Consider the following 72,089-nt stretch of genomic DNA (forward strand, 5'->3'; position numbering starts at 1 on the left):
TACTGCATGCATGCGCGAACATTTCGAATTAATCTTGATAATTGTATTTACGTTTTCCGATGTTTATCTAAATTGTTCACGATTGAAGAAATAACGTTCTCCAGCTAAACGTATGGAGAAAATAGGTTATCGAGTTTTAACGACTATAAACATGGACCGTGGCTTTAACAACGCCCAAAAGTTGTCGGAGATACGCAGCGAACATGACATATGTATAGTATTTGCCCAGTAGCAAGATTGAGTGAACTAATGACTGAACTCAATATCCAGTAATGTAACCTTTCGTATTTATTTGTATTGGTGTATGTCGCCTTCATCATTCTAACACGTCGCCAAAGTCATTTTAATCTGGTCTAAAAAACGGCGTTTTTAGAAACAAGATAACAAGAGAAATCTTACCTTTCCAATGCTATGACTAGGCGTCTTAACTTTGGCAGTTGCCATTCTGCTTGCTAAATTCCGTGCAAACATGATAAAATATACATCGAACACAATTTTAGGATGCATGCATACTATAAAAACCATACATAATCTTAAGTCTTTATTTTAAGCCAATAAAACGTGTTTCAAGCGTTTCCTTAAATACATCAAATTGAAAAATACACTTAAAATAGCACACTGTCGGCCGTGACATTTTCATTTATAATGACCTTCACCTTTCTGGCAGCTGTCAGCTATTAATCCCGACAATTTACAGATAAAGGAGGCAAGCATAGAAAAATCATTTCAAGATTTATGACATTTTTCAAATTACAGTGTGTTAGCAATATGAAAGTCTGTCAACATTTCATAATAACATTTTTTTTGAATAGAGCATTTTGCCTTTAACGGAAGTGGCTTTGAAGTAATACTTGTGTCATTCCTTAAAAGGAATATCGTCGTTAGTCTGAGACAAATGCTGACATTCTCCATTAAACACACACTTGTGATTGAAATAAAATACTTGACATAAAAAATAATGCTTAGGTGAAACAAATATTTCTAATCAAGTGTGTACGTGTTGCTCTGCACTATGCAAGAACTGTTCAAGAACTAACAGTCTGAGCTTGAATATTTCCTTAATACGGGCTCAAGAACTAAAGGGTATCTCGAAGTATGTTTCAAGAAAAGAAAAGTTAATGAACAATAGTTCAAGAGATTTTGTTCAGCATTACACATGAATGTCATACCACCTACACATAGGGTAATATATATAGCATGGTTACCCTAGGGTTTTTTGGTATCATTTGAAAGAGATTTAAACGCAGAAAATTACTAACTTAAAAATATACGTGCAATAATTGTGGTCTTGAACGATTGTAAACTATTAATTCATGCCGTTTACAGTTGAACTAAAGAACAAACATAGAAACTATCTTTTTTGTTTTGTCTTCTTTTTTTATCTGTTTGATTAACAATATCAAAATGTATATTTTTTCTGTATGGGCACCACTCCAATGTCTAAAATAAGCATTACATGAAAAACAGCATATGTATGTTTAACATTAGGCCACACCAAATTGATAACTCGTTCATCGTAAAAGTTTATTTTTCTATTACTGTACATGCATAGCATATGAATTAAATAAACACTACTCTGATCTGTAGCAAAATAAAAACAAACATGCATAAATCGTTTAATTTATATTTTTGAAGGCAACAAATAATACAAAAAATACATCATATTTGCTAACAACAAAGAAGTTAAAATACACACCTGAAGTTTTTAACTGTATAGGTGTAGTAGGTATAGATGACCGATTGGAAACTGTCTTTTCAAGATAACGGTCATCCGAATTCCCGTCAAACATGTCCGAACCAAATTCAAACTTTGGATAATCACTGTCATTCTAGATGAAATTCAGCACTTCATGCCCAGTATGTATACGTTTACTTTAAGCGGAAGCCAAATTAAAACAAACATATTTGTCGAAAATTTAATCAAATTTAAAATGGTGGTAGAATTGACATTTGTTCACGTAATATTCAAGAATCAGGAAGTGAAATAATCATGTTGCCAACTTAGTCTCGGTCATCTAGACGCTTGTATCCGGGTCTATATTGTGCATTGACTCTTATTAGAGCGTCTGCATGATTGAGAAAAAATAACTGTTTTTTTTAGATGAACCGGGCGCAAGTGATAAAAATATATATATATATTTTTTTTTTTGCTTTTCTGAGGAAATAGGTGCGGGAAATCCGATGAACAAGTTATTAATTTGGTGTGGCCTTAAGTGTGTATATGATGAATTGTGTTGTGTAATGTGGAATAATGAATAACTACAATAGTAATAAAAAACATAGAAACTAAACAAACATTATGTTTAAATATTTTTTTCATTTATTTTCCATAATAGTATTCATTAATTACATTTTATTAATTACATTTGCTACCCAAACAACATGCATGTAGGTTCATCAGGCATCGAAATGGAATATTAACGGTAATGGTGCTATCAAAGATCGATAATGTGGATCGGATTCCGTACGAAAGAGTCGGAAGCCCAATGAACTTAGATCAATCAATCAATCAATCAATCAATCAATCAATCAATCAATCAATCAATCAATCAATCAATCAATCAATCAATCAATCAATCAAACAAATAATCTTTGTTTGCTTCTAAATAGAATGAAGTGCTCTAACACTGAGCAGTGTAGAACAAATAACCACAGTAAACATAGTAAACCTATTTAACATACTTATTGTGAAACACATGTACATTTACTGCTATCTTATAATGGGCAAATTATTTTTTGCTAAATTATTTCTTATTATCTTTATGTATTTTTTAAATATTATCTTCAATAAAACAGATACTTAAGTTTAGCTCCGATACATTTTGGTTAATACACAAAAAAAGAACCTTTCACTCGCTCATATAGATGTGCATATTGCAACATGTGCCACTTGAGTGTTGATTCTGATTTGCATGTACATCCATGAACATCTGGACGTGCATATGTTATTTAATTAGTAATTGGACTGTCGCCGGATAATGAAATAAGAATGCTTTTTAAGTGTAGAAAGAAGGCTTTAGTACGATAAAAAACAAGCTCCGCACAATGTCCGTGATAATAACTATGTTTCCATTGAAATAGCATAATATGTAATAGCCTGTAATAACACAACATTTGTCAATAACAAATTTCAGTCAAGATAGTGTTGGCATCTCAGGCATGAATGGTTCTTAGGTGACGATAATTCATGTCATTTGTCCGTATGTCCGTACTGCGGTCGTCTCCCGTACGTCCGTTATCCTCACTTTATGGCTCAAGACCACAGTTATCTGCCCCCCGTTGACCAAGATCCGGATGTGAATACAGAAAAAAAGAGTGCTTGTGTTCAAGTATCAATATTTTATTAAAATTGAATGAAAAAGAAGCAAAAAATGTTCTTTTTGCAGAGAACTTGACTGAATTTGACACTCTATTGCAGAAATTGATAGTTTTCAATGTAAATATTGGAAAAATCATAGCTTGTGGAAATCTGAAAATTAGTTGTTTGTAGCCGATTGACTCCCTGGCGGAAGGGTTATGTATTTGAACTCAATTTTGACAGTCGGGTCAATGGTCAACATGGTGTTTTCTTGTGATTATATTTTGTGTCTTGAATTGTTCTAGAGATGCCATGTCCTTGTTTTTCAATTGGGGTGTGTATCAAGTCAAAAGCCAGGTTAGTGTCTATATGAAACATATAGTAAAAATAACTGTGGTCTCACGCCTTAATTTAAAACTGCTCGGCTATTTTCAACTAAATTTCACATGAATGCGCTTTGACAACTCGTGCTCACAGGTTATTCTATATCAGTAAATTGTACTGCAGCCGTTGGTCGTTTGTAAAGTCACATGTATTGTATGATTACTAACTGATCGTTCTCGTGTTTAGCAGTTTTCAAATGCGCTGTTTAACAGAATATCGAACATTTAAGTTTCAAAAGGGTGTTGAAAGCGCATACAAAGGATACTGTAAACATGGTATTGCAAAGACAGTGTTAACGATTATTTAAGTGTTGGATTTTCACTGGTGTTGGAACTACAGTATATGCTCGGGCCTGCACATGATTTTAGAAAATGGTATTTTGAAAAAGTAGAAAAATGTATTAAACCTGAAGGGATATGAGAAATTATGCTTCAGGTAGGAATGAAAGACAGTCTTTCTTAAATATTGTATCGGAAATTCAAAGATTTTTAAACAGCATAGCATGATTTTTAATGTCATTCGCGTAAAGATGTTTTCATCATTAAATCAATGATGTAAGGCAAATAGATGTACAATGATAGTATTTAGTTGGTGTTGAAGCATGTTGTTTTTTCTTGTTGTTTTTTTTTATATTTTTTATCCCAATAACGTCAACGTAAGATATTAATAAACGAGATTTATGCAACGTTCGGAAGGGATGGCCTATTAACATGTCATCTTCAGATATGGTTTATTGACCTCGCATGGAAACACGACGTCAGTTTGGAATAGATTTTAATGTTTAACCATAGAGGGTCACGTTATCACAATAGACCAACATAAATATTGTAAATAAAACTTTAAATGTGTTTGACTAAATAACCTTTGTGAACAAACAATTGTTAAAACTGATTAAAAAAAAAACATCGAAATACAAACAAACGCATGTCTTATATCGATATTACGAACCTTTGGGCACATTTAAATTAGTGGTTATTTAATAACTTGTCCTCAAACTCGAAGGCTTCTGTTTTTAACTTGGTTTACGAACCTAATGACCTCCATTCGTCAAAGCCCAGGGATATAAATAAATGGGTAAACTTGAAAATTCAACGATAATTCATTGCATATGAATGATATAATGTAGGAACTGTACGTAACCCAACTACGCAATAATCATGGCCGTATCATTGTCTTATCATCTCCCTTTCATGAAATTAATAATACTTAGCTTTCAATTGAATCATTTTATGGAAATAACAGTGTAAGTTAGTTTCAATATTCGTTTAAAAAATGTTTCGACTTATTATTTCTTAATTAAAATATGAAATTATTAGGATATAAAGCAATATTGTATTCGTAGTATTTAGAAAGTCACGTGATGAGCAAAATTCATAGTGACGTTGTGCTTTATAAACTTATTCTATAGTTTCGATTTTAAAGCATGTTTGATATTTGCGATAAATGTTTTTTTGACCAAACTGGGGGTTACAAAATGTCAAAAAGGTTCAGAGAAGTCGTTTGGATAAACATAGTTTAGATAAATAAATGAATGTTACTTTTTCGTTCATGCTTTTCGATAATATATGGAGTTTTATCAGTGAAAAACAACAAGGCAAAATAAGAAGTGAAAATATCAACTTAAAGAACTACTTCAAAAATCCATTGTAGTTACTTCCCCATGATCAAAAACTAAAAACGGCACATTTAAATTAGAAAATGTTGCAAACAAACAATTAGAAAATTAAAAAAAGGTTGCAGATATATTTTGAATAAAGAACTTACCGTTTATTAGAAAAATAAAATGGTAATCCTGATTTTCAAACGTTTTCTTGAATTTTGAATTTGAATGTTCGAATATTTGCTTTCATACAAAAGAATTACAGATGTAAACAACTTCTCGAACATAAATAGGATGTTAAATCATCCTTCAAATATCTACTTGAACTGTTTGTCGATGTATTACGTAATTTGGATTTCCTGGAAAATCCACACAACAATTAAAAGATTAACTGATGATTTTTACACCACCTATGTGGGCCTTAAAATTTGTCAACAACCTAGCGCGGTAATCACTCTTTACCAGGTTCTCAAGCGAGTCTGACTGGTCTTTAACAGTGAGAGATGACTGAAGATTCGTGTATCATGAAACAAAGTCTTAAACTAAGAAACAAACTTTTACCCAATGATTATCCGCAATGGTTTGGCTCACACGTTCGAAATTCATTCAATAAATTAATTTTAAATGCTTTCGTTATTTTTAGACCATACTAAGATGCATTAATAAAAGTTTATTAATAAATATTTATAAAAAGTTTGCATAAAAAAGTGAAATAGACTATAAAGAAAAACACCCGGGATTTTTTTTCTACATGAACCAGACATGGAAAATTGACAGCTACGTCATCAGTTATAATTTTGCGTTAGGGGCGCCCCACGATAAATGCGTAGAAAACACACTTTTCAAAAGAGTGGTTTTAAAAAATGAATTGAAATACTTCTGAAACCCCACAAATAATCATACTTGAAACAGAAACACATGATCATAGGAAAACTATATTTTCATTAGTTGCGTCGCCGCTCGTGGAAATATGTTTTTCTATGACATTCGCGAAATTAAATACGAAATCAACAAATATCCCATAAATAAATCTTTGCTTAAGCAGTTATGCATCTTAAAATATAACATTTTATTATTGATTTGAAAATAGTTAACATTTAATTAAGAAGCTTCTGTAATTCGGGAATGTATTCATAAAACATCTTTAGTCATTTCATAACTTACGTCATTTTCCTAAATTAAGTATCTCACTGTCATCTGAAATAAGAATTAAAAAATATATTAAACACTTTATTTTCATGAACAGGATGTACTATACATACTTCTATGTTAAAAACACTTCTACATTTTTTTTTTCATTTACTGTGAAAATCATAGGAAATCGCCTGAATTTAAGATGTTTTATCAGTACCGGCTTAGTTGTACTTCTAATATTCCTCTTCATACCGTCTCCGTGGCCTAGTGGTTAAGGCGTCCGCCTACGGAACGGGAGGTCGAAGGTTCGAGTCTCACACGTGGCTTGTTCTGACATGGCCGGTTGCCGACCCAGCAGCTAGTTAAATTGAGGGGTACCGATTGCCTTATTGCCAGGCGCCTGGCATTTGGGATAGGAATCGGGGTTAAAGATGTTCACGAATGTAGGTGTCTCATAAGCCCAACGGGCTGGCCCTTAACTAAGAGGGGTGACACTATAATAAACAAACACTTTACAGTACAGTTTGTTTGGTTAGACCTTTGTATTCCTGCTAACTGTAGAGATACAATCACGTGATTTTTTATTTTAAATATCTTAAATCTCATTTTTAACAATAAATAATATTTAACTTATTGTTATAACTTTAAATTTCCTTTCTTATATATGCTCCCGTGCCGTTATTTATAAAATATCTTTAGTAATTTCCTTACTGAAGTCATTTTCTGAGGTTAAGAATCTCACTCATATGATAACTTAATGATATCTAAATTTCTTTATTTTCATTAATTTTCTGTAATTCACATAACTTCATGCTTAAAACCTTGCTTTTTTTCTTATTTTGACCATGAACATTTTAGGAAATCGACTAAAGTTAAGAAATGACTTAATATGTTTTATGAATACTAGCTCGAGCTCAGTGTGTATAATCATACCCCTTATTAAGTGGAAGAGTTTACAATTTCCCTTATTCATCCGAAGCGTCCGATACTCGTAACCCAGAACTAAAAGCATTAAATCTAGGTTTTTAATCGTTAGTTTTACAAAACCTGTGATTTTTATGCCCCAAAGGGTTGCGTATTTATCTGATCTTCTGACCGTCCATCCGTCCGCCCCAATGGTTTCCGATCAATATCTAAAGAACGCTTATGACCAAGATCCTTTAACATTGTAGGCAGGTTGGTCATGACCAACATATAAGGCCTTTTGATTTTTTGGTCAGTTGGTCGAAGTTTAATGTCGTGGTGACCTTACATTACCTTCATCTGAAAATCAGTTTCTGATCAATATATGAAGAACGCTTGGGAACAGAAATCTAGGTAGGTAGGTAATGGCTATAATATGAACTCTATTTGACTTTGAGGTCAGTAGGTCAATGGTCAAGGTCGTGGCGATCTTCAGTTGAAAATCGGTTCACATTCAATAACTGAAAAACGCTTTGGGTCAGGGACCTCAACCTTGGTAGTATTATTTTCGTGACCAAAAGATAAACCGTATTAAGTTGTAGGTCCATGAATCAACGGTAAACAACTACAAAAACGCTAAGGCCCAAGGACCTCAAACTTTGTAGGCAGCTTGGTCATGACCAGCATATTAACTCTTCCGCTTTTAAAATAAATGGGTAAGAGTAAGGGTCGTTGTGACCGAAAGTTGTGACCATACGACGTCGACCTAAGTAAAGGTTCCTCAAACTTGACCAGTACCCTAACGTTTTGACCTCTGTTGGTCAAAAGTCAAGGTAGTGGTGACCTTGAGCTTAAAATCAGATTTTGTTCAATAACTGAAGAATGCTTGTATCCAGATACCTCACACTTGGTATACTGGTGAACTGCTTCTGCGTCTTTTAATGTTTAAAAAAACATCCGCGGCGTTTTGATTAGCCTTGTTCAAGTTTATGCTAACATCGAATACTTAGGACTGACTTTTCCTTAAAGTACTTCAGATCAATGCAATGATGGTTCTTACCGATGGTTGCATAGCATGAAAGCGCTGATAGCGTTTAAAGGCCGTAGGCTCGACAATAGTGATTTTACTTCTTTTACGGAATATACCGGGACACAATAGATAATTTATTAAGACTAATACAAAGATCATTTTTCTCCCACCTTAGATATGAAGATAAATAAAAATGTCCATGCTGAAAATCCTTTTTTTTGCCCACGGGCAGAAATTAAACACGTACCCGCATGGAACTCCTTTTTTATTGTCATCACACAATTACCTCCCTTACTGAAAACCGTCGTCTGAAGAATCATTGAAACTTTGTCTTGTTGCAATATTTAAAATCCAAATTAATTATTTCTCGCTTCAAATGGTACTCAAAACTATTTAAAGAACGAGTTGACTATTTGCATAATCTGAATCACTGCACGCATATCCATGACAACCACGAATTATCACATATCTATCTATACGCAAATTATTTTCGCTACGCACAAAAAGTGTTCCAGCGAAAAAAATGCATTTAACTTTATTTTGTTTAACTGAGGTTGGAGCAAAGGCATCTACCATAGCCGCTCGAGTAAGAAAGATTCATCCCAACCCTCGCGCAGTGTGTTCTACGGAAACGAGGTTTCACCCACGCTCGGGTTGGGATGAACCTATCTTACACTCTTGGCCATGAAAGATACTTATAATCTTCTTAACTAAGATACTTATAATCTTCTTAACTACAACATAATGAATAAACAAACACATGGTGTGACAAAGTTTATACACTATATACTGATCACTATGAATATATTCAAATCAGCCCCGTAGCAGTGCCATTCCACACCACATTGAACACTTGAAAGTCAGTGCACCTTTCTCTTTTTCCTTGCATGCATTACACATACTATTTTGTATGATCTCTTTTGATTTTCTTGAGTAGGATTCCCCGGACTCCGCTGGTAAACAATTGTCAATTTTGAAATAGAAATTGTAAAATGAACGTATATTAAGTTTTTCACAGCTTTTAAGTTACGTACGTTGACCATTGCCGAAGTACAAAGACAAAACGCAATAACATGCACACTAGAGAGACAATGAAACAGTATTTGCTAGGGACATTATACATGATTTTAACCTGACGTGTAACAGCATTATCGTTTGAACTCGTTTACGATCAATTTAAACAGTCTGTAAATGTGTGAAAAAGAAAGCAAAACGTTGACCCCAAATTACCATTTCTTGTTGAAGTAAATACTGACAGAAAGCTAACTTGTCCGCCTTGCGAAGTGATTCCAGGTTACGGAGCATGTGTTTGTTTGATGAAATGAAAACGGCATTCAAGACCAGCTGTACTTCAGGGCCATGTATGTGGGTTCGGCGTGCTTCTCAGGCCGATCAACTTGGCAACCCTATTCCTGCCTCACAACTTGAGACTTCAATTATGGTGGTGGAGCCCAGGTATATTTCATTTATCTTTAGTTAATTTACTTTAAGATAAGTTCTATATTTAGCACCCACCATATGAAATTGAGTTAGAGGTAGTGAATTAAATGTTTTCTAAAAATAACCAAGCTGTGTCTGTATTAGTGATGAGCACATGCTAAGTACCTATTTTGAGTTAATATAAGAATTGGAAAAAATAATTTCTCCTGCATTGTATGTGTTTTGATAAACGTGTGTAAACACAAATTATTTTTTCCAATACTTATATTAACTCAAAATTATCTGCATAATACTACATGTACCAAAAAATATTAAAGGCTATAAAATATTAGATTAACATCCCTCACCCCTGTCTGAGACCCAGTCAATAAGTTATATATATATATTTATAAATGTATAAATAGATGTATTTTTAAAGATGGAAATAAACTGCCAACAAGCCGCATCTTAAGACAATAACCTTAACATTTCATACTCTGGCCTTTTCTTACTTGCCTATAGTTAAGGTTTTTGTTTCCTGTTTGCGGCACACAGACAGTAATGCCACTGTATTCGCCATTGTCTGACGAGTATCCAGTGCCTGATCCTAACGATTTCCTTGAAAAAGTGAAAACTCTTCAACCAACAGCCTGCGGAATACGTACCATGTATGACTGCTCATATAAAAAGAATTGTACTTCATCACATCTGAGCGTCAAAACATCATTGGAAAGACCTGAACAATTTATGAAGGAACATAAATGTGAAAATATATCTTGTAACTGTTCTAATATATTTATGTATTATTATCTTACTTATTCAGAGAATGAATGTGAACAAATTGAAAAATTAACAAGAGGTCAATTAAAAAATTATAACTGGCAGCGGATGAGAAAAGGACTATTAACTGCATCCAATTTTCATAAAATTACACATTCAACTGATTTAAATCGAACAGCAATTGCTTTACAAAAAAATTCAGTGTTTGCAGAACACTCTATACCAGACTCCATATTATTTGGACAGCGATTTGAACATAAAGCCCGTGACATTTTTATAAGACACATAGGTTTAAACATAAACATTGTTCTGTAAAAGTTCCTGGGCTAGTTGTTTCTAATGAAGACCCAGTTTTAGCTTGTTCACCAGATGGAATAGTTGATTGCAAAATATGTGGGAAATTTTTGATTGAAATAAAGTGTATGTATAAATATACTAGTAAGTGTTTTCACCCTAAAAATGCCTTGAAACTTTCAAATGTCTGTGTTGAAGATGAAAACAATAATATAACATTGAGGCATTCACATACATATTTTGACCAAGTACAAGGACAAATGGGAGTAACTGGCCTCACAAAATGTGTGTTGGTTGGGTACACACACAAAGGCATTTGTTCCATAACAGTTGACTTTGTAGAGTCATGGAATAATTCTAAAAATAAATTGTTAAAGTTTTACACTGATACACTGATGCATACTTTCCACTTTTGAAAAACACATGCTGTACAAATTGAAGGACAAATACATTGTCTGTGTTCATCTCATGTAGACAGCATAACAGTTTTATTACAACTGTTATTTTGGTAAGTCTTTTAAACATAATTATATTTTTGGGATTCTAGAACATATGTTAAAAGAATTGTTGCTCTTGCTCAATTTATATCTTTAAGGTATACGGTGCACAAATGGCATTCCTGTATTTTTCCATCCATTGATGCCTTGTGATACCATTATTTTGGTATAATTTGTACACGAAGTATATTGCTTTCCTGATATTCAAACATAAAAACCATGAAAGGCAATATATCTACAATATTCAATAGTATGGTCCAAGGAAAACAATCACAATATTGCAATATGCTGATCTGCTATTTATGACAATGTTACACACTGGCAAAGTTATTGTTAAATATTGTTTTGTTCTATATTTCAAATACAATTGAAGCAATCTTTAAATGAACAAAATTCATATTTGTATTAATGTGTTATTGAATAACATATTCATATTGAAACATACAAGTCTCTCTCTGCATGAGCTTTTGTACCATAACTGATGTATAAATACCATTAAACATTGTTCAATGTTTGCATCTGTTGTATAGTCCATCTATCTTCTGATATGATAAAAAAGCAGGTTATCAAATGAGGGAGTAATTGATCCAGTTGTTTTAGTGTACTTGTACCAAACTTTACCTACAAGATGTAGGTTTTAATGCTGGAAATTCAAAATTCAGGTTCAAGAATGTAATCACACATTTATTACCAGATATAAGTATTGTACATACATATTGATTTCATACTTCCACTTTGGGTTTTGGTTTTATACAAAAGTATACATTATTCCCTGACATAAGAACACATGTACATAAAAATGCTTAATTTTTATACATAAAAAGAATGTATACTCATATACCTATTTGGCAAAAAAGAGAATGTGGCATATACTTTAGGCGAGACATGGCTGTAAGTTGCTAACAACTGCAACAATTGTTGTAATTTGCCTCAACAGAAATCGAAACTTCAATGGAATTATGGCTGACAAAATTTTAACGGTCTTCATTCTTCGGATATCTCTTTCAACATGAATTCTAACAGAGGCAATATATCTTGAACGTTTAATTGCTTTACTGCTGAGGCATTTTCCATGTGTAAATGCCGGTATATTTAGTGTAGCTTTCTTTGGAAGTAACAAGTGCCTTATATTAAAACCACGAGCAGCCATTAAATCATCGCCTTCTTCAATATTGTCTATAAATCCTGAAACTTGTACAATTTTGGCATCACTTATAGAACCAGGGTAAATGTTAGATATAAATGTAATAGCTCCAGATGGAGATATACCAATTATTTGTTTGAATGTATTTGAATGCTTATAATTTGACCATGTTGCCTTTTGAGCAGCTGGTCTCAATGGCTTTTGTACAAAATACTCAGTACAATCAATAATTGCACGTGTTCTTGGATATCTAGCAAATGATTGGGGTAAGTTTACTTTGACTATTTTTTTTGAAGGCCATATAATTAAAGCCTTTAAACACTGGTGTAACAAATTGGTCCAAGATATAAAAATTCTACTGACATGTCTATTAGATACACCAAACAGTTAAGACAAATGTTTGTTTCCAAATCCCATTCGAATTTTAACTAAACAGAGTAACATTTCTATAAATAATGATTGTGATGTTCTTTTTCTCTCTCGGGTTTGGTTGGAACGTGGAGTGTTCTTGTATTTACCATCCCAAAGCTTAGTATTTTGAGCTGCAGGCAATATCCAGTCAAAAAGCCAGTGAAGAAGTGCTACTGTTGGGAAACCAGTATATTGAAAACATTTAGCATTGTTGTTTAGAATATGGTGAATAAAGTCAACCGATGTGTTATCAGATGTCTGTGTTCCAAAGTTTTTTGTGCTACTAATACTCTCTATTTTAACATCTGGACTATTTTCGCACTGAATGATATCCTAAAACACAGGTAGGTTTAAGTTGCATGGAAATATATATTTTCATGTGTGCTGTTATCAATGCTAAAATTCTCACGGTTGGAATATGTTAATTTAGACTTTTTAGACTGCTGTTGAGGTGTTCTTCTCTCTGACGGTCGTTTGCGACTTGAAGTGGCAATGGGTGTTGAGGTGTGGGTGGGGTAGATGGCAGGTATTGGATCTATGGCTGCCTCAAGGAAGTGCTGAAAATAAATAAATTCATTGTTGTATCAGCTACAAAGTATTTACGTTTTTACCAAAATACATTGACAAATAAACTTAATGACAGTGTGCTGGTCTTATTAGAGTTAATACTCATAAAAAGTAATATCAAGCAACCACTGTCAATAATATAGGCCTGCATACTGCACTTCCGATACGAATTCTTCATTTAACTAATATTTAGTCTTACATCAGGACATTACAAACAAACCTTCGAGCATACGAAATGATGTTTTCCAATTTTCTCAACCGATATATCCTGATGTGGTCTGCCACAATTTTTGATCCACTGTTTACAACGGTCGTGGCTCTTTGTTGGTTTAGGAAATGGCTTAAAATAAACGTCTTTCATGTGTGGCTTGTCTTTATACCGACTGTCACTTTTGCAAGTTCCCCAACTGCAGCGTTTTGTAACCATGTTGTGTTTATTTACTCTTAAATTACGATTGTTTTGCTAAAAACAGCGTTTAAATTTGGCGCTATCGATTAACTTTGTTTGTACCGGTGTCACGTGACGTAAATATTGAAAAAACCCACATGCGGATTTCCGGGCTTGAAGTATTGGCATAATGTTGTGTACAAAAATTGTCCGCTTCATTTTCTTCAAAAAACATGTTTACCACTGGACATTAACTGTTCGTCACAGAGTTTTCACTTCTTAAATTGCCATTATCTACTTGAACAAAAATACTATTTGCGTCTCGTTTAAGATGACTGACTAACACAAGAATATTACGTGTTATCGTCACTACAAGGACTATTTTAAAACATATGATATGAAACGCATTTGTTGTCCCTTTTTTGTATTTCGGTGACAAATTCAACATCTTCTACTCTGCATGTAAAAATATATTTATAGTGGGCAAACTTTGATATTATCTTTGTTCGAACATTCTTAGTTTAATATGTCAACAGGACTTTGAACTTAATAAGGATGACATAGATTATACATGTTTATCAATTATCAGATAAGACCATGACTCCTTTGAAATTATTTTCAGTTGTAGTAATAACTTTGTATAACAAAAAGTATGCTTAGAACTTGCCAACTATTCACAGAAAAAGTTTGTTCCCTCAATGTGCCACATTGCATGATGGGAGTGTCAATAATGTTCACAACATTTTGAGAAAATAAGAGGTTACAACAAGGTCTTCTAATATAACAATATCTCCCTGTGATTTCTTTCAGAAAATAACAGGTGACGGCAAGGAACCTTTACATTCACCGTGATCTCTTTGCAATTAAAGGGTTATAGGACATACAATGCTCTGAAAGGCTGCTTAGATATTGAAGAAAGACACCAGGTAGAGAAATAATAACATTTAATCATTATATTCGAAGCGCCATAAATGCTAAGACGGCAGTAAACGGTGTAAATGGGATTTCTGTCAAAAAGTTGAAACTATAAAACCACATTTGTTTTTAACTTCCTGTTTTGAAAACGAAATGTTTTCTTCTAAAAACTATACTTTTGGTCAGATATTGCACATGTCATTTTTTATTTTTAAATTTCCGCTTAGTGGAAGTATTTCAAGCCACAAGTATGATATTTGATTAATTTGACAGAATCCCTTGAATTGTATTTTTTAAGGACGCTCATCGACGTTATGTTATCGACTATGTTCAGATGCGATTTTGCAACTCTGATGCTGCAACGGGTCTGAGAAATGAGAGAGAAGCAACTCTGACACGGCAACGGGGTTGAGAAATGAGAGTGAAGCAACTCTGACACGGCAACTGGGTTGAGAAATGAGAGTGAAGCAACTATGACACGGCAACGGGGTTGAAAAATGAGAGTAAAGCAACTATGACACGACAACGGGGTTGAGAAATGAGAGTGAAGCAACTCTGACACGGCAACTGGGTTGAGAAATGAGAGTGAAGTAACTCTGACACGGCAACGGGGTTAAGAAATGAGAGTAAAGCAACTCTGACACGGCAACGGGGTTGAGAAATGAGAGTGAAGCAACTCTGACACGGCAACGGGGTTGAGAAATGAGAGTGAAGCAACTATGACACGGCAACGGGGTTGAAAAATGAGAGTAAAGCAACTATGACACGACAACGGGGTTGAGAAATGAGAGTGAAGCAACACTGACACTGTAACGGGATGAGAAATGAGTACGAAGAATCGCTGACACGGCAGCGGATTTGAGAAATGAGGGTGAAGCAACTCTGACACGGCAACGGGGTTGAGAAATGAGGGTGAAGCATCGCTGACACGATCTCTGACACGGCAACGAGGTGTAGAAGTGAGGGTAAATCAACTCTGACACGGCAACGGGGTGTAGAAGTGAGGGTGAAGCCACTCTGGCACGGCAACGGGGTTGAGAAATGAGGGTGTTGCAAGTCTTGCACGGCAACGGGGTTGAAAAATGAGAATGAAGCAACTCTGACACGGCAACAGGGTTGAAAAATGAAAGTGAAGCAACTCTGACACGGCAACGGGTGTTGAAATGAGAGTGAAGCAACTCTGACACGGCGACGGGGTTGAGAAATGAGAGTGAACCAACAATGGCACGGCAACGTATTTGAGAAATGATAGTGAACCAACTCTGGCACGGCAACGAGGTTTAGAAATGATAATGAACCAACTCTGACACGGCAACGGGGGTTGAAATGAGAGTGAACCAACTCTGACATGGCAACGGGGATGAGAAATGAGAGTAAAACAACTCTGACAGGGCAACGGGGTTGAAAAATGAGAGTGAAGCAACTCTGACACGGCAACGGGGGTTGAAATGAGAGTGAAGCAACTCTGACACGGCGACGGGGTTGAGAAATGAGAGTGAACCAACAATGGCACGGCAACGGATTTGAGAAATGAGAGTGAACCAACAATGGCACGGCAACGGGTTTGAGAAATGAGGGTGAAGCAACTCTGACACGGCGACGGGGTTGAGAAATAAGAGTGAACCAACAATGGCACGGCAACGGATTTGAGAAATGATAGTGAACCAACTCTGGCACGGCAACGGGGTTGAAAAATGAGAGTGAAGCAACTCTGACACTGTAACGGGATGATAAATGAGTACGAAGAATCGCTGACACGGCAGCGGGTTTGATAAATGAGGGTGAAGCAACTCTGACACGGCAACGGGGTTGAGAAATGAGGGTGAAGCATCGCTGACACGATCTCTGACACGGCAACGAGGTGTAGAAGTGAGGGTAAATCAACTCTGACACGGCAACGGGGTGTAGAAGTGAGGGTGAAGCCACTCTGGCACGGCAACGGGGTTGAGAAATGAGGGTGTTGCAAGTCTGGCACGGCAACGGGGTTGAGAAATGAGAGTGAAACAACTCTGACACGACAACGGGGTTGAAAAATGAGAGTGAAGCAACTCTGACACGGCAACGGGGGTTGAAATGAGAGTGAAGCAACTCTGACACGGCGACGGGGTTGAGAAATGAGAGTGAAGCAACTCTGACACGGCGACGGGGTTGAGAAATGAGAGTGAACCAACAATGGCACGGCAACGTATTTGAGAAATGATAGTGAACCAACTCTGGCACGGCAACGAGGTTTAGAAATGATAATGAACCAACTCTGACACAGCAACGGGGGTTGAAATGAGAGTGAAGCAACTCTGACATGGCAACGAGGTTGAGAAATGAGAGTGAACCAACTCTGGCACGGCAACGGGGTTGAGAAATGATAGTGGACCAACTCTGACACGGCAACGCGGTGGTTAATAAATGATAGTGAGCCAACTCTAGCACGGCAACAAGGTTGAGAAATGAGAGTGAACCAGCTCTGACACGGCAACGGGGTTGAGAAATGATAGACCAGCAAGTCTGACACGGCATCGGGGTTGATAAATATGTATATTATCTTTCTTCATTTCAGACGCAGTGCCCATTATGAAGCACGAACTTTCCTGTGTGATAAATGTGGCAGTGATTTTGCCACAAGAAGTGACTATACCGAAACCGAAGAAAAAAGGCGGAGGCCGCATAATTTGGAAGCAGTTATTTTATACAATGATCAAATCATCATTGTGTCAATAAACAGGGGTTCGCTTCAATTGTTCGAATTCATGGTTTATCCCTGATGTATCCACTTTACCATTAATTGTGTCAATAATTATGCATTTAATCAAGATTGATACTTAAAAAGACGGGGGTCACAGCTATTATTTAAATGAAAAGAGGTTGGCCATTGTTACTCCTAAAACTGTTTTTTTGCTATAACCATATACATTTTGCTTTTGATTAGCAAACATGATAAATATACATATTAACATATTTTTGGAACTGAAAAGTGATATACATTCTGAGCGATTGCCCACGATTTTTTTTATAAAATATATATTGATCTACATATCGCTCAGGAACCGTGTATAGTGGCCAATTTTCCCCTTGTTTTGTAAAAATTGATAATAACAAACTTACAGCGATTTGCCTATCTGAAGCGAGATGTATATTGCTTCTTGCAATAAACAAATGTGACGTCACAAACCACGTGGTATGTCCACACTGTGTTAAAGTACGCGTGGAGTTCTTTGACCTAAACACACTTTAACTAGCCAAACTGCGTTCATACCCCGATAATAACATCAATCATGCAATTCATTCCTTAAATATTTTACGCCGCCAATCAATTTTGGTGTAATGAGAACATAATTGCATATATGGAGTAAAACCTTTTCTCCGTTTTTCACGAAGCATTACGGCGTATATACTTACAATCTTAAATCCCTGATTATTAATGGTACAAATTATCCTGATTTCTACGGAGAATTTCTCCAAAAGCTACATGTGTGTACAATGCTTGCTTTAATTAGACTTGCTGGTCGACTTAATGACTTTTTTTATACTTAAAAAGAAACGGTATTATTCACATAAATGAAATTTTTTAGTATATGAAGATGAATTTCTTAAAAAAATAATATTGATATAACTGTCTGTGACATTAATTGCCGAACAATTATTATAATTACACTTATTCCATGATTCGATGATTCGAGCGTTAGAGTTTCCCAAGTAGTGCTATTATTTTCCTACCCTGAAAGGCAAAATCATCAAAAAAATCTTTGGCTTTCAGATTTTGAAATGTATTTTTTACCACCGTTTTAGAGTTTTTCTTGAAACCGTTTTCTGCTAGCCGATGTTGTCTCATATTTATTTAAAAGACTGTTCGTAAAATGTTTTCGATTCCTTTCGTATATATTTTATTTGTTTAACTGTATATCTTTAATATTTTTCTTGCTTTGGAACAAGGGGAAGCCCTTTCTCCTCTTTTTTATTTTGTGTATAAATGATATTAAAGACAATGTTAGTTTTGATAATCTGACTAATAGTGATATTCATAACCTGACGTTGTATATGCTACTATTTGCGGACGACATTGTACTGATCACTACTGATCCTATTAGTCTTTAAGCCCAGCTTTGTGCTGTTCAGAGATATTCATGTAAATGCGGTCTTAAAAATGTTGTTGGTAAAACCATAATATGTATCTTCTAAAAACGTAAATCATTTAATCATTTTGTTTGGACTGTCGACACTCAACCTATTTAAGTTTTCGATTGCTTCGATGTTTCTTAGGTATAAAATTTTATTATACTGGAAGTTTGGTAAATGCTGTTAAGTCACTGAAAGATCAGTGAAATATCAAGCTTTAAAAGCATACAATCACCTTATGTTAATATTAAGTTGTCATTCTTTGACTCCATGATTGCCCAGATTATTATGTATGGATGTGAGTTCTGGGGAATTGATAATATGAAATAGGTTGATTAACTTCATATCAGGTTTTGTAAACATATTCTGGGCGTTCGTAATCAAACGCCCAATGTATTAGTTCTGGAAGAGCTTGGTCGTTTACCTTTATCTATACTATGTAAAATCAGAGCACTAAAATTCCTATGCAAGGTAAAAAAATCCCCAACCTCGCTTATAAATCACATGTTTAATGAACAAGTAAATGATGCTGCCTGTCCATATAGCAATGCAAAGGATAACTGGTCTAAATCTGTTAGGAATTTATTAGACTCTCTTCGATTTAGTCATCTTTGGTATAGCAATAATATTGATAAATCTTGTCTTGTATCTATCTTTAAAGCAACGTCTTAATGACCAGTTTGTACAACATTGGTCTGATACTTATAATTCGCAACCCAACCCAATGTAAAAACTACAGAAACAAGCTCAGTAGTAAAAAAGTTTAAACATAAACCCGGTTTAATGGCACTGGGTAATGTTAGAATAAAAAAATATAGATCATGGAATACACTGAATTAATTTGTAAAGATAATGTCATCAAACAATAATGTCACTTTAAGATGTTTGGCTAAATTCATATACACTGCTATGTTAAGGTGCAGTTGCTTCTTAGTTGAATACCTTCAAGTAAATTGTATTGGTAGGACATATACAATTGTTGTATTTAGTGTTATTTTTTTGTATTTTGTGTGCAACGCATATACTATGTTTATGTTACTTGTTAATGGCCAAAGGGCGATATTGCCAATACAACTTGAAACTTGTATTTTTCGAATCTTCTTGGATTCTACGAAGATACTTGCATTTTAGACTATATTTAGAGTAAGTTTAAAACCTTGCTTATGCGACCCTTTAATTTTTAGCACTATTCTTCCTGCTGAGTTCGATGTCTGATATTGTTGAGTGCAAGAAAAAATGGTTAATATGTCTACATGTAAATTTTACTGTAGAAGTTGATGAATGTTGGAACAAGTGTGAAGTTATGAAATAATGTAAACCTATAGTGGACTCGTCTTCCAGTAAACTTGATTTTCTCTGACTTGTCCAATGCAGTTGTCCTGGTACGTTTATGCGTGGTTTTTGTACATTTGTGTCTCTACTTCATTGTCGCTTTGGGCCCTTATCTGTGCCTCTAAATAGGGTTAATACATGATTTGTTTACTACTGGGCTTGTCCCTTCAGTTTTGAATACTTGCTTACTTGATTGCTTGCTTCTTGAGTTTACTTGACTTACTTAGTTAACCACTTAATTACCAACTTATTTAATAACTTACTTACTACTACTAATTTGGACACTTATGATAACTGGAGTTCAAGAACAACTCAGCTCGAACTGTTTTATTGACCGTTCTAAGACGGCAATCCTTACACTACAAACGATTATGTAATTATATCAGTAAATATAATATTTTATGGTATAAATTTTATGTTATGTTATAAATATACTTTTTGCCTCTTATCTTATTGCCTCTTGTCTGAGAACCTTTCGATTGCCTTGATGCATTGGGATGGTTCTGTCAATAGTAACATACGTTAAAAAGCATTCTTAAATTGAAACATTGTAACAGAAAATGACTAATTGGCTGCCCCTTAACAATATAAGAATATCTATTGGTCTTGTAGTATGTCATCACCATTGATCTCAGACACAGTGACTCTTCAAAAAACAAAAGCTTATTATTATATTTGTCTTAGCTATTATATATAGATATAAATGAAACTATACAAAACGGTGGTGAATATATATATGACCATGACTTTGCTTTTTAAGACAATGTGCTGTACAAGCTTTATGGCTGTGGTAGTAACATTAACTGACGATTAAACCTGTTATTTTCTAATATTTTGTTTTGTCTTTTTATGCACTTGTTTTTAAAATCGGTTTCAATCAAAGGCCCAGGGAATGCTCTAAGTAATGTTATCAAATATTGCTTTATAATAATAATTATTTGTTGCCTTTTACCCCATAGAGGGCATTTTCAACGTTATGCTGTTGCTCTTTACCACCACCCCCAACCCCGATATTTTCATACACAACTATCAATATACGTAGACAAGCGAAAATACGAAATTATATGTAGGAATCTATGTTAGCTTTGAAATGATACTTAAAGTGTTATCATTCGAGTGGTTCAGGAAACATAAGAAATTATATTGACGTATAACTTTTTTATGATCAAATATTACATCAAAAATTGAATTTGAGTTGAATTTTGCCCAATTACTTAAAATTTAAGAAGGTGTACAATACGATAAAGATAATGTAAACACAATAGACATCACCAACGGTTGTAATGTCCGTGACGCAATATAATACAGCATTAACTAATTCATATTGATTTCTTCTGGGCTTGAAAATCATTTTGGAATATTCATATCTTTATACTATTGAGATGTAACCATGCTGATTCAAATAATTTATAACATGTCCATGATGTCGATGTGTTCGTGACACAGCTAACAGGTTCTCGCATTAGTTGTATACATACTTTCATAAAGTATTATTTTGATATTCAAGGTCGGGATGAGTAGATTAAAAAAATGTAAACCAATATATATCATTTTGGCATGGCTATAACAGCGGCAAATATTGAAAAGGTTTTAAGTTTTTTCTTTAAATATCTCAAGAAATGCATACCACTTGGGTTTAATTTCCAGCATTAACGATTTTTAATCCATGGAATGATTCGCAAAACAATTAATACAGAATGTTTATCATTTTCAGTTCAAAATGAATAAAAAAGACTGCATTATGGTTTTACCAACATCATTGTAGACGCTGATGAAAAAATATATTTACACTAATCAGGGGCGTACCCAGCGTTACGCATTTACGCTTGTGCGTAACATCAATTAAAAATGAAAAATGAAAATATAAATATGGCCAAAAATGGCATCAAAGTCGAGGGCTAAGCTAAAAAATGATATCAGAATAAAAGGAAGATCAGCGTAAGTAAGTATTGCTTCGCTACGCTAGATAGCTTACTGAGCCTAAATCAATCACTAGGTAAGTACAAAGTCGGCAGCTTCGAACCAATAAATCCCTCCACATACACCTCAGAGCTCAACATGGTAGTTCCCTTTTTTTTTTTCTGGGAAGGCCCCCCAGAACCCCCAACCGGCTACAGGGATATTCCCCCTCCCACACTCGCCCCCTTTCGTGCGTAACATTCAGTAAGGCTTGGCTACGCCCCTGCTAATGATAGAAAAGAGAACTTTCAAGGACTGGTTATTATGGAAAAAAGAATAAGGTGCATCTCTTGAATGTTAAATTAATACCATTGGAAGAAGTTCAATTTTTACCCAGGTGCAACAAACCTGTTCAAACTACAGTGACAATAACTAGAACACTTCAGTTGAACAAGGGTGAACAAGTGGTGCATACAAAAGCTCGGATAGGTCGCTGTCGTCTTTTCTTTATCAATAACATTTCGTAAAATCTTGCAGTTGCACTCAGTGCGTTTGCATTATGTACGCTCTGTGATATAAGTAATTGGGTTTTCTAATTGTGTGTCTGATCTCATGTAACCCAGTTTCACAGTTTCAATCTAGTCAATGATTTTATCAAGGAAAACATCCTAATTAGGTTTCGCAAGTATTGGTCAAGATATATTACCTCTAGTATGTTCCCAAGATTTGTTCTTACATTTGACCTCGTAATCTAGTTTTTAACCCCATGTAAACCACTTTAAAATGCGGTGCATTTCATAAATGGTAAAATCCTGTCCAAGTTTGAACATAATCACAACACACATGACCATAATATGGTTGCAGGCAAAAAAACTTAGTTTTAACCTACAGGAAACCGAGTTTTAAACATATCCAGAAGTTCATCAAGGGTAACATGCTGACTAAATTTATATTTCTAATATTTGACCTTGTGACACACTTTTTACCCCATGTGATCCTCTTTTACAAGCGGTTGAGACTAAGATTTGTTTTATCGAATGTAACCCAGTTTTGAATTTGTACAAAGTTCATCAAGGGAAGCATTCTGCATCAAGGGAAGCATTCTGACTAAGTTTAATAAATATTGGACTAAATTTAACTCCTCAAGTTTGTTTCAAAGATTTTGTAAGATTTGACCTTGTACAATAGTTTTTGTACCATGTGACCCTATTTTACAAGCTGTCGGTAATTTATCAATGGGAACATTTTGAATTTGTTTGAACATTATCTTACCATTCCCTACCAATATTTGGTTCGGACGGACTGAATGACGGACGGACGGACAACGAAAAAACAATATGCCCCTCCCGAAACCTTCAGTTCGGTGGGGAAAAATACCTTACAACAGACCGGTAAATTACTATAGCAGTACTTTGAAACATTCATTTTTTCACGAATAATGAATGCTCGTTTCTAGAAGGAATATCTGTTGCAAAATTGCTTGATAAATGTTTTTTGTAATGATTGCATGTACGTGTTAATGACTTATTACTTGTTTTCAAATTGTTTAATTCAAGTACAGTGTATTATCTATAATTTGTTATATTCAAGACCACATTGTAAAAAAATGCTGTAGTAGTAGTAGTAGTAGTAGTAGTAGTAGTAGTAGTGGTAGTGGTGGTGGTGGTGGTGGTGGTGGTGGTGGTAGTAGTAGTAGTAGTAGTAGTAGTAGTAGTAGTAGTAGTAGTAGTAGTAGTAGTAGTAGTAGTAGTAGTAGTAGTAGTGGTAGTAGTAGTGGTAGCAACAACATCAACTGCAGTATACAGCAGTCGCACAAAGATATTATAACCTAATGTGACACTTTAATTTAAACAATGAAACAATCAAAAAGATAAGAAATACATCCACGCATATTATAACAATGCTTCCTGTTTCTGAGTCTATCTGCGTAATACAACTTACAATCCATGGTGGAGACAAATTTCATAAACATGGTATAAATGTTTTATGTTTATCAGGCTTGCAGTAATGTGCACGTTTAACTTATTGTACTCGACATGCGGTTGAATTTCCAAAGCACATCTCTAATAACAATACGTTCAACAGCTTGTGTTTTGTATTTTGCATAATAAAACCACATTGCCTATTCAAAAGGCATAACTCATACTAGAACGTAGGTTACTTTAAAGACATCATCAGCAAATATAGCATGCAAGACTGGGTTTAATTATCTCCAATGTAAATGGGTTGGCAATTTAGTTTCAAACATAATTAGTATACTACTCGTACGAGTCCATTGTAATATGTTTACCAAATATTACGTTTTCGCTTCGTGATTTAACCTTTTAATAACCATACATAGGAACCACCAGAAAGGTTTAACGAAAGGGTTATTCAATTTCACAATGACGTTTCAAACGATATTTGGCGGACGAACGATGAGAAAAAGGTGCAGCGAGGTTTGATTGGTGAGAGAAAACCAAAGCATCATTTTTTTTCAAACTTCCCACCATTAAGTTTATGGCCTGCTCTGGCATGCCGACACATTATTATCAGTTTCAAGTTTCTACTTCACTGCGTAAAAGGACGAACTTTCTTTTGTGTTAAATTAAACATTGTGAGATCATAGTGTCCATCGAAATACTTATACCAACATATTTTGTTTATTGAAATAGATACATCATATGCTTTCATGGTAAAACATAAATGCATTTGTCTAGGTCCGCAAACAGGGCCAAAACAGGGCGGTGAGACTTATTTGTTTTTTGCAATTCATCGCATGGTAACTCGATATTTCAAACATGAAATGCAGTATGACAAAATTAATATCCTAAAAACGACTTTGCGTAATTGAATGTTTGTAAACATGCTGGTTGCGAAATATACCTAAATAATGGTAAATGCACATAATTCGATGCACTGCACTATTTTCTATGAAGAGATACCATCAATGCAAGATCTTGATGCAGATATCATATTAACATAACAAACACTTGACATGTTTATATCGAGGTCAAAAACTTAAATCCGGGTTTCTCCTTTAATTGGGCGTAAATTTAAAATGTTTTTAGCATATATATTATTAAAGAGTTTTGTGTATCCATTCAATAGAATCCCTTGACTAAACGTAATATATTTATATAGCAGGAAAGTGTTAAGTTTAACTAAATAAAAGAAAACATGCTTTAATATACAGAAGTGGGAACGTAATAGAAAACATAGAAAATTTATTCCAATTTCATCTTGAAGGAACTACTTTTTTCTTTGGTCAGTTATTAAGTTGAAAGTATTGCAAAGTTTTATTAAAAAGAAACGGATATGGAAAACGACCTGGAAAACTCGTCCTCGGTATTGAACAAGGAGTTCATACAAACGGCATGCGAACACAATAATCTTTGTATGAAACCAGAAGACTATTTTGACTACATGTTGAAAGATATTACAGACCCAGCGCCTGAAGAGTGGGTTCTTATATCGCTTTACATTGTTGTTTTTGTCATAGGATTTACCGGGAACATGCTCGTGTGTTATGTTATCTCCCAAATGATGTGCATGCAAACTGTGACAAACTTGTTTTTGCTGAACTTGTCAATAGCAGACATATTCATTCTCCTGATAAGTCTGCCTACAACGCTGCTGATAGACGTCACTGATACATGGTTCTTTGGGACAGTTTTGTGTAAAATAAACCAGTTTTTAAACGTAAGTAAATTATGGCTATTTCGCTGCCTCTGATTATTAGTCATATAAAACTCTTAAATTGTATTCAAAGCATTATGGTCATCATTGTAAATGTTGTATTTTACCATTCACGGCCAACTTCCTTTAGTGAGCCATTTACGAAGGGGATACTACTTGAGGATGGGATACTCCTTCACAACAATAGGGTTATAATAAAACAATGGCAATTACAGGGACATGCCCAGTAGCAATAACACCAACCGATGTTATATTTAATGGCACAAGGATTAAGGCTAAAAACAACTTTACTGACAATAGTCATAAAACGAATATCAAAATAACGTTTCATAACGTTGATTCATATGAAAGAGGAAGAAAAAGTGCTGCCTGTTGAACTACGATTTGAACAGTTAGCCGAGGGTGTTGGGTAGAGGGAGTCACAGGGCGTCGGGAGCCATTCAGCAGATCTGAAGCAGAAAACATGCTCATAATTTGTTTAATGATAATGTTACAGCTTTAGTGAAATTGATCCTTTAATTTTAGCCAATACTTTAAAACTAACTAGAACAAAAACTAAATCCAAACTGTAAACTCCCTGACACGTGTGAGAAATGTATTCTTTACACGAAGTTCTCCCCTAAAGCGCAGGTAAACATCAGGGAAATCGTGTTTTTTTCATGAAAGGTAAGGAAACATACATATGCACCTATATGACTTTCGCGACGAGTAATGATTAAGCACAATTGTAAAAATAACAAGGAAGGAGCATAGCAACGTAATGTAATTTTGTTAATAACCTTTAAAAAAATGTCAAAAAGCATATTTATAAGACCGATATACTCGTGCATTTCACGACATCTTGCTTGATCATTTTCCATTACACCAGCATTTATATGTACATGCGTTATTTATAAAAGAAGAAGTCCTCTTTGATATGACAATCAGCTATACTTATATTCCTGATAGTGAAACGTTTTCTTAGTATGTATAAACGTTGTATCAAAATAAGTAAGAGCGCTATGCGCTATGAGCTGTTATTTGACAAACAGATTCCAGAAGGAAAAATTGTTTACGGGTCGTTTTATGTCCATAGTTGCTACATGCAGGTGTAAGCCACTTTAAAATGACCGTTTAAGCACCAGGATACGCGGAGTCCGGCTTGGTTACGACACTGTGTCCAGAGCAACAGTTGGATATCTCAGAGGCTAAAAGACTTAACGACCTGATCAAGCCAACTGTTATAAACACTGTAACATTGTTTTCTAGATCTAAAGCGATACTTGTTAGTAGATATACCACCCCCGTATGAGTGAAAGATAAGACGAGAACTTAGGGATACGAACAGGATCAAATGTCACCAAGAACGAATATCACTCGCTCAATGAATGCACTGCGACTTAAATATATAGGACTGTCTTACTTGCTTACTTGCCCACGCTAGCTTTAAATCAGTAAATAAAAGCTAAAATCAAGTAAACACATTTTGGAATAATGCACTAATACCGATGTCGATGATAGCTCTATCTAATTTTATAGCCTTTTCGGTAGTACAAAAGGTTGAGACACAGAATGAAAAATATTAATATTAATTTGTGAAATGTAACAATAGATACAGGGATAGGGAGGCTAAGGGAGCGATAATGGCAATCACTATGTCATTCCCAATATTATGTTACATCAATGTGGTTATGACGTTACTTATGATTTTCGCTGACACGTTTCAGACACAAAGCATTGGCAAAATGAGTGACATATATTGTTCAACTTCTTTGTTATAGATGATCGCTTAACACCATAAACATTTTTCATGGGAACGCGTTCTTAGTGTCAGTTTACACCCGGAACCTGTTATTCCTTTTTTGTTTTGTTATATTTTGCTAAAACGTAGTTTGCTTATATACGTACTCAATACTAAAGCTATGGCGTGTGTATTCTGAGATGCTGGCATTAAATAGAAATAAGCGCTACGTTATGTTATGTTACTGTAAATTTCAGCGCTTTGATTCTTTGATTTGTATCTAGCATGACACACCGAAGGTTTCTTTCGGTCATAGTTTACGCCTCTACAGTAGTAACAAGCATTGGTTTAGCGGCTTATATTATAAAAAAACTCGCAGGAGTGATATAAAACCATGTAATAGTTTTCATTTATAACTGGTGTAATAACTATGCAAATTAAGTAACCGCATCACATACGAATGTATTCATACGTGCTGTCAATAAATGTAAACAAACATGGCCACAATATTCCTGCGAACCAGATTATGCAAATATCGAGACATTAAAACACTTCTTCTATTGGCACCTTTAGCAACATAAATTCCAATCAACACAAGGAAATATTTATCATCCTGTACTCCTGTGGGAATACCCCGTCTCCATGCAAAATGCTCAGCCTAGACAGTTCGCCAGCAATCTTCAAGTTCACACAGTCACTGATTCCACATCACATTGAAGTTTGATGATTCTAAGTCAAACACGTATAATTATAATGTTAGAAAATACTATTTTGAATAATATTTTACTAAGTCAACAGTCATAATTCTATATTTACATTCCAATTGCGCTTTCTTAGATAAACGTATTTTCTTTTCAATTTCATTTATAATCCGATGGTCATGTTCTGAATACGTTTGACAGCACAAAACGAAGCATGTGATCGGTCAATTGGCATCTTATTGCGTTAAAATGAGTGTGATTTCCAAGAATCAAAAAACGTCATTGAAACTTCTTTTCAAGCAGACGATAAATGTGACGTTAAAAAGTCTTGTAAGCGTTATTTTCCAATGCTTTAGTTGGGTTCTCTCATAGAAATTTTGAAGATAGTGAAAGTATAAACATTGAATATATTAGAATTGCGATTTATCTGTGTATACCAACATTTGGTCAATGCAATGTTAATCGTGAAGCAGAAACCGTGAAAATGTTTTCATTTACCAATGAAACGTTTTCATTTACCAATAAAACATAATTCGAAATAATTATTTTAATATCATACAAGTTCAATTCCAAACAAAATACCGCCACAGTTTTAATACTTTCTTTTCCAAGATTGCACACCTTATACTTATTGATTGATATTATTTTATCTTGAATTTGCACAGATTTCCTACTGGTTGTTTGGTTTTCTCACAGAACACCAGCGTTTTGTATTACCCTCCTTTCCAATAGTGCACTGTTTGTACTAAGAAATTGTAAATGCGACTTATTCATATAAAGCATACTGACCATTATAATATGCCATAGAAATAGAGCGTTTAATTCATTAAGTGATCTGAATGCGATCAGTTCAATGCATTTTGTTTTCTCTCTAAACTTCTTGGTCTAATGATAGTTGCTCATACTCCCGATGATAAAACGTTGAATGCATCTCCACAGTTTAGGCAACGTTAATATAGGTGTGTGTTCAAAGAAGATGTATGTGTTGTCTCAAGACTGCCTCACTTAATCCTCACAAGAACAGTTGCTTCTAAGTTTGTTACGATGTGCTCTATGAAATGGATGAGGGGACAACGGGGAATGTTATAACTGTTACTGCATTTGGGCGATGTTTGATAGGTTAAGTCGCTATTTCTTACATAGATGTTAAAATAATGAATCAAAAACTACCCATCATCAGAAGCGGATTTAGGATTAAACGACTAAATGTGAATTATGTCACAATCACTTCAACTATAACTGATCTCGACAAGTATACCTGATATTTCTTTATATGTTCTATGTTGTAATTACTTCGTTTCTTTACATTCCCTTTTCCGATAAGACATTCACGTTTTCAATTACCTTTCAACACTGTCTAGAAATAATTGCTCTCGAGCACCCATACTCAAACAGTACTTTGTATGTTTTACAAATCAATTCATGGGGAAGACATACTTGTTGCTTAATACTTACATCGTCATTGAATTGCATGAGCGTGGGATGCTTGTATCTTACAAAACATTTGAGGAGGATTATAATTTACCTATTTCTATTAACATGACAAATGCGACCTTGATACGAGAAGACGAACGCATTAATGGAGCTTATTGTACAGGCGTATGTAGAGTAAAATATACAACAAACACATTTTCATTCTCTTGTTTTCCTTTGGATATATCCAAATAAAATGATGGGATTGAAAGAAAAATATCTTTCTACAACACGTTCAAAATATCCATGCTTTGACTAATCCTTAGCAAGCATAATACATGTATCATTAAGTAGATTTAAGTGTCTTAAATATATATAGCGACCAAATGATAACGTTAAATTTAAAAACGATGACATTCAAACGCAAATATGCTACAAGACTAGGACCAAACATTATCTACAATGAATTGCATTCTTGTGATGATTTTGCTACTTTTTTAGAATTTTGATCACAAAATATCAATTTATCAGTTTGTTTTCAATGTTTAACAAATTTGAAACAATGTCATTAAAAAGCCGCCTAACATTCTTCGTTTGATGGTCTGGCACAAAAACAAAGAACTGTTGGGTATGGTTCAAAACAGATTGTGCAGTTTGTTCGATACGCTAGCAGGGACATTACGAAATACATATCTATCATCCCTTCCTATGTATATTGTTAACGTTTTGCATGTTTTCTTTGTTTATGATCAAATTTATTTTGGCTCGTGTTGATAAGTAAGAATAAAAATTGAATTATATTCATAAACATTCATACATATTTATCCCATATTTTCCCAACTCTCACATGTGATTATTGTCTTTAATTTACGTAAATTATGAGTTCTTGGTGTGAATTTAAGCGTTTAGCAGAAAAAGACAGAACAATGATTAAGTTTAATGGACATAAATATTTAAATGAGATACAAAAAATAAACATTAGATTATTATCGTGGCCATTCTGTTTCTGATGCTTTAAATGTTGGTTTAACTGCAAATAAAGTATTTAAGTATTTCGAAATGGCAAAATTAGGTAAGGCATTTGGTTTTGGTAATATTCCATAGAAGGTTTAAGAAATGACTGCTTTGTTTCTTTTTTTACACAATTTATGCAATATTTGTTTTTGTAAAGGTATACTGCCTTCAGAAGTAAAATTATTATAAGTCCCATACCTAAACGTTTTTTTGCTGTATTCTTAACGAACGGTTGGCAAGCTGGGTAGAAACAAAACACTTTATTGCCGATTAACAAAATGGCTCTAGAAAAAAGAGAGGTACAATTGCCCACTTTTCAACATTAAAAAATGTTATATCGGAGAAAGTTATGTAAAATGTCTACTATTTGTGTTTTCTTTATTTTAAGCAAGCGTATGATTTTATTGACAAAGATATCTTGTGACAAAAGCTAGACAGTATTGGAATAAGTGGAAATATGTTAAATGCACTTAAATCTTTATATGTTTCTGTTTCATTGTGTGTTAGAGTTAATAATTTTACGACAGACTGATTTGATGTTAACTGTGGATTAAGCCAAAGCTGTTTTTATCCCCATGAATTTTTAACCAGTTCATAAATGGTCTTTTAACAAAAATTAAAGCAATTGGTAAAGGTATTGATATGTATGCAATTATATTCTGATGTATTGTACTTACTACTGAAAATGAAAACGATCTACAATGTTTGCTTGATGCGTTGCGTATATGGTGTTCGGATAATTATATATGTGTGAACCCACAAAAAAGCAATTAAGTTCACTTTAGATGTCTGTCGAAAGGCCAGTCTCCATCTGTTAGGCAATGGCGATCAGTTTGTCAACAGTTACATAGATTTAAGAAAATGGATGCTAGAAGAATCAATAAGAAAGTATATCAGAATTTTAATAATAAAAGTGATGCTAAGTACAGTGGCAGTATGAAATTAGATGTATTAGCAAAAGGTGAAATTGAATAATTTATTTGCAAATTGTCAAAACATGCCAAATAGTTGTTTGTTAGCAAGGTAGCTGAAGAAGATATGGAATGGTTTGTTAATAATGAATGGAAACAACAGTTATATGCTGTTTCTGGTGGAACTTGGACTGGTAGAGACAAATTTAGAATCTATAGGCTGTTTGAACAAGATTTTAAAACTGAGAAATACGTAGATATGCTCATTCCCAACAAACATAGATCCTCTTTTGCAAAAATGAGGTGTGGAATCGCACCAATTAAAATTGAGACAGGTAGATATGAAGGTCTAGCTATTGAGAAACGTGTCTGTCCTTTCTGTAGAAATTGTGTTGAGGGTGAATCAACTCATGGTATGTTGGCATGCAAAATATACCAAACAATTAGAGATAATTTGTATACCTCGGCCAGAGAGCTTAACCAAGAGTTTGTTACTCTACCGAATATTAAAAAAATCATTGAACAAATATTTAGTTCGTGTGGAATCGCACCAATTAAAATTGAGACAGGTAGATATGAAGGTCTAGCTATTGAGAAACGTGTCTGTCCTTTCTGTAGAAATTGTGTTGAGGGTGAATCAACTCATGGTATGTTGGCATGCAAAATATACCAAACAATTAGAGATAATTTGTATACCTCGGCCAGAGAGCTTAACCAAGAGTTTGTTACTCTACCGAATATTAAAAAAATCATTGAACAAATATTTAGTTCGTGTTGGTGCAAAACACTGCTATGATATTTTAAATTTTAGAATAAGTCTACTTTATACATAGTGTTAAAGGGAACGCTTGATGTTTTGAGTAGCTAAAATACTAATATATTGCATGTTAAGTAGGACCCCTGTAACATTGTAATTTAATTTCTTTAGTATTATTATCCTATTTAAGTACGTTATCATCTTACATTATACGTAAAATTATATTGAAAGTGTAAATACATTTCCATTTTATATAATATGTATTATTATATGGAAAATGGTTTATATCAAAATGCATGGCTCATACTCAACCTGTGACATGTTTAGCTTATAATTTCATATTAAGTATTACAGGATGCACATAATTATTATTCCTACTAAACACAAATGTGTAGGTTAACCCTTCTCTTGAACCTGTTTTTTATATTTATGATATTCTCTGGTGCATCTTGTAACGCTAACGTAGTAAATATAACCTATTGAATAGATTCAGTAGCATAGTAAGTTTTATATCGATATAGTGGTATGTAAATTCTGATGTGCTTTAAGCTTAATTCGTCTCTTATAACTCATAATGAGTGGTTATGTGTTTTATGTAAGCGACTTTTATATGTTCTGTCTATGTACATACATGAGACGGAAATTAGCGAAAGAATATATATTAAATGCCAATCGTGTTAAGTGTTGTTTAAGAATTATTATTCCAGTTTCTTCTTTTTCCAACTGAAACTGATTCGTAAAGTTAATTACTAATTAAAAGCACCGTATGGGCAAATTTTGATGATGTTAGTCGTGCAAAGAAGAATCGCAAAGCATAAAGTGAAAACTACGGAAACACGAGTAATGATAGCAAAATAATGTTATAATGTCAAAATGAGTACTACGTTCGCGAAAAGACGTGGACGCTGATTCACGCAGATACCTTCTTCTTATTCGGCTAAATATTCATTTAACGTTTAATGGAATGACTTGAGCACTTTAAAACCTCATATATGCAAAAAGGTAAGGCGACCTAATACGATAGCGCTGCTTTGGGATATGTACTTGGTACTTATGAATGTATGTAGGTGTTAATGACATTTAAGGGCTTTCTAAACACCCACCATGGTTATCTCCAATTTCAATGAGTCATCAAAATGATCTTGTATTATTTCCATCCTAAGTATTATTAGCATTGCAAGTCACAATACACAAAATAAACATAAATGAAATCAAAAGAAGAAGAGGACGGATTCCGTTTTCAAGACTGATAAAAATTAGTACGTTACTGCACTGTTGAACCAATGTTGTTGTTTTGTATTTTACCAATGAATTTTATTTATACCTCATCTCATATCACAGAACTTACTTTTTTAAATATAAATCCTGTCATCATTTTAAATAGGATAATACAATTTGCTAACATCTCATCGGAACTGATGTAATGTAACATTATCAGCAACATGAGCATTATCTTGAAAGGTGTCATATAATGTCTGATTTTAAATGCAGGAAGGAAATGTGTAATTACAACGAGGACAACGTACTAGGTATCTTTGAAGTCACACAAATGTCAGACTAATGAAGAACAATTTAGTACTTAATCGGATCAACGAACATTGAGAAAAAAAAATGTTTCGAAACTACTCGCTGCTTAATTAGAATAAAATACCAAAGTAGTTTTGCATATCAATAGTGTACGATTTTCTGTTGAAAAAGGACGCATAACTAAGAGCTTATTAGAATTGTTTTTAAGCTTTAGTATTCAATATTTTTCTATATAGCTTTAGGGCCGGAATATGTTTTTTAGATATCCCAAATGATTATGGAGGAATATTTCACAAATAAAGCGCATTTTAAAATTATGATTTATTGTATTTTATGAACATTTTAGAACCCCATGAAATATTTCGTGAACTACACAATAGGTTAGTCTGATTCAAAGTCGTTTCAGAGTGTGCAAAATAAAATAAAATAGTTTCATTATATGCTGTCAGGTGGCTTATAGAGTACATATTTTTTATCACTTTGATATTTTTCACTGTTTTGAAACTTAAGCCCGCTCTTAGTTCCAATTCAAACGTCAGCGTACACATGGCTTGGGCACAATTTCATTGACGTCATTTCCTACATGCCATAACTGTCGCATACAATTTAGTGGAACTTTTATAATTAAAGGTCATTTTACACCCTTTTTAAGCATATGAGAAAAAGAGAAATAAAGTATGTACGTGAAGTTAGCGGCCTTGCGGCCTAGCGGCCTAGCGGCGTTAAGTTAGCGGCCTAGCGGCGTGAAGTTATAGGCCTGGCGGCCTAGCCGCCTAGCGGCGTGAAGTTGGCGGCCTAGCGGCCTGGCGGCCTAATTATTTTTCTTTTTCCAAGCATTGTTAATGCCTGGCGGCCTAGCAGCCTAGCGGCCTAGCGGCGTGAAGTTGGCGGCCTAGCGGCCTAGCGGCCTAGCGGCCTAATTATTTTTTCTATTTCCAAGCAATTGTTAATGCGTTTTTTTTAAAACAATGATAAATCAAAGTTTTTTATTCATATAGTTACATAGCCGCCTTAAATTGTTTTCTATTCAGAACATTTTTCTTTACCTTTTATTCTAAAACAATTTTAAATTAACTGTTTTATACACAAATTATCACTCCAAAGGGTTAGGGTTAGGTTTCAACTTTTTTTCAAAAAGCTCGATCAAGCACTTCAGCGACCTAGCGGCCTTGCGGCGTGAAATTAGCGGCCGGGCGGCCTAGCGGCCTAAATTGAATCCTATTTCAAAGCATGTATACATGCATTTTCATCTAAACCAATGACATATTAACTGTTTGAATGCACTGTTTTTCAAAGTGGCCTCCCGTAGCTTCAGGCCGCTAACTTCACGCCGCTAGGCCGCTATGCCACTGAAGTGCTCGATCGACCTTTTTAAAAAAAAGTTGGAAAACGCTTCAGAGTGATAATTTTTGCATAAAAACAGTAAATATATCATTGTTTTAAAAGAACAGGCATGTTTAATGCTTTGAATTAGCTGACTGCTTTATCGATGTTTTTGAAAAAAAAAACTGTTGATAATCGTTAATCGCTTCAAAGTGTTAATTTGTGCATAAAAACAGTTAAGATGTCATTGTTTTAGAAGAAAATACATATACATGCTTTGAAATAGGAAACCATTTTAGGCCGCCAGGCCGCCAGGCCGCCAGGCCGCCAGGCCGTTAACTTCACGCCGCTAGGCCGCCAGGCCGCTAGGCCGCTAACTTAACGCCGCTAGGCCGCTAACTTCACGCCGGTAGGCCGCTAACCTCACGTACATAAAAAAAGTTTCTTTTATTGTAAAAAAGAAAGATATTTCACCTCTTGAATATAAGGTAAATATAAATATTGATATGAAATAGGTAAATATAGCATTTGGTTCTCACTTCTTGTACTAGATTATGGTCTTACTCTGAAAAAACACAACAATAATTCTCTATTTTAAAGAAGATGCTTTAAACCAATATTTTTCATGCATCATAAAACAATTCAAATTAGTTACATTCATTGTTCTCGTGCTGAAGCTCACGATATAGCTAGTTGTACTCAAAGTCTGAACATTTATTCCAAAAACGTTTTAAGCAAAGCAGGAAAGCTACTGTTTGTCATCGATAGCAGTAACAGAAAGACAATAAAGTATAATCCTCCTTCTTTTTATCAATCGAAAGCGTTACATTATTTTTCAAATAATCTTGTACTGAATAATAAGCGAGCAATGGAAATGTAATGTACAACCCGGATTAGGACACACATAAAACCTGATTTTACGATCCCAATCACGGTTGATGCCATCAACTGTCCGAGTTATGACCGTATATCTTTTCAGTTAAAAGTTTTTTCTTGCTTGCCTAACACATATTTTATTGGAGAATCGGATTTATCCTCTCTACAGCATCTTGTAATTCGTATTTATGAGATGCGCTATTTTTACGAGTTCTACTGTGCTGCGCTGGTTTATTAGAGAGGGGCGACCGCTACCATCGGACCGTTATTCCAGTGGAGCTCAGCGAGGCTTGCGGATAAGTGTTCATCCCGCGGGAAGTGGGAAATTTTCTCTTAACGTCCACAGCGAACACTCAAACAGCTTTCTAAAAAAAATATCGAAAATAAATGGAAAAAATATGTGGTATTGAAGGATTTTGATTTGCGAAAATGAGTGATGATTCTGGACATATAACCAAAATGAATATTAGCGGAAATTATGTTATATCAGATTTGGGCAATCGGAACTGCAACCACAATGACTTATGCATGGTTGAGAGCGAGTACTTTGACTATATGTACACCACCGGCATCTTCCCGGACACAAGCCAGTGGATTCTTGTTGCGGCTTACATTGTCGTGTTTCTGGTGGGACTTGTGGGCAATGTGCTAGTCTGTTGTGTCATATGGAAGAACCGCAGCATGAGGACTGTGACCAACATATTCATAGTAAACCTCGCCATTGCGGATGTTGCCGTTATAGTCATGTGTTTGCCGCTCACGTTGTTGGTCGACATAACAGAGACGTGGTTTCTAGGCACAGTTATATGTAAGATTAACCAGTTTACCATGGTGAGTATAAGTAACTAACCTATACACTGTCTGAAAAGTACATAAATAGCAATAACAAGTTTGATGAGAGTTTGATAAGGAGATAACCGAACGGTAAAAGGACACATCTATTTGAACCTGCCTTCGTATAATGTTCATTTTTAAGCAATTAAGAGCACATATATTCTCCTTTTTGTTAGGGATACCTTTAATAATGCTAATGCTACGCCTTCGTCTGCTTAAATAAAGTTCGTTGTCAATAAACAACCTCTAATATTATTTAATTAGAACACATATATATATTGTATATTTCATATATCAGAAAAATGACATGGTGCATTGTATCTTAAAAGAAATATGCTCAATACCTTCTCTAAAACATCCACACATATACATAAGTTAATTGAATGAAACACATAAATCTGCAATAATTGGACCATTTATGCCATTTGCCAAGTGCATCTTTCACAAATTATATGAGCTGATAAACTTCACCTATAAATGAAAATCATTTAGTACAATTAACGCATAGCGAAATATATTATTTAAAAGTAATATTCAAGCTATTCCATGCAGATTTGTTTTATTTAAAACGTTTAATAACCTACAGAAAACTTAGTTTATTTAATACAATAATTTGATTATGAAACTTCATGTTTCACAATCACAGGCAGGTGCATATATACAGTGTCCATGTTCCGGCTTTTCTTATATAATGCATATTTATATTGTAAACATTTCATTGGCTTTTATTCATTGATAGAAGCATCCCCAAAATGCGGACCAAAGTTTGTCATAAAGAGGTCAACGAAATGGGTCTAGTCTAGTCATTTCACTACTTTAACACTTTGTGTCCCAAGAAATACCATAATTCTGTATACATTAATACCAGCTATTAAATATAAAATAGCTGTTGTTATCGAGAATAATCAACCCGTTTCATCGCTTTGATGTTTACGTTAGCAATACACATCTAATCATTCAACAGATCGCTTGAGGGCGCCTTACAGTATTACGTAATCAAAAGATTCCCGCGCCCGCCAATTCGTTAAAGCACTTCATTTGTAATAACTTAAAAAGAGATTCAGCGCATGCGCTAAATCGAGCGCGCAATCACAACGATTCACTTTCGTTCAGGAAGTCGAACCGAAAGGACAGTTTTTTAAGAGCTAGGATTGCTATTTAAGAAAAATTCGTTGTTCGAATTAAAATAGTTTTGCTTAGTTAGTTGATGAATTATAGTACAGAACATTACATATACATTTAAAATCATTAAATAAATGTTTCTAGTTTACTTTGTTTTGTCTTCTTTATCAAGAACTCGATCAATTGTCAATGTCGAGGAATGAGGTGTACTGATATCATATTCGAAGTCAGATGAGTTAACATCATAATATATTAAAGTGAATATGTTTATTTAGTCATATATCAAGTGTTATAGTGTGACACTTTCAATACCAGAAATATTGATGTTCAGTAATTCTACTTGTATAAAAATAAACGTAATTGTATACATAATTATGACTATTTAACAAGAAAGGAGCTTGTCTTGTCAAAAAGAATATTTAAAAGAACAATTGCATACACAAAATGTTAAAAGATGTGTTATAGTAACATGTTGAGGAGTGCTTATAGGCATAACTGAGGAAATGTGGGTAATCGGGAAAAAAAACTGGGAGCAGTCTCCATTTTTTCTAATTCTATTTTTGCAACAGCATGAACCAAATTTTAAAGTAGAGAAACGGTGCAAAAATATAATTATAAAATGTATGACAAAATATGTCAAAATTATTGTTATTCCTGCAATTGCAGGTATATTTGAAGATAAATCATGATGCTTCTGTTATTCATACAGATATGAAAGTAAACGTATCAAACAAAGCGGGCATTCTATTGACCATGGTAATCGAACCTTTGAAAATCCAACAAAAATCATTATCAAGAAAGAAGAATTTACCATATGTTTTACGTGTCTTTTAATCATTCGTCTATTCCTATCTCCAAAAATAACAACATGAAGTGATGATCTAGAATTTTTCCACGCATTGTTGTAAACGAACCATCAAACGATGATTACAGATCGGCAATAGATCATATACCATGTTGGCGGGCGAACCTTGATTGCGTGATGATATAATGAAAAATAACAGTCTCATACAATCAACTTCTAATGTAATATAAGTATGCATATGTACATATCGTATGTATGTTTGTCTGTTTTTGTAGTTTTTTGTAATGTGACGATGTTTTTGCTTAAGTCAAAATAAATGTTCTGCTCTCTTAGTAATTACTAATTAGTATCCTCGGTGTCTGCCTATTAAATTTTAATACCCACCCCTTCAAATTATCATGATTTAGTTTGGAAATTAGCACTTTGTCAGAGATATCAATTGTGATGCATTGATAAAGCATGTTGTCATTTGGGGTAATTTCGATGATATGGTTATATAACTTCTGTATTAAACCACCGATGTACTAAACCACTTCTTAGAACCAAGGATTTTTAAAAAGATAGGTAGTAATTTCATGCATGTTTTTAACAATTATTGCCAATACGTCTTTTTATTTATCAGACGTAGCGACATTGTTACCATACGTCAAGATCTTTCTAGTAATTTCATTTTTCCCGGTATTTATTTTTATCAATGCGCACATTTTTATAAGATTGAAGGTTAGCGTATCGATCTTGCTATTATTGGTAAAAAGAATCCACGACTTTTACAAGTATTCACAAAAGCTTTTTCAATTTTTGTATCATAGTTTCCGCTTTTTTATCTTTGGAATTGGTTGCCACGTAGCTATTAATTAAAAAAATGTATACAGGCTATACAGGCTAATATTTTTTTTTAATTATAAATTATTTTTTGCATCCATCTATTTTGTTCACCGTTTAATTTTACTGCTATATGTGGGATGAATTGATATTGTAATAATAAGTCATATACTCTTAACGGCGCTATCATAACATTCGTGTGTCCTATATTAAGATTCGTCTGTAAAACATCCAAAATGTATGCTAAAAGTGTCTTCATTGTGTACCATTTTACAACGATACCATCAATCGCTGTTGAAAGCGATGTCTGGAATCTTCCATCGTGTTTCTTTGTTGTTGGTATTTTGGAGTGACAGTTAAAAAAATCTTATTCTGTCCTCAATATGGGTTCTAAAATTTAGTAATGTTTACTTAAACAATTTTCAAGAACAGGCATAGTAGCTTATCACCTATGCTCAACATAATTTTATTATCTGCAATAATTCCATTACTGTTAGATTTACATATCTAACATGACATATTCCTCGAAGAGATATAGCATTTCATTTCGAATGCCTAAAGGAATAGTCAGCTAACGGATGAATGTTTAAGATACTCTTTAACATCCTTTTTATGCATGAACAACAGAGATGTCGTTTAAACTGACAACAATAAAAGTACTCCTAGTAGATCGAATGGAATCGAAAGATACTTCTATATTTAAATTCAGACAAATTCATTTTTATTCAATATATTTACTTCCTTTTAAAACAGTAAATTGGAATACTTCATTTCTAAAATAAGTATTGGACTTGCTTTTTAGTCATCAAAGCCGGCTCATGATTTTTTTTTTTGGAATTATATACTCACTTCAAGGGAAAGAACTCAAAATCGGATACTAATACTCAAGGTAGCATGCAGTACGATTGATACAAACACTAGGCCTTGCTATAAAATAATTAAGATAGGTAAAGACAAATATCATACCAATGTCGTGTTGTTAATGATTCGCTGATAGGAGGGTCTTGTACATCTCCATCGATATATATAGCTTTATTGCCCCCATTTTTTGGAGATGTACATGGTATATGGTAATACATAGATAAGAATGAATATTTAAAAACACAATACAAATTTCATAGTACTTGGTTAAGAAAGAAATTTGGTATTTAAGGGGGTAAATCCTTTAATGGAAATTACTTAATTAACATCACATTGCTTACAGACTATATAAACGTGAGTTTGTGGTCCCAACCCAAACACCAAAACACCGTGAGTATACGCTTGACAATGATAAAGGAGATGCATGCAAAGGGGCGCATACACTCTACAAATCTGTCTAGGAAAAGGATTGATCGAATGATTTAATTGATTATGATAAGAATTATAAAACTTCTCTTTGGAAAACAAATTAAAGAAAATGCTCCGTAATAGTTCATTGTCGGTATGGTTTCTGAATAATTTGTGAGAAGATTTATAGCATAGATTAGAAGGTCAACTCAATTTGTCTGGATTTAGAAAGGAACAGATAACGATATATTGAGTAAGTGGCGATAACTGAGCGTTGAAACTACGGATTTGATTAAGATCAACTAATACATATATTATTATAAAACCATATGTAACCCTTTTAGCAGATGTGAAAGCAAGTGCAAGTGCAAGATTATTTTAACAGAACATAACATTTAAATCATCAGTCTTGTTTGTTTTTTGTTTATTTTATTATGATTATTATTATAAGTTCCATTCTTCTAACACTTATGACACAGATTTAGGTTGTTTACCTGAGTTATGTCAAGACACACCTTAACATCGGGTAAATATAACAAGACCGATTTATCGTTCGTTGATAGTGTAATAACCCTGTCACCATGTATACGTCACTCACTGTGGATAAAGTACTGAGATATATTTAAAGATGATGGTATGTTTCATAATTTGATACTTTAACGTTACATTTACCTCAGGTCATGTATGTTTAATTTCAATAAAATCCTTATATATCTGTTTCTAGGAATATATAATCGAGGTTCACCACCCAGTTTACATATGCGTGCTGAATGTATTTGAATTGCTAAGCATAACGGTGTCGTCATCTTCTAGATTAGGTAAACATTATTTATACCTAGTTGTCTTGTAAAAATCATTATTTTGAAAAACTTTGCTATTGCTTGATTTTATGTCTTGAAGCTCTATTTTTTAATGCTCTTAAAAAACTGTCATAGCTGTCGGACCGCCGAGTGGGCGATAGGAGTACCACCCGACCGATCCTTTTGTTTTGTAAGCGCGAATTTCCGGTCCTTATGTGATTGGTTAGCGTTTCACTGATCATCCGGTGATTGGTCGGACGTTTCACCGATCCGGCCGCCATTGGTCAGTTTGGATCACCTTGGCATCAAACGTTTACTATATAAACAACGTTGCTTTTAAATGGTAACACATAACCGTCTCCGTGGCCTTGTGGTTAAGCGTCCGCCTACGGAGCGGGAGGTCGTGGGTTCGATCCCGGGCCGCGTCATACCGAAAGACGTTAAAAGCTGGTACAAGCAGCTCCCTTGCCTGGCGCTTGGCATTTAAAGGGTAGTGCTTGGGAAAGTGGTGTACTCAGTACTGGTTCTACCCAGGAAAGTTGTATCCCGTGTATCGGTGCTTTACACCGAGCACGTTAAAGAACCAAGAGGTCTCTTCGCAAAGAGCTAGGGTATCGCACCCGGATTTCTTGTATCTCACTCTGTTTCTTCAAGTCTTCCAATGTCTGGATTTGACTGCGAATTGCTGTCACTTCTATCTCATGTCACTTATGGCATTTAAACACAATTTAAGTCGTGATGGCGTCACGGCGGGGTCAAGCCATAATGCAGCCAATGGGCGCGGGCAGACCTTGATAAACTCAAATAAACAAAACAAACAATGGTAACACATGACCGTCTCCGTGGCCTTGTGGCTAAGGCGTCCGCCTACGGAGCGGGAGGTCGTGGGTTCGATCCCGGGCCGCGTCATACCGAAAGAAGTTAAAAGCTGGTACAAGTAGCTCCATTGCCTGGCGCTTGGCATTTAAAGGGTAGTGCTTGGAAAAGTGGTGTATTCAGTAATGGTTCAACCCAGGAAAGTTGTATCCCGTGTATCGGTGCTTCACACCGAGCACGTTAAAGAACCAAGAGGTCTCTTCGCAAAGAGCTAGGGTATCGTATCCGGATCACTTGTATCTCACTCTGTTTCTTCAAGTCTTCCAATGTCTGGATTTGACTTTGAATTGCTGTCACTTTTATCTCATGTCACTTATGGCATTTAAAAACAATTCAAGTCTTGATGACATCACGGCGGGGTCAAGCCGTAATGCAGCCAATGAGCGCGGGCAGACCTTGATAAACTCAAATAAACAAACAATGGTAACACACTTGACTCTATACATGGGCTTCATCCAGGCTCGATTTCCCGCCACACCACTAATCTTTTTGTAATAATTGTCTTTCGGACGTTAAATGAGGGTCCCGTGTGATAGTAGTATACGACTGCGAGTATTATTAAAATGATATACTAACGGACCTGGGTTACATTATGTCTGTGAACTATGCTCTAAAAGCCTAGTATGACTAACACTCTTATTGGAATACTCTCAGAATAGGCATTCCCCGAGACCGAGTGTAAATAAACTGATACAGCCGGATCAGCAGGTTGATTTTTGATTTCGGAAAGCACGGATGGGTTCTTTAACACCCGTAAATCTGAAACGTAAATTCGATAGGTCTACTAGTATGACCTAACATAAATCACAAGTTGTTTTAACGATATAAAGTTAATTGTTTACCAAATATAGAAAACGTGAGAGCCCTTGCAGCTTAAACTGTTATTGGATAATTATTCATGTCTAAGATGTACATGATTCGATGATACAGGCATACATAAACCGTTAATCGTTTAAATAAGTGTTAGATGTGTTTCAACGTCTTACTCGGTAAAGTTTGCCTTGACTTCGTAGGTCGTTACAATATACATGGGGCAAACATATATGCTGCATATATTGATAATGAATTAAAGTTATTTTATAAAGCATTAGATGCTTACAGGCACTTTTAAGAACCATATGGCAACAAATGAAGGTCATCGCAAATTACTCCTTACATCCAACAGCACATACAAAACAAAAACCTTAGATCCTTTTTGGAAAACTTTTCCGTCTCATAAGTCCTATAATACATGTTGTTTGTTATGATAACCAACACCGTGTTGTAATATTCTGTTGTTTTTATTTGATCTATTGTCGTACGTCTTTGTGATCCATTTGCCGACATGTTTTGCCTGGCTGGTAATGGATTTAATGTTTAGGAAGATCAGTACGTATCATGTTTCCATTCATTTGTTTTTATCCTGTTATTTCCCACAGCTGTCCTTAAACCAGCAGTTCTCAATGGCATGCGTTGACCGTAAAGCCATTATGATTTGCTGCTATGTGCTATCCGTAATCAACTCAAGTTTAGTAATGTATTTAACAGTTTCGCTGTTAAACATTCATGATGAAATTAATTATAACAAGTGTTATATTAATAGTTTATGCCTGGAATTATAAATATTCTGGTTTCCCCAAGCTAATACTCCGGTACAAACAAAATTATACCGTTTTAATACACACGAGTTACTTCGGAAACAAAGGAGTCATTGGTCTGTTACAAGAATTTTAATAGCACGAATTTACTTTTATTTGTACCGGCATGGGAAAACCCAGTTATGTGAATTCCAGGCTATATTCATTAATGTGAAATGCCTGCCTACTACTTAACATGAAGAAATTACATAAAGTATAAAAGACATTGGATTTTTTTATGTTAATCAAACTATCAGTATTTGACGCTCTATGTTCTGTAGAGAACATAGGCATAATTTAGGACAAGTGGGTAATCGGGAAACAAGAACAAGTCTGATTTTGTATGACAAATTGTTTGGTTTATTTTAAACAGTTCCTGTTTCAATATGTAAATATGTTGCATCATTTTCAATGCATTTTCAAAATCATATATTATTTAATTTATAGGACGCGTAGAGAAACTTTGTACATGATGTTACCCAAAATAGAAATATATTTTTATAAAATGTTTGTCTACAATTTGCTCAAATATTTTGATATGTTTGAAGATAATTGTTTTTATTATCAATTATACTGATAGGAGTGATTACGAATCAAACCACTTGACATGTTCGCTGAATCATTTAAGATCCAACAAAATGCCAAATCATATTAAATGTAATGTCGGCAGTTCGAATCATGGTTTCTTGATGCTTAAAAAACACCCATAGTACACCAAAACAACAAATACATGCGTGCGTGTGTGTTTGTTTGGATGTGTGCGCACACGCGCGCCCGTGTGTGTGTGTGTGTGGCGATGGGTTTTATGCTTTGGTCGAACGAAATACATATGTTTTTTTCTGTTCGCATTCTAAATTTAGTAAATTCTAATTAATATCTTCGATCGTCTGCCGTTTTGATTTCAAGGCCCAGCACTCAAATAATCATGAAACAATTTAGAATGATTTGTAATCATACCATTCTGCTTAATAAGTGAACTAGCGTCTTATTCTATATTTCTATAAATTCTATTTTTGCAGATTGCAGATGATGAAATATAAATAAACGTGTTTTTTTTTTCGAGATATTAAATCATGATTATTTGATTAAGAAGCCTTTTTTTGTTGGTATAAACAATATCTATTTCAAATGAGACATTTTCAATTTCCAGATATACAAAATTTCAGCATAACAATAAGATTAAGAGTTACAATACTATGTTACGTGATATACACGCACAATGAAATAATCAGGGCATAATTAAGAAGGAAGCGTTGAAGATTTTGCCTCGCCTTGTGTAACTCTTTCAAGCTGATAGTGTAGTAAAGGCTGCAATAATGATATAACAGTGTGCACTTCGTGCAGTGTAAATCACTACTTGACATCATGGGCTTCTAAGAAGATGCCTAGTAGTCCAAATTATGCTGTGACATTGAAACCATTCATCAACATTTTTCTTGTTCTTTCATTTTGACATCAAATAATATTTACTTTAGAATGATTGTATTAGCGTATTATACTGTGTTTTAAATAATGTGCCTTGAATTGCAATGATTCGCAAATGCTTATTCGATAGTTTGTATCATAGTTTCTAGTTAACATTGCCAGCGTTTTTTAATAATGTACTTGCTAACTAGTATGCTCCGCTTGGACTATGATATTCTGTTTGGAACATCATATTAATGAATAGTTGCTCATGTTTATTGTTTGTATATTCTGTTATTCTTGTTATGTGTAACATGTGTTATCATACAACCATATGTTAACTATTTAGTTGATGGGTATGAAAGATTTATTTAAACTTCACACTCCGGTTGAAAAAAAAAACAATCATCAGTATGATTTTGTTTTGGTAAAGGTTAACCACTAACTAGTGTTGTTCAGTGTTACGTGCAATTAGTTATGCACTGAAACAATTCAATACTGGGTAACTGTACAATAAGACTAATTAACCTTTGTTCAGGTAAAATATTAAATGCTTAAATTTTCTTATATTGTTGGAACAACATTTTATCTGCTACGGACTAAGTTAAGTCTAAAAAAAATTATACGGCCATAAATATTGGTAAGCGCAAAAATACCTTATGTCTAATAACACAAAACAAAAACCTTACATCATTTTCGGAAAGCTTCTCTTGCTCATTAGTTTCGTAAAACATTAAGTGACCAATTGGCTTACAGGTTTGGCATAGTTCGTAATAGGTAATATGACCAGGGAGGTCGTTTCATGTTATCCATTCATTTGTTGTTGTATTTTCAATTATTTTCCACATCTGCCTGCTGAACCAGCCTATCTTGATAATTATCATGCGTTGACCGTAAAGCCATTTCTTTCCTGTTATACCCATACTTATATTGGGATAAGTGAGGCTATGGCCATATGAACTAGTTTTAAGCCCCCCCCCCCCACACACACCCACTTAACTCAGGTTACAGAGAATATTTGTTTTACTGACCCTTTCAAGACTGTTTTCCACTTATTTAACGGTAAAGTAATTTTGACTAGTGTATGTTTTGTTTTGTGGGGGTTTTATTTTTGTATGTGGTGTTTATATGTTTGAATAACCAGTTAAATGTAGTTTGGGCCCTTGCCTTGTGTCCCTAAACAGGTTTCGACTTCTCAGCTTGTCCCTGTAGTTGTCATTGTATTATAATCTAAACTGTTTGGATTTTTTTTATACAGTTTCATTTTCCCAAGTCGTTTATAGTGCGTCTTTTATACATAAATTGCATATCTAAAAAACAAAAGACACCACTTTCAAACATGTGGTTAAAAAATTAGTATGAAACACTTAATGTGGATACATAGTTTAGATGCTATTGTTAAATCCAAAGATGTATAATCTCATCATCTGTTGCAAACGTATAATCGTCCTATTGGTACAGCATGTTGCTGTCACGAGTGAGTTTATTCCACATAATACATGCATGTGCTGCAAACAAGAGATCCATGCTAAAATGTCATGTCAACCTCTACCGCTAATATAAACAACACCTTCACAAGATATGGAATATGTAACATCATATAGTATTGATATACAATTATATTGGCCCACAAGTTGTTCACATAATTCTCAGCAGGTTTTGTAATGATTTGTTATGTATCAATCTTTTTGAACTATGTATGCAGTATATATTTGAACGGTAATCAGTTCATTTGTTTAACTCGTTAATAGTTTAATTCCTGTACAACCATGCGATGGTTTTCCGTTTATGTGTTTTAACATGAAAGGTTGTAATTTAACCTTCTCACATCTACAAAATGGTTGTCATGGATTACCAGTAAAACAACGGGGCCTACATACACAGTTGAGCCTTTATCCATTTTATTGCATAATGTTAAAATGAATCCTCACAGCATGAGAAACATCTATAAACCAGGACAAGAAAATCAAATTACAGAATAGTGGTGTCCAGACATTTTACTCACAGACATTAATTGAACACAAGATTGACATATAACAAGAAATGAAGTATACACGATTACATAACTAAATGGAGCTCAAATTACTATCAACATAATCTCTGACATTTTGACATATGTATTCTTTTCCGAAGGAAAGCAATTATTGGTAAATCCCTGGATATGATACTCATGAGAGCTAACTGGTGATTTAATTTACGTAGTATGATTGAGTGTTTGTGAGAGAGTTCTTATGACCTAGGACGAGTATGCCATTCCAAAGAAACTGTTACTATAGTTTTTATTTTTGAAATTGCAAATAAAGTTAGTCTTTTCTCAGTGTTACGTTGAAATAATCACTGCTTTTTATTATGCCTTTGTTACATTGTAACAATGATACAAACAAAATCATACGCCTCTCTTGCAGAATTGTTATATGTAGCGCGTATGTTTATTCTGTCTGTCTAGTAGTATACTACTTGACCAAAATAACCAATTTTAATTCCAATGCCAATAAAACTTACCAAAACATTTTTGGTTTAATTCACCATAATTTCTGACAAATAAAATTTCTTTTCAGGTACAGTTTTTAAATTATTTTTTTTCAGATGCTTTTTGAAAGATGATTAATTGGTTCGATATGTTTTGCTGGATATGGTATGTTGTGTTGAGTCTTATATTCAGCTGTGTACGATAACTGTTCATCAGCCTTGTATAATTGTATCATTTCATCGAGGAGTTGGCACTGCTGTTCCGGCTTGATTAATTTATTCGTTCGAAGGTGATGTCTGGCAACTTTTAGTTACATCAAAAGATAGAATGATTTGTTTTCAATTGAGGTTGAATAATCAGATAGTTTAAAACCCTCCGTGAGCTCCTGCTTCGATGACCGTTCCAAGACGGTGACCCCTAACGATTATTGATAAACATATGTTGATGAATGCGTGGTGTGTGTACGTTTGTTTGTATGGTTCATGTTAGTTATACCTTAGCAGTGTACCTTTATTTTACTGTACATTTAGAATGTTTCCACTCCACGGTATTTTTACCGAATATGAACTAACCATTATACAGTAACACTTTCATTAATAGTCCTATTAAAGTTCATGAACAGAACAGAACATTAATTTAATTCAGTTCAAACATTCAACATAATTGCATACGGTGGAATAGGAAAAAAGGTCCTTGATCATTGGCAAGAAATAATACGTGTTCATATATGAATAGCGATCAACGAAAGAAGATTCAGAATTTAAGTTAAATAAAGAACCTAATATGGTATATTGTAATTAACACATTATTTGATTTAAAAGAAAATTAATGTAAATAAGACTTTGACATATCAATAGTATGGTTTAAGAGGACATTCAAATCATAGAATACATCTATAAACATGCTTAAGCTAAAGATTAAATCGGGGGGGGGGGTATTTTAAAAGCTCAATATACAAATACAGCGAGGTTTTTACATATACGTACTATCATTATTTGACATGAACAGTTCAATGGTTATGAACATGCTTGGATTTCTACAATTATATCTGTGAACTAGTTTTTACTGAAATTTTATTTTTTATATATTGCGTATGTATTTGTTCTATATGGATTCTTTTCATGGAGCCCCATACTTCAGACCCATGCAACAAAATTGGGTTAATAAGTTTGCAAAACAGTTTAATTTTATGATCAGAAGTAATATTGGAAACAAATCATGAAACAGTTGAAATACTCCATGTAATATGGTAGTCGAAGTGTTTGTAGACCCATTATCAATTTATTTAGATTAATAGTTATTTTATAGTCAGGGTCATGTTGGTTTTGAAAAAATGTCTACTCGTCTGAAAATAGTTTTAGCATTCAAATATATTCTTTCTCATAGTGCCTACTACGAGGTCATTTCACTTTCCTGATGGACACTAGGTTTCACCCATAACGTATGTTGTAGTTGGAAAAAAAAACGAAAATCAGACCAACCCTGCCAGTTTGTTCCCGGAGATATATGAAAACAGCGTAAATGGGATATGTTTGACAGACGATTAAACGTCTTGAAACATAATTCAGAACATACTTTTTCACGATAGGTACGTTTCCGTTATAAACGTAACGTAACATAGGAAATAGACATTCTGTTATAACGGATTATCATTATATTTTGATATCAATAATTGGACTTTGTTCTTGCTTGAAACTGCACAGACTTACTAAGCATATTTATAATACAATTAATACGTGTAATAAATTTGTTGAAACCTGTATGAAGAATTAAACAAAACACACCAAAACAGACAGAATCAATATACACCGTGATGTTTACAATTACTAGTTAGCGGCATATTACAAACCTTAAACAGGCAATTGTGGAACAGTAATGTGCACATATCTTGGTGACACCGTGAACTAACCCGGAAATAGGAGGGGTTCGTGATAAAGTGTTGTTATAACCTATCCTTTCTGATAACAGTATAAGCTTACCAGGTCCAAAACGTATAAATCAAATCAACAAATATAACCAATAAGCTGTCATAATTAACAAATTTAGGAAAAATGAAAACGGAGGCTTGCCAAGAACTAGTAGGGAAAACAATATATATGTTAGAAAATGTAGTTTTCGTGATAATACTTCTGTTATTACGGATTTGTCCATCTAGAATTGCTCAGAGATATCACCCCATCAACGCCTGTAAATAAAATATGTATTTTAAATCTTAAACATCTTGTCTATTTCTTTTCATGTATGCATGATATCTCGCACGTTCAGGTGGTTGTTTTTGCACGAAAAAGCATTTCCGCATTTTGTAGGTGACATTTACTGGAAAGTTAAAGCATTTTACGTCTCTCATGACTGCATCATTGAAGGATGTAAATATAAGTAAACATGGTTTCGAAAGTTAAACTGGAAGAGAGGTTAGAATTTAGAATGCAGAATGTCAAATGTTGTAAGGTTGCACTACTCAATTTAATTGGCAGACGCAAAAGCATCACAATGTTCTGTTACAGCTGAAACAAAAAAAAAATGCAGAAAAAAAAACATCTTGAAGTACGTAGTTTATAATGGCAGTAGAGAGTTAGTTTTGAAGTGATCTCATCATTACCTCATCTCAAAGGTGGATTGGCGTCGGAGCATATTGCTATTGAACACTACCTGTAAAACAAAAGCAGATTCACTTGTAAAGCTATATATGCTGACACTAATGAAGCGAAAATTCACTAACTGGTGCTATCTCAAGTTTTTCAAAAGTGGAAGCTATCTTCCTGTAATGTTAAAGTGCTAATTGACATAATACGCCCAGCAGCCTTCCAGTGTGTTTCAAAAGCATTGAGGTATCAGTTACGAGTCTGAAAAAATATTTAATTGTAAAAATGTAGCGGTATCCAGAATACGTTGACACTGATACGCACATAGTAATGCAATAGTGGACATGAAAAAATGTGACATGTACCGAAATATTTCACTGTTTTTGAGACTTCCACAATTTTAAGAATTTGTCAATAGTTGGCTTCCTTTTTTGCAAAGTTAGTGTTTATTCTCAAAAGCAATAAAAAGCAATATTGTTGCATTATTTACAAGGTCATTTAGTTACAAAAAGATAGATATTGAGTTCATTTAAACGCATTTTCTCTATTTCCAGACGACATCCATCGCGGTGTCTGTGCTCACTTTGACAGCAATCTCTGTGGAACGCTGGTACGCCATTTGTCACCCTCTCCGTTTTCATAGCACCGTTCGGAGAGCAAGGGTGATCATTCTTGTCATCTGGTTGCTGTCCTCGTGCGTTGCATTGCCCGAAACAATCGCTGCGGAGGAAGTTCGGCAGTGGAACGAATCTGTATTGTTTGCCTCGTGCTATCCTGTGAGATTAGGCCTCACTGGATTAATGATTTGGCAAATATGTTTGATCATCGGGTTGTACGTCTTGCCGATCTGCCTGATGGGATTCACATACACCCATATTGCATACGTACTCTACACATGCGGGATACCCGGAGAACCAAGTGAGCATTCACTAGCAGCTTGATCGTTAAAAATAAATCATATCATAACCTATTTTAAATAAATACATTAATTAATGTCACACAGTTTTGCTATTACCAAGGACAAGCATTTACCAAGTACAAATGATTGTTTGTTACGTCCTAATGATTTGGGACATACAGACAGACACTATTATTATTGATGTGAACAATATTTATGTGATATCTGCTCGAAAACTAGTTAAAACTCTTTGGTTTTCAAACAGAACATCTAAAGTCTGTAACTGAAACATTACTTTAAAAAAGGAATACTTTGACCTTATCGAATGTCTGTTTATCTTCTCTATAATGTCCATGCGGTATAGATGCCGATACACTAGACGTTGATAAGCGCTTTCTTTGCTATAAGTAATTCTATGTAGGTTCACTAACTTTGAAATAAAATACTATTGGTTAAGGCCAGACGCTGTTATCCAAACATTGAAGCCACAGATTTGGTCTAACGCCAGAGCAGAAGTCCAACCAAACAAAAACGGGTTGTGCTGAGCTGTGCGAACTATGATAATAAGCAACAGCGACGGCGTCAACAGTAAAGAATTTCGATGTGTTCATGCAGTAGCCATTACTTATGATGATAAGCTAGATTGTATTCCAATGATATGTTAAACCATAGAGCCATTGTCTTTTAGTGTGTTACCATGTTGTATTGAAGACAGTATCAAATGACACATTAGTTTGATAATTTAATATCGAATGTTTTCCAAAAGAAAAAAGTCGATATATTGTGATGGCTTTGTTTAAGCAGTCTGCCTCGGCATTGCGCCGGCGTTCAAATATTTAACCTTGCTCATAACTTACAAACCGTTTAGTATATTGATATTAAATTAAGACTTGAATCTGCAATTACAGCTAATACGATTTAAAATCGGTCTTCAAAAAGTACTATGCTTCAACGGTAGAATTGCAGTTTCACAATCTAATAGACATAACGCCACAAGCTTGTTCACCGAATGAGGAAAATTTTCATCTGTATTTTGTAAAATTGTCATGGCCTTGTTCGCTTTACCCTTCTTAATCATTAATAAATTACAATATTTAGTCCCACGTTTACTTAATACATACAGCGAGTCCCAAAATCAGGCTATAGCAATTTGAGTTATGCTCCTTTTCGACTGGACATCAACAGACGATTATAAGCGTTCGCTTACGTAACTCCTGTTGCAGATAAATCTATAAAGGAAAAATCGATAATGATAGTATCATCAATGAACATCGTAAATGTTATATTCGTTTTATAACACAATCGTTAATTTGCACTTTTGTATAACAATATATTTCGCTTTCAGCAACACAAAGACCAATGTTAGGCAGTTCTTCAAGCGAAAATGAGGATCAGTTAGATGCAAGGAAAAAGGCCGCGAAAATGTTATTTGCAATTGTTCTACTTTTTGCGCTGTGCTTTTTACCGAATCATCTTTTGAATATATTGCGGTAAGAACATGAATATATAATTGTTTTATGTACCGTAAATATGTTTCCGTATTCTATTGATGTGAAGATAAACTGAAAAAAACACGCTTTGTGTTAGTGATGATAAATGTTTTGTTTTTTTCTCAAGCTCCCTAAAATAGAACAATGTGTACAATGCTACGCATTCTATATACCGGTTTTTCTTGTTCTTTCAAACAAGATATAATTATAAAAACTCATTTCACTCAAAAATGGTACAAATGTTGTATTATACAATTTATTAAACAATTTATTAAGCAATGGACTATGTCTGCTATTCTACGTAAATTTTATTCATATTGATCGCTTTCTTTCAGGTATGCTGGTGCTTTGGATAATGTGGAGAACGCCAAAACCTTCGCCCTTGTTGCTCATCTTGCTATATTTCTTAACAGCTGTCTGAATCCAATAATTTATAACTTTATGAGTGGTGAGTATACAACAAAGGCATTCTTTAACTTAGTTAATTACTTATGTTTAACGTTTGATGTACAATCATAAATGTTTGCACTTTTGATAACTGTCCAACCATTCGATATATATTTATTACTGGGTAAGTACCTAAATCGGAACACTTTCGGCACTATTTTTGAAATATTTCTTGTTAGACTTGCACCACAACTACAAAATTTTCCATCAGCATACTAGGATTCAAGACCAATTGGTTGATATAAATGGCATTATTCAAGATACTACACATCTTCATGAAATGTACTTTATTAACCGCACAGTCAAGGACTGCCATTTTTGTCTTAGAAGTACCTAAATATGGAACGGTTTTAATTCTTTTTTTATTTTTATGTATTATTTTAAAATTATTGCTTCATGTTTTGTTTAAGTAAATAAATAATTTATGTTATTTCCAGCTTGTTTTATTTTGTCATTTTTGTCAGTGTTGATGATTTCAGTAAAATACAGGCTGTATCAGTATGCTATGATTGTGGCAAGCATGAAGTCTTTTCCTCGAGTGCCATGTATTGTCATTTGAACATGATTGTTTTTAAATGATAACAGTATTTGAAATTCTTACCGGAGAATCATTTTCTTAAGAAGTTGTATCTAAGGCAAGCGTCTTTATTGATTAAAATCATAATTAAACTGATCTCGATTGGAAAAACAGTTTTATAATGGGTGTTCCATATTTAGGTACTGTTCCGACTGTTTGGCTGTAGCATTGTCTTCTAATCTTTTGTCCAGAATGTATTTATCTTTCACTACAGCTGACGTTAAGTATTGTGTTGCGGCTGTGAAAGGGCGCTCAGAGTTTCGTCCGAAGTGTAAATGTTTATTGTCTGGTCCTTCTAGGTTCATGGCATATGTTTTTATGATTATCTAAAATAGAATGCCACTTAATCAAGTGCTAGAAGGCGATCTTAGTGTAGCACTTGTCTATCAATTCTTAAATGATGTTTCATTCTTTGTATGTTTCTCTCTTAAGCATATGTGTATATACTCAAGCGGAACACTAACGTCGATTGCGTATGCATTTAAAATCATTTATTGTCTCGGAATTAACAATAGCCTAAACTTTATAGACGTTTATATTGAACATCCAACTATTTATTTAACCATGCTTCTAGCTGGCACCAATTGCATGTATTAAGAATCAATGTCGAAGACTTTATGAAACTGGCAATACAGAATAAAAAACAATATCATTCAGAGGAACTTATTCTTATGACATCATCTGTAGATTAATATCATGTATTCGCATTGTTTTCAGACAAGTTCCGGAAGGCATTCCGTCAAGTTTTGAGGGCCTGCCTTCATTGCCGCTGCAAGAAGGCCCGGGGCACATTCAGGATGAGCGACGGCTACAAAGTCACCTTCACAAGTACGCGCACCATGACTTTCAACCTTACCATGAGGTGTGAACACAGAAAATAGAGTGTGTTATCGTGATTATATCAATCTATCTCCTTCTTCTTCGTATCTTTACTGTGTTCTAAAAACTGTGAAGTTAGAGCATGTGCTAATCGTCTCCACCAGGTGCAAAACTATCCTTGTATTTTATTGTCTTTTTTCAATTAATCATTCGTTATCATTACGTGTGTAAGTTATGATTAAAATATGTTGATTAACATACATTGGTTTGTTCATACGGGTATATTTAACATCATATCACTCATTATCTCAATCAATATTTACATTTCGGGGAATTGAATAAGTGCAATAATGCACATACACATATTTCCATTTACACTATACATCTAGACAAATAGCAGTCTAGCAGATGTTGACAGAAGATCATGTATCAATTTTTATTATGATTTTCTTTGCCCCAATAATTTCGAAAAATGTTTTTGATAATAATCCACGAATAACCAATTCTTAATACAAGTCCTTATGACTACAGCATCGATATTTGTATGTCATTTGCGCATCTATTACGTTAGAAAGCGTATGCAATTCGTCTCTTTCAAAACCTCGTCAATCTTACCAAAGAGTGCCTATAGTGCTTCAAAGCAAAACTTTTTCTCCTTAAATATGGGTATCGTTTCGTCGTAGAAGCCAAGGCGGATCTTTTCCCCATCTGTTAGAGAAATTTATTTTTGGAAAGAGTTATCTTCAACGCAACATCACGTATTTTCTACCATTCTTTACGTAAAAATAATGTTTTATTATTTTTTTCACTTAGAATTTATGAAGAACTGTTATAAAACATGCTGTTTGTTCTTACAGGGGGCGAGATACAGGAACAAAACAGTCTTCGTCTTCAGGAGTATAGTTGTGCTGTGGCAAACAACAGCAGTCTGATCATTTCAGACCAACTTTAGGGTCAACAACCCAAGTGAACTGTTTGGTACCTAGGTACTTGCTAATTGTTTGTCGCACCATCTACCCATCAGTCACTACCCTTATATATATATGTGTGTATATAACAGATACATTTACTCATATATAAACTATTTTCACTTAACAATCCATATTAAACGCTTATCATTCGCAAGACTTTAGGAAATATTTTCTATAACATTATATCATTGTGTGTATGTTCCATTAAAACTAATTGTGCAGATGTAAAAGTATATTTGTTCGCAATCAAACTTGTTTTCCCAATTTTGTTGTTTGTTAATCCTGTTTATTTTGAAATTATTCTTGATTAAAATTGGCATCGTAAATAGTACATATTATGTATATTATCTTCAGCAACGACTCTATTCCATTATTATTTGAACTAAAGCACTTTGTGGGATCAATGATTTTCAAACCACACCATCCAAAATTGGTGTTCTCACTCCGTACTGATGCCAATGGTCCGGTCTGTACATAACTGATATGTAACAGATAAAACCATGTATCTAATATATGCAAGCTACAAGGACAGGCAATAGATTTATATCTTTCTAAAGCATTTATAGCCGTCACATGAAAATCGAATAAAGACTATACATTCTAGAAGAAATAACTTTCGAGCTCATGAGAAGACATAAACATCTTGGAAAACAGTGGAAATGTAGAGTAGCCTATAATTCAACGACAATTACAGCAATACCTCACTATCGACAGTTTCAATGCGAATATCAAGATGCGTATATTCAAAATGTTTGCGAGAAAGTGTTGATGCGTTTTCACGCCGATGCCTTTTTACATGGCTAAAATTCATTTAACGTTAAAAGGTGGTAATGCCATGTCATGGTTTTCTTAACACTAACTTTTGTTAACGACTGTTTTATTAAGCCATTCTCAACAGTTTTTCATATGTATATCAAACGAATCTTGCAACGTTTACATCCCTAGTTCTATAAGTGGAAAATGAACGAATTATGAGCCGCATTAAAGCAGCATAGGTGGACTTAAAAGAATAAGAGGACCGATTCCCTTATCTAGACAGTTACAAATGAGTTTGTAATTAAACTGTCAACCCAATTTGGTACGTGTTATATTATATGAATGCATTTTATTTAAATCTGATATCATTTCACAAAACTTATACTTACAAAAGTTATAAATCCAGTCATTATTTAAAATAGGATAGGTACGAAATATTTATCTGGTAATTTGCTAACATCTGATAGGAACTGATATAATGTAACATTATCACTAACACGAGCATTGAGCGGTGTCATACAATGTCAGACCATAAATGCAGGAAGGGAACTAGTAATTAAGACGAGGACAACCATTTTAAGCCACGCCAGTTTAAAACTAATGCCGAACAGTATCAATTGCCTTAATTAGATTAAAGAAAAAACAGGAAACATTGTCGATGTAAAATGCTCACTGCTTTCTAAGAAATTACTTTAAGCCTCAGTGCCACTTAGAATTAAAAAAAATAAGAAAATAAAGTGAGTACATCACTATGATGGATTCTCATATAATATCTGATTATATATCCCCACGATGCTTTGACCAAAAGAAATCCAGAAATTCCTTGCAAACAGTTGTTGGAATAGACTGGAGAAATAACTAAAACATTTTCAAATGAAATTTCACATAAAGAAATTAAGCACCTGTTTCCAAACCTAATGTGTATTTTTGCTATCCCAAATCATTATGGAAGAATAATTCATAAACAGAAAGCTTTTTAAAATTAGGGTTTCTAAAATTGTATTTTATAAACATTTGAGAGCCTTAAGACGTACTAGAAAATAAGTGTGTGTCTGTTTCAAAGTGGTCTCAGAGTGGGCAGGACATACCATAATAGTTTTAGTACATGCTTTCCGGATGTTTAAAGAGTTTATAGTTAATATCAATTTGTTTTTACCACTGTTAAGCCCTCTCTTAGTTCCAAGACAAACCTCAGTTCGCACAGAGCAGGCACATAAATTTGACGACGCCATTTCCGAAATGCTGTTACATTCGCGTGACATTTGGTGCAATTTCCTGAAAAGTATAATTAAAGTTTATTTAATATACGTTTTAAGCAAACAATAAAAAGAAAGAATGTTTTAGTGCAAGAGCGGAAACTATTCCACCTTATGACCACCAGGTAAATATAAATATGAAATAGGTAAAAACACTATTCAGTTGTCACTGATTGAAATAGATAACGATCGTATACTGAAACAATGATCCTTCATTTCCTAGAATTTGTTTTAAACCACTTTTTCATGAATTATAATGATTCTCAAAATTGTATTTATAATAGTCCTTGCTATCGTGCTGAAACACGTTTGCAATGTGACGATGAGCTATATATGCTTCAGTCAAAATAAATGTTTTGTTCTCTTAGCAAATACTTATCACTATCCGCGGACGTATGCCTATTCAGTTTCAATACCCACCCATTCAAACAAATGTCCACAATATGGGTTCTGAATATATATAATGTTTACTTTTACTATTTTCGAGAATAGTTAAAGACGCTTACCACGTAGCTCAACATAATTTCAGTCGCTGCGATAATTTCATTAACGTTAGTCAATTTGGAATATTGAAGAAACTTAACATGCCGTGTTCCTCGAAAACGTATAGTATTTCATTTCGAAGGCCTAAGGGAAAAGTCTGCGAACAGAAGAATGCTTAAAATATTCCTAAAAATCACTTTTCATTCATGAACAACAGAGATGTCGTATCATCAGTAGGTTACCAAAAAGGATATATATATTTATAAACTGATCGTTTCAAATACAGTCGAACCTCTTTGGCTCGAACTCCAAGGGACCGGCGAAAATACTTCGAACCACGAAACATTCGAGCCAAGCGGAAATGCTTACATTCAGTATAAAAAAATCAGTCCTTAACATCCATTACGAGCCAACGAGGAGTTCGAGCCAAACGAGATCGAGACAACGGGGTTCCACTGAATATTTAATTTTGGTATGTTGTTTCTGTCAATTATACTAATGGGATCGAAATTGAACAATTTAACATTCAACAAAAACATATCCTATTAGTATTTTATGAAACAGCAGAGGTATTTTGACATATGGTGTACACATCTTTCTTATATTTTATATTTTCTGACCTCAAAAAGAAATGATAACAAGACAAGATATGTTGAATTTGCAATACGAATTTTTCTAAAAGAACGGTCTAACGATGATTATATATGTGGAAATCGGTAATGCATAATGTAGGCACAGCGAATCAGGAATGCTTAATGCCTAAAAATAAAACAACAACAACTACAACAACACCATTTAATTTCAAGGTCCATAATTTAGAATAGATTTAAATCATGAAAAAATTAGAATGTTCTGTAATCACACCATTCTGTTCAACGTGGCTTTATAATCTTCTGCATATTGTAGATAATAAAATGTAAATAAATGCTTTATTCGAGATATTCAATTATGATACATTGATAAAGAATGTTATCTTATGGTGGATTAAACAATATCAATTTCAAATCAGACATTTTCAATTTCCAGTTATAGAAAGTTCGAGAATAATCATTAGATTAAGAGTGACAGTACTATTTTAAGTGATAAACGCGCACAATGAAGTAATCAATGCAATTTGAGCAGAAAGCTTTGAAGCTTATATTCTGGGTTTCTGTTAGTATTTCATGCGTAATCCATAGTAAAGGTGGCTGAACTTATGTTATGGCAGGGTGCACTTCGTGCAATGTATACCACTACTTGAAAGCAAGAACTTCTAACAGTTGCCCAAAAGTCTGTATGTTTTTAATTATAATGGCGCCAAATGTTACCGTTAATAATAAAATAATACAGCGATATTGATGCCATCTATTAAGATTGTTCTTGCTATTTGATTTGTTACAATGCCACGAATTTTACCAGTATTCACAAAAGCTTATTCGATAGCTTGTATCATAGTTTCCAACAATCTACTTACTTACCAGGATGATCCACTTGGACTATAATATTTTGTTTTGCATATCATATTAAAGTCATGTTTATTAAAGTTGCTCATGTTTATGGCTTGTTTATAGCATTCTTGTTCTTTGTAACATGTGGTTCGACTTACATTATTTCTTGACTCTCAATAAGACATCGATATAAACCTGATCCAAGGAGTGCTATTATACTATATGGAATTATTACTCTTAATATTGTCATAATAATTCATGTATTTTAACATCGCTGTGATATAATCTATAAAATCTTTATAACAGTACGTCTGCAAAACATTCGAAATGAATGTAAAGAGTCTTCGTTGTGTATAATCCTACCAAGATATTAAAAACCGCTGTTGAACGCGATGTGTGTAATCATGTTTCGTGTTTGTTTTTGCTGGGGTTTTGCAAAATGATAGTTAAAAGCCTGCTGTCATTAAATGGGTCCTGTTGTTAAGAAATTTTGTTTTTATCAATTGCCAGGACAAAACGTCATCGCTCAATATAATGTTATAACTCCATTAACGTTAGATAATGTTATAATTCCATTAACGTTAGAAAATGTTATAATTCCATTTACGTAAGAGAATGTTATAATTCCATTAACGTTAGATAATGTTATAATTCCATTAACGTTAGGTAATGTTATAATTCCATTTACGTTAGATAATGTTATAATTCCATTAACGTAAGATAATGTTATAATTCCATTAACGTTAGAAAATGTTATAATTCCATTTACGTAAGAGAATGTTATAACTCCATTAACGTTAGATAATGTTATAATTCCATTAACGTTAGGTAATGTTATAATTCCATTTACGTTAGAGAATGTTATAATTCCATTAACGTTAGAGAATGTTATAATTCCATTAACGTTAGATAATGTTATAATTCCATTAACGTTAGGTAATGTTATAATTCTATTAACGTTAGAGAATGTTATAACTCCATTTACTTTAGAGAATGTTATTATTCCATTAACGTTAGGTAAAGTTATAACTCCATTTACGTTAGAGAATGTTGTAACTGCATATAAGTTAGAGAATGTTATAATTCCATAAACGTTAGGTTATGCTATAATTCCATTTACGTTAGAGAATGTTATAACTCCATTTACGTTAGAGAATGTTATATCTCCATTTACGTTAGAGAATGTTATAATTCCATGAACGTTAGGTAACGTTATAATTCCATTTACGTTAGAGAATGTTATAACTCCATTAACGTTGGTAATGTTATAATTCCATTATCGTTAGGTAATGTTATAATTCCATTAACGTTAGGTAATGTTATAATTCCATTAACGTTAGGTAATGTTATTATTCCATTAACGTTAGAGAATGTTATAATTCCATTTACGTTAGGTAATGTTATAATTCTATTAACGTTAGAGAATGTTATAATTCCATTAACGTTAGAGAATGTTATAACTCCATTTACGTTAGAGAATGTTATAATTCAATTTACGTTAGAGAATGTTATAACTCCATTTACTTTAGAGAATGTTACAATTCCATTTACGTAAGAGAATGTTATAACTCCATTTACGTTAGAGAATGTTATAACTACTTTTACGTTAGAGAATGTTATAATTCCATTAACGTTAGGTAATGTTATAATTCCATTAACGTTAGAGAATGTTATAATTCCATTAACGTTAGGTAATGTTATGATTCCATTAACGTTAGGGAATGTTATAACTCCATTAACGTTAGTGAATGTTATAACTCCATTTACGTTAGAGAATGTTATAATTCCATTAACGTTAGAGAATGTTATAATTCCATTTACGTTAGGTAATGTTATAATTCCATTAACGTTAGAGAATGTTATTATTCCATTTACGTTAAATAATCATATGATTCCATTAACGTTAGATCACTTAGACTATTGACGATTTTTATGACGGCGTGTTCCTCGGAAATGTCTAGAAAACTAAAAACAGGAAGAGGTTGCATCCGAATGGCAGAGTCTGATACTAAATTGACACATCAATAAGAAATGAAGTAAACATAATCAAATTACTGAATGGAGCTCAAAGGTCTATCAACAGAATCCCTCACAATTTGACATAGATATTGTTGTCCGAAGAAAAGTAGTAATTGGTAATCCCTGAATATGATACTCATGAGAGCAGACTGGTGATTTACTTCTGCGTAATATGACTGTGTACTACAGAGAGAATTCTTTGGAAACTTTACGAGTGTGCCATTAGGTAAAGATACTGTTATTCAAACACATCAACCTAAACTGTTATTGTTCGTTTTATTTGCAAAGAAAGTCAGTCACTTCTCAGTGTTACGTTTATATAAACACCGCTTTTCTTCCGTGCATTCGTTAGGTTACTTCCAGATACAAACAGAATCATACACCTCTCTTACAAAAAATATACATGTTGAGTGTATGTTTATGCTGTCTATCTAGAATTGTAATACCCGAAGAAGTTTCGAGATGTTCGAGCATAGAAACACATTCCAATTCCAAAGGCTGCATAATACTGACACAATATTTTGTTTTTTGTTTAGTTGAACGCAATTTCTGTCAATTAAATTTTCAATTTTCTAAGATACTATTTTTAAGATTTGTTAGATGTTATTTGTAAGATGATTAACCGGTACGATGTTTTCTTGCTGGTTATGGTACGTCTTATATTTAGCTGTGTCGGATAACTGTCCTTCAGGCTCGTATGACTGCATCGTTGGCACTGCTGCTCCGGCTTGATTCATTCGTTCGAAGTTGATGTCTGAGAACATGTAGTTAGATCATAAGTTGAAATGATTGTGTTGTGTTCTTATCAAGTTTAACTTCCCAAGTGTCCTCTTGTTTCGCGGACCGTTCCAGGACGGTGCCCCCAACATTTATTGATAAAGATATGTTCATTATTGTGGGGTCTATGCGTGTTGTATAAACGTTTTGTGCGTCTCTTTCAGTGTTCACTAAGCCTTAGCCTTATGGCTTTAAACATGGAATTGGTTAAATTGTTGCCTGCTAGGCCTGAAGTTTTTATGGCATTACGATCAATTTTTTTTATCTTGGAATATTTTAGAACATATAGATCGACTATACAGTTGTCAAGCTACATGTTTGGCTCAGCTTGTGCTATCAACTGATTTTTTACTGTACATGTAGAATGTTTCCATTCCAGGGTACTTTAACAGAAGACAAACAAACCATGACACAGTAACAATTTTAACTCATAGATCTTCTAAAGTTGATGAAACAGTTGGAATACTACTTATAATTGTAGTCGAAGAATTTGTAGAACGAGGATCTGTTCATTTACATGACTAGTTATTTTAACTTATACTCAATAATAATGAGGAAATTGTGGTAATGTCTGAAGCAAGGGATGTTGGTGCTTTGAGACTTCCTACCAAACAACTTTCCTAAATACTTTATACTACGCACACACGCAGGCACGCACGCACACATACATACATACACACACACACGGGTACGAATACAAACGCGCACACAAATCAAACTTAAAAAATGATTTATGAAGAAGAAAACTAAATAATAATCAAAGGGTGTTAATTTTAACATCAGACGGCTCCAGCAACCCAGCGGGGTGTTGTCACAAGTGATATACTTTGAAATATGTTTTCGTTGTTTTGGCAGTGGGGTTTTTATGTTTTGGCGTCAAAATCATATTTTGCATGCTTGAAACTCCACAATTAACCGTTAAAAACTAAACGTTAACTAAAGTTAAACGTAACACAACGCAGCAGAGGAAAGTGTGCTGATTAATCAACTGGTCCATGTGTTATTTAGAATTATTCTTAATGAGAGCATTTACTTGACAAGGAATCAGTTTTTTTTATATAAGAAATGTGATTTACTAGGTATATTTAAATTTGGAATTAGTGTGGTCAATTTGTCAAAACTATATGAGGTTTTTGATAAAACACAGACAGGAAAAATATACACTGCGATTATTTCAATTACTGCAAAGATATATGTTACTTACCTTAAACTGGCAATTCACGAACTGAGCAGTTTGTGTTGAGGTGTGTTGATTATTTCGGATAAAAGCACAGGCTTACAAAAGAAAACCTTTCTAGTGATATAAGTCATATCACCAAATGAAATCACCAATAGGCTTTTATGATAACAAACTTTAAGAAAAGGTTAACAGAAGCATTGCCAATAACAAATAGAGAAAACAATACATTTATTAAAATATGCTAGGGCTTCTGTTGATATCAGTTGAGCATCATTTGTTAGTACACTTTTAATACGTCTGTCTTTGCGGAGTTGTCATTCTAGAATTGCTTAGTGATATTATTCCTCCATAAACGTCTGCAAAAAACCCTCTAAAGTTGAAAATGGAAAAACATCTAGTCTTCTTCTTTTCTCCTGTTCATGATTTTACACACGATATGAGGATCTATTTAACCGTTATTTAGTATATCGTATTTATATTATCCTAAACAACGACTCTATCCCATTATTGTTTGAACTGAAGAGCTTTGTGGGACCATTTTCAAACAACACCATCTAAAATTGGTGTTTTAAGTCCGTACTTATGTCAACGGTCCTGTTTGTACATAACTGATGTAGCCGATAAAACCATGTGTTTAAAATATGCAAGAGAAGCTATAAGGACAGGCAGTAGACTTATAGCTTTCTAATGCATTTATAACTGTCATATGAAGATAGAACAGACAATAAACATTCTTGAAGAAAAAAACTTTCAATGACATCTTGGAAAACAGTGGAAATGACAGGGAGAATCGGAGTAGCCTATCATGTAACGACAATTACAGCAATACTTCAATGTCGACAGTTCCACTGGTACAAAACTATCAGCAAAGAAACAACAAATCACCGGGAACCGAACCGGCAAGGAGCGCAGGTTCAAGCCCGCATTTTGTTCTAAAAACAAAATACCTCCAAAACTCAATTACATCAGTCTCAGTTTGAAAGAGACCTTCATTGACAGAAATAGTAGGTGCAACACTAACTCATGCTGGCTTGGGTGATATTTTACCATGGTATTTATTGACTTATTGATATTAAACGATCCTGAAGGACAAAGTTAATATCAATAAGCGTATATTTGAAATGTTCGCGAGAAGGTGTTGATGCCTTTTTAAAAATGGCTAATATTATTTTAACGTTTAAAGGTGTTAATGACATTGCTTTGTTTTCTTATTTCATTCGGTCATACTCAATAGCTTTTCAACTATATATCAAAAGAATCTTTTAACGTTTACATATCTAGTTTTATTAGTTGAACATGAAACAGTTGTGAGCCACAAAAATTCCACATAATTGGAATTAAAGGAAGAAGAGGACCGATTCCCTTATCGAGACAGTTACAATTGAGTTTGAAATTGAACTGTCAAACCTATTTGGTACGTGTTATATTTTTTTTATTATTTAAATCTGATCTGATTTCACAAAACTAAAATGATTTTAATTATAAATCCATTCATCTTTTAAAACAGGATAATACAAAAGAAAGTTACGAATTATTTATCAGGTAATTTGCTAACATCCAAACGGAACTGATATAAAGTTACATTATCACCAACCCGAGCATTGAGCGGTGTCATACAATGTCAGATCCCACACACAGGAAGGAAATTACAACGAGGACAACGCACGGCGTATCATTGAAGCCACGCCAGTTTTAGACAAATGCCGAACAGTATTAATTGCCTTAATTGGATTAAAGAACAGAAAACACCAAAAATGTTCACTGCTTTATTAGAAATAATTTTAAGCCTCAATGCCACTAAGAATTAAATAAATAGATAAATATCCGAGGTCCACACAGTACCTTGGCAATTGTTGGAATAGACTGGAGAAATAACTAGAACATTTTCAAATGTAATCTCACATAAAGAAATTAAGCACCTGTTTCCAAACCTAATGTGTATTTTTGCTATCCCAAATCATTATGAGAGAATAATTCATAAACATAAAGCATTTTAAAATTAGGGTTTCTAAGATTGTATTTTATGAACATTTGAGAGCCTTAAGACGTCCTTTAGGTACTACACAATACGTTCCAAAGTGTGTGTCTGTTTTAAAGTGGCCTCAGAGTGGGCAAGACATAACATTATTGTTTTATTATATGCTTTCCGGTGGGTTAAAGAGTTTATAGTTAATATCAATATGATTTTTATCACTGTTTTGTTTTTAGCCCGCTCTTGGTTACATGACAAACGTCAGTGCGCACAGAGCTGGGACATAATTTTAACGACGCCATTTCCGAAATGCTGTTACATTCGCGTAATATTTGTTGCAATTTCCTGAAAAGTATTATTAAAGGTAATCTAATATCTATTTTAGGCAAATGACAAAAAGAAAGAATGTTTCAGTGCAAGTGCGCAAACTGTTCCACCTTATGACCACCAGGTAAATACAAATATGAATATGACATACGTACTAAATACAGCCTTCAGTGTTCTCATCATGAAATAAATCACGATTCTACACTGAAACCAACAATGATCCTTCAATTCATAGAATTCGTTTTAAATCAATTTTTCATGAATCATAAAAATACTCAAAATTGTATTTATTATAGTTCTTGCTCTCGTGCTGAAACACGTTTGCAATGTGACATTGAGCAGTTTATGCTCAAGTCAAAATAAATACTTTGTTCCCTTAGCAATTACTTATCACTATCCGCAGACGTATAACTATACAATTTCAATACCCACCCATTCAAACAAATGTCCTCAATATGGGTTCTGAATATATGTAATGTTTACTTTTACAATTTTCAAGAATAGTAAAAGACGTTAACCACGTAGGCTCAACATAATTTCAGTCGCTGCGATAATTCCATTAACGTTAGATCAATTTGGAATATTGAAGATACATAATATACCATGTTCCTCGAAAACGTATAGCATTTCATTTCGAAGGCCTAAGGGAATAGTCTGCGAATAGAAGAATGCTTAAAATATTCTCAAAAATCACTTTTCATGCATGAACAACAGAAATGTCGTATCATCAGTAGGTTACCAAAAAGGATATATATATTATATTTATAAACTGATTGTTTCAAATACAGTCGAATCTCATTGGCTCGAACTGCTCGAGACCGGCAAAAATACTTCGAGCCTCAAAACACTCATATATTTATTTATGCAGAAATCGGTAATAGATAATGTAGTTACAGCGAATTACAACAAAAAACAACAACAAATACACAACACAAATTCAAAAGGCATCAATGTAACTACGCATATATGTAACTACGCGTCTATGTAACTTCGCAGCTATGTAATTACCTATATACTTAGTATGTGTGTACGTTCGTGCGAAAATACCTTCGGTCGTCGGCCGATTTAATTTCAAGGCCCATTATTTTAAATTAATTTAAAACATGAAAACATTTGGAATGTTATGTAATCATACCATTCTGTTCAAGAAGTCAACGTGGCTTTATAATTATTTCTGCAGATTGTAGATAATAAAATGTTAATTGCTTCATTCGAGATATTCAATTATGATACGTTGAAAAAGAATGTTATCTTTTGGTGGATTTAACAATATCTATTTCAAATCAGACATTTTCAATTTCAAGATATACAAAGTTTGAGAAAAGACATTAGATTAAGAGTGACAGTACTATTTTAAGTGATATACGCGCACAATGAAATAATCAATGCATACTTGAAACAACAAATCACCGGGAACCGAACCGGCAAGGAGCGCAGGTTCAAGCCCGCATTTTGTTCTAAAAACAAAATACCTCCAAAACTCAATTACATCAGTCTCAGTTTGAAAGAGACCTTCATTGACAGAAATAGTAGGTGCAACACTAACTCATGCTGGCTTGGGTGATATTTTACCATGGTATTTATTGACTTATTGATATTAAACGATCCTGAAGGACAAAGTTAATATCAATAAGCGTATATTTGAAATGTTCGCGAGAAGGTGTTGATGCCTTTTTAAAAATGGCTAATATTATTTTAACGTTTAAAGATGTTAATGACATTGCTTTGTTTTCTTATTTCATTCGGTCATACTCAATAGCTTTTCAACTATATATCAAAAGAATCTTTTAACGTTTACATATCTAGTTTTATTAGTTGAACATGAAACAGTTGTGAGCCACAAAAATTCCACATAAGTGGAATTAAAGGAAGAAGAGGACCGATTCCCTTATCGAGACAGTTACAATTGAGTTTGAAAAAATAAATACAATTTTGAGTATTTTTATGATTCATGAAAAATTGATTTAAAACGAATTCTATGAATTGAAGGATCATTGTTGGTTTCAGTGTAGAATCGTGATTTATTTCATGATGAGAACACTGATGTCTACCTAGTAGAAGTATTCCTTATGCGTGATTGGCTAGTCGATGTTATCACGTGATATTACCAAGTTAGGTATATAGCTTGAACAGTTTAGGGTATGCCTTCGTAGCACAGTGGATACAACACTGGATTGCAATTTTTGCGACCCCGGTTCGAACCCGGTCTCCGAATCGATTTTTTTCTAACATTTTGGTGCTTTTTTTACAATTATGATATCAAAGAATAAAACATTTTATTAAATAATTGTCCTTAGATTAGTTACAGATACAAAAAAAAATTGGTGCCTATTTCCCTTTAAACGTGATATATGTAATCAAGTTTCGTGTTTATTTTTGCTGGAGGTTTGCAAAATGAAAGTTAAAGCATGTTGTCTTTAAATAGGTTCTGATGTTAAGAAAATCTGTTTTTAGGCTGTAGGCCGCTAGGCCTGCAGACTTTTATAGCCGTATCTCGGAAATCTCATCAGCAGATGGACATAACATTTTTAACTTTTGGCGAATTAATGCGCACACAGGCGTATCAATCCCAGCGCGGTTAGAACTGCGGTGGTCACCGACCTAATTTACATTTACATTCACATCGAACATACCTCGTAGGCAATAGCTACGGACTGCGTTCTGCATATTAATTAGCTTGCTATTAATAACGCTGTAATGAGTTCTCAATCTATGTTATGCGGTTAATATAGTTCGAATAAGATGCGTTTTGCGTAAAATAACGCAATTGAATTGTACAGTAAGCAATTATTATAATATCGGCGAGGTACAGAACGCAATATAAAACGCAGAATCCTATATACCTGTGTTTCCATTTTGCTTCGGCTGAGGACCAATAATATCTACATGTACAGTGTAGTTTAGAATATAATGTGGGTCATCGTATTTCGACAGGTGTACTCTCCGGAAATAAACTCTGCGAAGTCGTCAAAATCCGGAAAAATATGGATCATATTATGATGCAATTAAATGCTTATTAGGCGTTAAATACAAATTCATAATGTTTTAAATGAATGCTTCATTTTATCCTACAATCATTTTTGGGATGATTTAGTTATTTCATGACTATATTTTCTATGTTTTAAATTTTTTGACATTTTTATGGAGATTGTTAGTTTATACTTGTGTAAATGTATGTCGTATAAAACCATTCTCTTGTGTGTAGGTACATACTAACAACCTTTTAACCATTAATAAATGAATATTATACAGTTTTACTACTCAAATCAAATCGCGTAAAACGTTGACAGGATATCGACCTGTTACAATTTGTATCATAGTAATGTAATGCCGAACGGAAAGTATGTGAATATTTCTCAGTTTGTCTCAGTTATTTCAGTCCAATATTTTGAGCATGTAGCATGATGCATATTTAAAAAAAATGATATAAATCTGTTCATATAAATCTGTTCATTTTGTCCACGAGTGATATACGTTGAGCGCATTTATACATATAATTAAGATACATGCATGTACATAAAACATACAGTATATAAATAGTATGTGGGGGATTCAAGCCAGAGGTATGTGGCATTGTACAAAGAAGGCTTAAACATAAATCTAATTAATAATATGTCCAATGCATTTTGTTGGGATGCATTTTGTTTAGCTAACATACCCTGGCAGTAAATTAAATACGCCTAAGTCAAATTTCAAGTGTAGAGTAGATTCTACTAAAATTTCCTTCATGCCTTATCCGTGGCAGTGCATTGTTCATAAAACCAAAGCTCCAGATAAGGGTTTAATATGGTATTGAGAATTACTCCATACCTTATAAGTAACTATTTGGCGTAGTCGACATGTCAAGTGACTTATACTGCATGATCTCATTGAGAATCAACTTTAAACTCTAAAAGTGTTAGCGAAGGAAATTATGAGCGAGCATATACTATCTTTAAATAATTATGTTTTACAATTACATGACTATACTCACAAGACGTTGCAGGCCAAAAGCCATTCAACGCTTTAAGCGCTTTGATTAACAATTGTAATGACAAAAAAATCATCGCTCAATATAATGTTAAAATTCTATTAACGTTAGATAAGGTTATAATTCTATTAACGGTTAGGCTAGAGAATGTTATGATTATATTAACGTTAGATCGACTTAGAATATTGACGATATTTATAACTGCGTGTTCCACGGAAATGTCTAGTTTTTAATTCCGACTGACCAAGGGAATAGTCAGCTGAGAGTTAAGCGCTTAGAAATTTATGATGAAGTATTTTATTATGATATCTGTAATTGCGATGCTTCAGTTAACAAAAAAAGGCCTCTGGAATGTACAATTTCGTAAATTAAAATGCACCTAAGCGCTATAGTTTCGCTTTACAAAGAGTTTTATGCCAAGAAAAATATACAATCACCCGCCATGGAGACAGATTGACAGGTTTAATTGATCAAGGTAAGAAATATATTTGTTTTTGCAAAATAATTCAAAGAGAAAGGCTTCATTATCGTTTATTGTCGCTATAGTTCCTAAAAACTTGCAAGATGAAGTATTGCCTGATAAAGAAAGTTAACTAGGATTTAAACATTTGATTTGATTAGAAATTATTATTATACTTATTATTACTAAGTAACCATTGAACCATATGTTAACTTTGCTCTATCTCTCAAATGTGTTTATGTTCTCAAATCCCACGTGTATAACAGGGCGTTACATGCGTGGTAAAATTCACTGCAAAATTAATTATTGATCTGTGATATTAATTAATAAAAGCATTATATTTTAAGAACAGGCTGAAATATGTATGATTTTGGCGTATATGACTTTAAATGGACCATTTCAAACACCAAAAAATAAGATGTGAATATATAGTTAAAGCCTTTCTAGGTAAATGATTTAAGTAGCTTTTGTTTCATTTTTTGGCATACATGGCAGGAAATATGTCAACCATCAAACATGTGTAATTGCTTTTGTTGTATTATATTTAAACCATTCAGTACAAATGAAAAATAATAGTATGTCCATATCTTCGTTCCAGTTGAGCTCTTGCTAATGTTTGTGATATACATACTTATTGCACTTGAGGCATGACAAATAATACAGGTGTGTGGCAAGCGCTCAATGTTTAAATATGAATACTCATATATAAAATAAAAAAAAAAACTAATAAGAACCTTCGCGCGCTTTTCAGTGACTTGTCGCCCACGCTTTCTTTTTATTCATCTATTTTCTACTTGTGATCGTTAAGTATGCCCTACTTGTTCTTGAACAAAGAATTCCCCTCAGCCAGTGAGAGTGTTGCACATACCATTGTCGTCCATCAAGCTGCCATATGATTTCTTGTCCACAATATCTGTGTTCTATTATCTCCTAAATGATGGCCATTGATAAATCCAAAGATGAGTAATTGCAAATCGTATTGCACGATTATTGTCATTGCTGTCTATGAGATCCAGAAAGGACAGCGTTGAACTGTCACGAGTGTCTTTATTCCACGTAATGCGTTCATGAGGTGCAAACAATAGAAAATAAAGCCTTTTAAACCTCCACTGCTATTCTACTGCACATGAGCTGTATACACGATATGGAATATGTAACGTCATATAATATTGATATTCAATTGTGTTGGACCATACACAACTATACACAAACACTTACAAAAAGGTCGTCTCAGGAATTTTTGTAATGGGTTGTCTGTATCATTGTTGTACTGTTAATGTACTGTACTGTACTGTAGCCATATGTTTGTGCTGTAATCAGGTTTTTTGTTATACTCGTCAATAATTCATCTACTCTACAACCATGCGATGGTTTGCATGAATGTATATTAACATTAACAGTACGAAGACACATTTAAACCTTGATCAATTTGATTACATAATGTTGAAATTAATTCTCAGAGCATGGGAAACAGCTATAAACTGGAAGACGTATCATCCGAATTACAGAGTAATGGTTGGTGTCTAGAGATTTACTCACATTCGTGGAACACATGATTGACACAGCAATAAGAAATGAAGCATACACGATTATATTACTACATGGAGCTCAAATGTCCATCAACAGAATTCCTCA

At 33.9% G+C, this 72,089-nt stretch overlaps 1 protein-coding gene across 4 annotated transcripts; it reads left to right on the plus strand.

Moving 5' to 3' along the window:
* The first annotated feature begins 25,119 nt into the window (after positions 1-25,119).
* Positions 25,120-56,160, plus strand: LOC128232452 (orexin receptor type 2-like). 4 transcript variants are annotated; one of them, XM_052946004.1, is made up of 6 exons: positions 25,120-25,786; positions 51,180-51,543; positions 52,869-53,013; positions 53,349-53,461; positions 54,755-54,865; positions 55,714-56,160. In XM_052946004.1, the coding sequence occupies exons 1-6, from the start codon at positions 25,403-25,405 to the stop codon at positions 55,806-55,808; spliced, it is 1,212 nt and encodes a 403-aa protein (XP_052801964.1). In that variant the 5' UTR covers positions 25,120-25,402; the 3' UTR covers positions 55,809-56,160. The 4 variants fall into 4 exon arrangements, with proteins under 4 accessions (XP_052801964.1, XP_052801962.1, XP_052801965.1 ...); XM_052946002.1 differs by lacking the exon at positions 25,120-25,786 and adding an exon at positions 36,298-36,856; XM_052946005.1 differs by lacking the exon at positions 25,120-25,786 and adding an exon at positions 36,299-36,856 and having other exon boundaries at positions 54,755-54,919.
* The last annotated feature ends 15,929 nt before the right edge of the window (positions 56,161-72,089 follow it).

The sequence above is a fragment of the Mya arenaria genome, chromosome 4 (genome assembly GCF_026914265.1).
Source record: "Mya arenaria isolate MELC-2E11 chromosome 4, ASM2691426v1".
NCBI classification, from domain to species: domain Eukaryota; kingdom Metazoa; phylum Mollusca; class Bivalvia; order Myida; family Myidae; genus Mya; species Mya arenaria.

Coding starts and splice junctions, on each gene's coding strand:
- LOC128232452 (XM_052946002.1), top strand. CDS start 36,455: ATGAGTGATGATTCTGGACATATAACCAAAATGAATATTAGCGGAAAT. Junction 36,857..51,179: donor AGATTAACCAGTTTACCATG/GTGAGTATAAGT, acceptor CTCTATTTCCAG/ACGACATCCATCGCGGTGTC. Junction 53,462..54,754: donor AATTTATAACTTTATGAGTG/GTGAGTATACAA, acceptor CATTGTTTTCAG/ACAAGTTCCGGAAGGCATTC.